This window comes from Genypterus blacodes, unplaced genomic scaffold (genome assembly GCF_046128005.1).
Source record: "Genypterus blacodes isolate CSIRO-AG114 ecotype Tasmania unplaced genomic scaffold, CSIRO-AGI_Gbla_v1 ptg000072l_1, whole genome shotgun sequence".
Classification (NCBI taxonomy): domain Eukaryota; kingdom Metazoa; phylum Chordata; class Actinopteri; order Ophidiiformes; family Ophidiidae; genus Genypterus; species Genypterus blacodes.
In genome coordinates this window covers 273,727-344,568 of record NW_027466882.1, presented here as the reverse complement: position 1 = coordinate 344,568, position 70,842 = coordinate 273,727, and the positions used below count along the sequence as shown (strand labels likewise).

At 42.1% G+C, this 70,842-nt stretch overlaps 3 protein-coding genes across 4 annotated transcripts; 2 read left to right on the top strand and 1 right to left on the bottom strand.

Moving 5' to 3' along the window:
* Positions 1-11,785: 11,785 nt before the first annotated feature.
* hivep3a (HIVEP zinc finger 3a) lies at positions 11,786-22,662 on the top strand. Its single transcript, XM_076157066.1, has 6 exons — positions 11,786-15,697; positions 15,864-16,027; positions 18,483-18,640; positions 18,732-18,806; positions 19,137-19,741; positions 21,315-22,662. The coding sequence occupies exons 1-6, from the start codon at positions 11,822-11,824 to the stop codon at positions 21,912-21,914; spliced, it is 5,478 nt and encodes a 1,825-aa protein (XP_076013181.1). The 5' UTR covers positions 11,786-11,821; the 3' UTR covers positions 21,915-22,662.
* Positions 22,663-26,132: 3,470 nt separating this feature from the next.
* Positions 26,133-47,545, top strand: slc66a2 (solute carrier family 66 member 2). Of its 2 annotated transcripts, XM_076157131.1 has the most exons (5): positions 26,133-26,992; positions 27,536-27,669; positions 29,535-29,585; positions 37,571-37,787; positions 46,603-47,545. In XM_076157131.1, exons 1-5 carry the CDS (start codon positions 26,790-26,792, stop codon positions 46,811-46,813), a joined length of 816 nt encoding a protein of 271 aa, XP_076013246.1. In that variant the 5' UTR covers positions 26,133-26,789; the 3' UTR covers positions 46,814-47,545. The 2 variants fall into 2 exon arrangements, with proteins under 2 accessions (XP_076013246.1, XP_076013247.1); XM_076157132.1 differs by lacking the exon at positions 29,535-29,585.
* A 6,002-nt stretch (positions 47,546-53,547) lies between these two features.
* On the bottom strand, positions 53,548-70,245 carry kcng2 (potassium voltage-gated channel, subfamily G, member 2). Its single transcript, XM_076157205.1, has 2 exons — positions 69,460-70,245; positions 53,548-55,070 (listed from the first exon to the last, which is right to left on the bottom strand). Exons 1-2 carry the CDS (start codon positions 70,243-70,245, stop codon positions 54,237-54,239), a joined length of 1,620 nt encoding a protein of 539 aa, XP_076013320.1. The 3' UTR covers positions 53,548-54,236.
* Between the last annotated feature and the right edge of the window lie 597 nt (positions 70,246-70,842).

Sequence of the window (70,842 nt, the reverse complement as noted above, 5' to 3'; positions counted from 1 at the left end):
CATGGTTGACTCCAAAATGAACTGCGTCTTAATGAAGTGAAAGGTCACCATCATATTGTAAAAACACAGGCTAAGATAGACTGTTTTGTGCTTTGCATCCCGCTTCATCCCACACACAGTCCAGCCAAATGCATCAGGCTGAACTGTGTTAGTATTGATCCATCTGAGTTATCATATCATACAGAGTTACTTCCTGCTGCACATGCTCAGGCTCCTGTGAAGACTTGGCATGTGGTTGTTATCAGCTATTCACTCGCTTCCCATTAGCTTCCTGATTTAGCCTCCCTCCCTCAGTCGTTTCATGCACTGATGGATGCCTCTCTCTCTCTCCTGCTGGTCTGATACCGGTGCTGAATTTGTTAGAAAGATTTTAATGACATCAACCTCAGCCAACAAGGCCACACCGCCGTCATTAGAACTCAGGTATCTAAGCCTGCATCATCTCTGGGTTTCTGACTAGTGTATGGTTCAAGAAAAGGTCTCACAGTTTGTGTGGAAAAAGATGACTAGTGATTCATGATAGCTAGCTAGTGCTAACGTTACGCATAACGTTTACCTCAGCCAGCCTTACGTAACCTTACTCCTTCTCACATATTTTGCAATGAGCTTTTTACTTATCGTCTGTCAGTGCAAAGCGCTGCCACACTGCTTATTTATTCATGTTGTCTATCTGCTTTAGTGTTTAATGTATTTACAACAGTTTTCAATACGTCCAAGTCCATCAATAGTTGGCTGATACATCAATGGCAACAATGGACAGGATGTGTTATGTATACCAAGACTCAATACACTACTAGGTCCATTGTACACAGTACAGTAGTTGATTTATCAGTACTCAAACACTCGACTGTAGGAGCCATCTCCAGTATTTTCTTTAGTTCGGAGAATATCCAAGAAAGTTAATCTAAAGCAATTGGACTTGCTAGTAAAGGCTTGACTGGTGAGGACTCCCTGGATTTATACAGAATAGGTGTTAATAGGTGCCATTTCTGATTTCATCATTTAGTAGCAATGTTACATTGATTGAAAATAGATAGATTGAATTGTTGCTCCAAGAAATAGATGTTTAAGGTCCAGACTATTGATTTCCTCCGATGTCACAGGCGGAACATTTACAAAAAATCGAGACTATTTACTTTCACTGGAGTTGCTCCTTTAGCGGCATTCCTTTGTCATCATGATGGGGATGAGTGTATGCAGTGTGTCACAGTTTCGGTCAGTTGCCTCACTGAGACCAACACACACGCCCTTTAGCACCCAAAAAGCAGAGGTTTAGCTGTGGGGACAAATATAGCAAGTGGCTAGTAATTTTTTTGCTATATTTAGTATTTCCTCTCGACATTTTCAACTGCACAATGTCTCCCATTCTTTTCCTTTCCCCAAATTTGGTTTCCTCCTTCTCTAAATTTACGCATTCCCATTTTTCTGTAAATGAATCTTTTGTCAGTGTACCCTCTACCCATTTCTGTAAACATCAGTATAATATTATCTTTATTTATAGGGTGACAAACCGTGCTCTAATTGTAGAATTTACAGTAGTTTGCATTTGGTGGAGTTCAATGTGCAGAAATGGAATCTCCAGTACAGAAATACTTTAATGCCAACCCCACAGTGATATTTGTAGATTGTCTCAGCAGTAAGAAGGCACAGATATGTTATATGTTTTGATATTGCAGTTCTTTCTCCTGCTGTTTCGATAATGTAAAAGGATACTAAGAGGACCTTTTATCTGCTTCGCTTGATGATGGAATTGTCGTAACATCAACAGTGTGCTGTGCAGCTTACGGTGCACTATTCGCAAGGGTTTTTCTTGGCTCAGACATGGACTTCGGTGGTGGACCACCCATGCGTGTCAGTATGTGAAGCATTATTGACAGAGTTCTGTTACAGGTTAAAGCTTTGGTGGTCTGTGCGCAATCTGTACGACACTACTGCAAATTTTGATGAGGATAAGGAATAAAGAATATTGTGAAATAGGACAGAACTAAGGTAACTAATATTGCTTGGCAGACCTCGTAATGATGTTTGTAGATAATCATTTGGTAGTGCTGAGCTGAATAGAAGTGTAGAAAAGTTGTAGTTTAGAAAGCTGGTGCTAGTGCAGTCTGATTGTCTAAGAGCAGAGATGTCGACATATCTGTAAATATACGCAACACTTGTCAATTTTGAAGATGTTATTGACTTCAAACTCAATTATTAAGCATTTATCTAGAGATTTCATGATACAGATATGCAGTGCCGAAAAAAAGAAGATACCATGAAATTGACAAAGGGCTGATCAATATTTTGAGTGTCCATCATTTGCCGAATGCAATGCAATACATCTCCTTGGCATTGTATTGATCAAACTGTTGATTGTAGCTTGTGGAAAATCCCCCTTTTCCTCTTCAATAGCTGTACGAAAATTTTTGGATATTGGTGGGAACTGGAACACTCTGTCGTATGCACCTGTCCAAACATGCTCAATGGGTGACATGTCTAGTGAGTATGCAGGCCAGGGAAGAACTGGGACATTTTCAGTTTCAAGGAATTGTGTACAGATCCTTGCAACATCCTTCCTATACCATAACCCCACCACGGGCCAATCTGTTCACAAACCGCTCACCCACCCAATGCCGTAAACGCTGCCTGCCATCTGCGCAGTGCAGCTGAATCCGTGATTCATCGGCGAAGTGAACCATTCTCCAGCATTCCAGTGGCCATCGAAGGTGCGCTCTTACCCACTCACATTAAACATGATGCCAAACTGCAGACAAATCAAGACCCCGGTGAGGACAGTGAGCAAGCACAGGCTGAGGCTTCACTGAGGACATTTCTGCAGAAATTCTTTGGTTGTGTAAACCAACTGTTTCATCAGCTGTCCTGAAAGCTGGTGTGGTTACACGCGGTGTGCTGTTGTGAGGTCTGTTCGATTAACTTCCAAAACATCTGAAAGAACGCTGGAGTTGGCTTATGGCAGAGAAATGAACCCCTATTATTCTAGCAACATCTGAACAGGACACTCCAGAAGTCTACATGCCAATTGCACAATCTCTTTTGTGCTTCTTTTGAGGCATCTGTGGCATGAGGTTGAACAACATAAAAGTCAACATTTTTCTGTGGCCTTTTACTGAGCCCATCTTGAGGAACACCTGAGAATGGATCATGGGTTTTAATTAGCATCTTGATATGCCACACCTGTGCAGGGGTTGATTATCTTGACAAAGGACAAATGCTAGCTAACAATGATATAGTACAGTAACTTTAATTTGTGGGTTTGAGAGAAATAAGATCTTTAAACACATACAAACAAATCTTTGAGGTATTATTTTAATGAATTGAAGTGGCTACAGTACAGTCAATATCAAATCATTCCATATCAAAATCCATGCTATTTTTTTATTGGCATTTGTTTTTACAGTCAGCAGTAAGCTGGCATGTTAGAGTTATAGAACCAGAAGGTCCTGCAATAGGTATGATATCATCAGGAAGTGCTTTGTTATGCTTTGTTATAATGAATTGTAATTTATTTTCTTATTTTGCACCTTGAGCACACAGAAGGCCCTCTTTGGCCCTTCTGAACATTTGAACATACATGGAACTCATATGTTATTGGAACATTTGGTAGCAGGGTTTGAAACACCACCACCCACCGCAGCCGAGTCCTGTACAGCATCTGTCAACATAACCCACTGTCGGAAAGTCAGTTTTTAGAGCTCAGGTGGCTATTTTTCCTCCATGGACTCTAAATTGTGGCAACATAGTCTACCATGCGGTTGCCACTTTCTGTGGCCATAAGGGCAGGTTGAGGTTGAGAGGGGTATCTGTTCTGTTTTGGGTAATGGGCATTGAGTGGGGGCGGGGGTGGTGTTGAGGGGGGTATGGCCTGTTTGTGGCGGAAGGCAAAGGGACCTGTGGTTATGGCTATATGTTTGGATTTATTCTCTGGGTTTACATACATACTGTATGCACATACTGCTTGCACATAGGTACACATCAGATCCCCCACATTCCAGATTTAGATAAACCATTATAGTTACTGTTAGGTACGGTACTCCCTGTCGAAATACATGTCTAAACGTCCTCTGTATAGTATAGTATAGTGTCCAGTTCTACAGACGTGTTTTACATCAGTCACGCAACCTGATAGGCCAACAGATAGTGATACTGCATTTCAGAGGTCATTAAGTACTCCAGTCAGACTCACTAAAGACCACCTGAAAGTGTATGAGACAGTGGCACTGACGGATTCTTGTCTTGGGTGGAGTTTAGGAGCCGTATGTGAAGCTGTACACTGCTGGGATGCGGAGGAGGACGCTGCCTGTGTTTTCTGTCCTCTGACAGGTGGCACCATGCCCAGATATTCTCTCTATGGCACTGCAGGAAGGTGCCAATGCTGTCCTAAACTTGGATTATGCCACTGTGACACCCTGAACCAGGCTAGACCAATATGCTGTATGTACATGCCAATATTGGCGTTATAGGAAAAAATCAAACCAACCCCCACAGCAAATCAGTCAGACTTGTCCCGTCTATACAACCTCTGTTGGCATTCCTTCCATAACCAAGTTGGAGGTTCCGGGGCGTGAACTTGGGTCACTGTGGTGGTTGGGCCACGATATAAATCATGTTAAGGGAGTGTATGTACATATTCAGTACATTAATTAGGTTACTTTCTCCACCCAGGGGCCTTAAAGTCAAATGTATTCCAGACCTTACAATTCGGTTCCACACCCTGCCAAGGTTCCATGTTCTTGACCTGTTTTATGAGTAATAGTTTTACATAATGCGACATTCACACAAGCTTTTGTTACAATGTAATCATACGCCAGCTTGTCGTGTAGTGGTAGTGCTGTCAGGGATTGGGGGGGGAAAAACAACAATACAACAAAAACTTCTATTCAATATTCTATTAAACACATGTTTCTCCCAACAAGAAATGTTTACGTGAGCTTTAGACAGGGAAAAAAGCAGTTGACCAAATTGAATTAGGGCAATTTTAACCCATGACTGCATGCTTAAAAATACCCCATAATTTCAATTCAGCCACTGGTAAATGTTAATGTATTGTAAAGCCTGAGGATAAGAAGACAGTATTGTGAGACTTAATCTTTTGTTGCCACCCCTGTCTCATTCGGCAATGCTAACAAAAAGAAACAAAATGAATGCTCAGACTCTGACAAGGCCATCCAGACAAACCCCAGCTGCACACAGGCAAAAAAAAAAAAAAACCTCCCCAGTCGAAAGCTTGGCAGCTCTGTCACCTTCTGAAAGGCTGAAACGCTGACAAATAGAGCCAGACCGATTTTTGTGAGCCAATATTGGTTTTCTGATGTCATATCGGCCAGTCATGGTGGTCCACCCCTAATGTAATTGGGATTTCAGGCTTACCACAGTTAAAGAACATGTTTTAGCTACCTTTTATAACAAATTATCAAGGGATTTCAATGTGTTGTTGGGGGATTTGACTTAACCGCATGTAAAAGCCTACAATGAAACCTACAATGAAATCTACTCAGGACCACTTCACATATTGTCAGCCTGAATCCAGCTGGTCTCTAATTTGCATTTAGTCATCGAACCGCACACAAATATAAAACAGGAAATGACAGAGCCTTTCCCATCGCCATGCTTGCTGATATTTTTCTTGTACAACCCTCTCTCCCTTGTTTACCCTCATGCCAAGTCTTACACTCTCATTGGCTGTAGTCATTGTTGCTATAGTTGCATCATATTCTGAAAACCACACTCCACCAGGGGAACACAGCCAAATCATTGGGACCAAGTGGAGCTAAGAAATTGAAGTGCTATTGCTGGACTGGTACAAAACGCTTGAAGATTTTCAAAAATACGTCTTTTGTTTCAATCAGTGTAGGGAATGTTTCCGGTATTTAATTCCACCTTGCGGATCCGTCCCTCTCTGGACGGATTCTGCCCTCTGTGAGAACGCAAATCCACCGGAACAAACATTGGGAGAATAACCCGCACATTACACCGCTGGGCAGTAACCATTTCCACTGACACCAGGGCCAAAGTCAAGGAACACAAACACATTAATCTGGCACTACCAAACCTGTGGGTATTCTAATTGGGGCTTTGTTAAATCAGAAACTAGGTCAGCCATAAACAAGACATGGGAAGAAAGCCAGACAGAAAAAAAACAAAAATGCAAACGCATCGTTATTCCAAAAAACAGCTGGAGTATCTGAGAAATTTTGAAGTGTTCTTGAGGACCAGCAACACTCTTAAACAGCACTTGGTATAATCTAGAACTTACAGAAACACAGCGTCAGGTTTCTACAGTTTTCTCTTTCTTGCTGTTGGCGTCTGACACCTTATCAGTCTGATCGACATTTCTCAGCTTGCGAATTCAATTTTGGGCATTTGTGTGTCTCTCCAAACACATCATGCAACAGATTCAACCGATTCAGCTATCGCTAACAGGAACAGACACCAAATGTCATCTGATCTGGGGCATTTGTCAGCAATATCAAGGCTCAAATTGTACAGTCGTGAACAAGGCTTTGTTTGTTTGGTGGCAAATACACAACACAAATTACAGCCAACTACTATCACTTGACTTCAGCATTTTATAGCAACATTTTAGTTAATTCAGTCTTCACCCTCACATGAACTTAAAAACTCGATTCTACTACAAAATCAAATTGAAATAGGCAGAAATAGTTTGCAATCATATAAGCTCCCTCTGTGAAATTCCTCTCTTAAGCCAATTAACAAAATAGTCATGCATATTCATTGCATGATGAAATGAAAATGAAATGAAATCCTATTAATTCCATCTATTTATATGACTTACAGCACAATTCCGTTTGCTTTGGTGGTTAAAATAGTTTATAGCTGATAATAGCAATTAGTTACTACCACAATTATCATGTTGCGTTGTACTGTGTTGTAGGGATACGTGTAATATTGTGAATACAATCAAAGCCTCAACTGTCAGTGCAGTAATGTGATTAAGTCTGGGTGCTAAATACTCAACATTCTATTCTTGTAATTACCTCTACCAAGTAGAATACGTTTCCATGTGCATCTGCTGGTTTATGTGTTTAGTAACAGTATGACCTGATTTTGTAAAGCCGTGGTGGAAGATGTCGATTCAGAATGAGAGGATCCAGGAATTTGTTTTAAGATTCACTTTCTGTGTAGAGTTTGCATGTTTTGGTTTCATACAGATCTTCTGATTTCACCCATTATCAAAAACCTGTGTGATTGCCCTCAAGCAAGGCACAAGGTTGAATTCCCGGAGTTGGTTTTGCATACTACAGTATACTACAACTATACAAGTCATACTACTTGCATGACTACACATTATTACTAGTAGCTAGAATGCGTCATATACAGAGGGCAAAAACATCCCAAGACACATTTTCTTCAGGCATGTGCGGCCTTGGAGGAGGTATGAATTCCTACAAGATTGATAGATATTTTGTGTGCAATTTGATTATAAAAAAAGTTAGTATCATCTACTGTCTACCCTGTCCCAGTTTCACAGGGACCAAAGTAACAAGGAGTCTCTGTTATGTGGTGCAGGATGGACACCCTGGACCGTCATCCTCCCCTCTCTTAGCTTCCCCTTTTCACACCCGGCCAGATGAGCAGCTGCCCGTCTGCCTTCATCTCACCAGCTGGTATTCCCTCAGTACTCCACATGTCTGCAAGCTTTCAGCCTACTGAAAAGTCAATTGGCAGAGGGGGGTGGGGGGGGGGGAAACCCAGGGCATAGAAGAGTAGGGAGTGATGTCAGAGTTGCCTGGACTCACTTTCAGCCAGAACCCCTGGCAGGAGTATGAACACTGCGCTGTGGTTCATGGACATTCTCCAGAGCTGCTCTTAAAAACCGGATCCCTGTTGCCTCTTTTTTTTTTTCTCCACGTGGGCCCTTATAGTTTTTTTAGATCTTCCAGGGTTTTCTCAGAACGCTGCAGCAATAGCTCACCCCTTGTCTGCACCTATGTTGGAAAATTAGACCTGAATGGGGAAGCTGTGTTTTAAAAATATAGAGTAACCCCCCCCTCGCCCCCCCTGCACTCCCTTTTCCAGTCAAATTAAAACACCCACAACTCCCCCCCCGGCCCCTCTACCTTTTTCCCCCCAATCTCACCGTTTTGCCAGCTGTGCAGCCCGAGACCGCTGCCAACAAAAACACACGCTTACGTCGGCTTCCAAATAAGGGACTACTACTTCACTTTGACCTGAAAGAGAGACTAAAGGGAGTGTGAAGAGGTGGAGAGACAGACAGAGAGAGAGTGTGTGTGTGTCCCCTCCTCCTCCTCCTCCTCATTCATACGCATAATATACTCAGCTACCTGTTTGTCAGCCCAGTGCACGTAGAGCGGAGACTCGATTGCCCCTCTCTTCTCACCGTCACTCTCATTCATCCTTTCTCTCACTCTCGCTCGCTCTCTCTCTCTTCCCCTCACTCACGTCACCTCTCGGGCTCTCCTCTCCCTGTTTCGGTCATTCACAATCGGAGGACAACACCACCTGCTACAAGGTAAAAAAAAAAAGCCAGTGATATTCTTTTGTCAGCTTTCAGTGGCAGTGTGTGTGATTTTGATGTCTGCGAGGTGATGCGAGTGACGTGATGTGAGTACTGGGGGATTTCTCCATTCAGGTCTTTGTTACTGCGAGGGCTGCTACATCGTGGAGCGTGTGAGTGGTTTGGAAAAAAAATGTAAAATCATATTCTAATTAACATATTCAGAGACATTTTGTAATGAATTGATTTGGCATTTGAAACAGATGCAGACTGTGCAGCTTCAGCAGTGAGGGTGTTTCGTGGCTAATGTGTGTGAATGAGGCAGAGAGAGAGGGAGAGAGAGAGAGAGGGAGGGAGGGAGAGAGTGGACTAGTGCATAGTGGTCCATGGGCTGTGTTAAAGCTCCCAGCTCAGATTGGGAGTGAATGAGCTCCCTGTGTTGTGTTTCCAGCCTTCCTCCGCTTGGTATGTCCTCTTGCGGACTAGGGAGCGTTCCCAATGCGCACACATGCACACACACATGCACTCTTAGTAAGCAGTGTGTACGCGCCAATGCCCGGAGGGTTCTCCTCTGTCCCCGGAGAGATTTATCTGCTGATGAAGCTGCTTGTCTGACTCGACGGCATTGCTAATGCTCAGCTGACAGTGATGGAAACACAACAGATGAGGGCATTGACTTTGTTGCTTTAGTGAGATGAGTCTGCAAAGATGACGTTTTAGGATTGCTGAAATACTATTAAGTTAAAATGAGCTCTTTGTGTTTTATCATGATGTTTGCGATGATGCTTCTCACCCTACCGTTCAATCAAATATACGTAGGTCCATTTTATCATGGAATATTGTAATCATTTTTTTTTTAAATGTCAGTTTTTAGGTAAAGGTTAGTTACGGAAAAACAACAACACTAAAAGGACGAGTGGAAATGGAGTACTTGCTTATCTTTTCTGGAGTTTTGGCAGATAATGAAGACTTCCTCTAAGTGTGTCGATTTCGTGTTGATTTTTTTTCCCGACATGTACTGCTCTCTTTCCAAAAATCCGTTCCTTGAAGGAGGGAGGGACCTTAGCTGCCTGGCGCTCTCCCTCTCTCTGTAGTCGGTGTGGATGCTGGAAGATAAATTTAGCCCTCCAGCTCTCCTTCCATCTGCTACCACATGGTTTAGGGCCGTTACCATAGGAACTACCGCTGGGTGCCCATTAGTGTGAGCAAATTAGTAAAGGGAAATTGACAAGATTTTTTAAGTTAAAGCAAATTGTCAAGATTTTGTATGCCATTTATACAATATTATATTTTTTGTATGAAATATTTTCTCTAACATTCCATTGTGAGGTTATACACACTCCAAAAACAGATTACTGTATACACACACTGCACAGATTCATCAGTAGACATTTTCTGATTAGTTAGTCAGAATTATTATTTTGTTATTGTTTCGTGAAATCATTTTCAATCGATGGAATATACTGTTTGACTCAGGCTTTTGAAGCTTAATACCTTACGAGAACTACCTTACAGATATTTGTTTTTTTCAGTGGTAGACGGGATATTTGTTGTATTTGGATTGGTTCTTGAGGGTGAGAGAAGATGATATCCGGTTTATATATGTGTGCTCACCTAGACAAAATCAAGGAGCCCGATATAGAGGGAAAACAATATCCATTTGCTCACTTTTACATGTTTGATAAAGCTATTGTTAGTGAACTTTAGTCAACGACAACGTTATTTACGTCCAAGTGTAAGTGAACAAACACGTGATTTTAAAGTTGTAATCTCTACAAAATCTGTACATCAGTGTTGCCTCAGAGTATGTGGATGCTCTGAACATCTCACAGTCTGAGCAAAAAGGCGTTATTTTCAGTGAGACGACTGAGTCTGACTCTCACTTGAGATACGCTACCTGTCTGACCCACATTCAGCACTTCCTTTTCCCTCTGCAACTGATTTTAGGGCTGTGATGCCTTAGAGGCGGTTTCCGAACCCCCGGAAAACATAGATACATTATGTGTGTTTAAAAAAAAAAAAAGGGTGTGATTGAATATTAATCAACAGGCATGGATACTATCCAACAAGTTTTGTATATCAAAGATTGTTATGAACTTGTTATGAGTAATTTGGGTATTTGCCAACAGCGTTGCCGCCTTCCACCAGATCGTGGGTGTAGAAACCAGCTGGTCAGTGCGTGGGATGCCTTGTTTACTGCTTCAGTATGTTGGCACAAAAAAACACTGGGATGTTTCTTCAGTATCTCCACTGAGTCACTTTTTTAGGATTTATACTGATCCATATCATATAAAGTTATAAAGCACACAGACCAAGTCACATAGGGTTCAATGTGCTCGGATATTGCAGTATTGTGGCATATTACTGTCTCAGGTGCATATTTATTGGAGCATGTTCATCTATATTGGATAACACAACCTGTCAATTGTGTAGCAGTGATTAGAACATGGGGGAACACTGCCAGGTTCATGTCACAGTTTGTTGTCATGTCGTTTTCTAAGTTAATTTCACTGTAATTTATTATCCAAACAAAACGAGAGGAACTCAAGTGGAATATCACTAAAAGATCACTATAGTTGATGATTCTTTCTCCACTGCTAAATGATGGAACTCTTAACCTGCCTTAATTTGGAGTATTTTGTTTATAGACTGCAATAGTATAGTATATATAGTATGCACACAGTATTCTTTTAATGGAATCATACTGGTGCAGTCACACTCTTGCGCAATCCCTTTTTGCATGGTGTATGCTGATATATTTTTATACAAATGTATTACACAAGCCATTCTAATTTAAAGTATCCAACAGCAAAGGGAAAGTACAAACTGAGTGTTATGACACATGCAGTGATTATGTAACCCATGAGGCATTGGTATCTGTATCTAACAAGCAAATGCTCAGGCCTATACAGTACTTGTGTTGACTTGTAGAGACTATTCAGTTTCATCAGTTTGTTTATCTTCACAGATCTTCATGTTGAGAAGACAGAAGACTCATATATTCAACTGATATTTGGAGTGTATGGGATCAGGACTGGCTGAGTGCATGATGGGACACTTAACGTCAAGATGGCAGAGGACTTCTTTGGCAGCACTTGACATGTTGCATTTGCTTTCTTTGATGTCTCTACTTGGTATCTGATGGCATCATTCTGCTTTAAAACAATACAGTCACAGTGAAACAAGCGATAATTAGGAAGCCGGGTCAACCAAGATGAATATAGTTTGGTAAAAATTCACCCATATTAAACCCGTTACTCATTTCATGATTTGGCTTGAACTCTGTTGCCTGGCGCAGGCAGACGCATCCCACGTCTCTACCTGAGGCTGTTCTTTAATTTTATGGAGGCCTTGCATAGTCGCCTGACGACTGGGGAGCAGTCCGGAGGTGAAGAGCATTGTCAATCAGAGTCTCCTCAACAAGACACTCAGCCTAAGTCTCCCTCCCAGCACCATCATCAACAGCAAACTGGCCCTCAGAAGCCCCATGACACAGTGCAGCAATCCAAACAGTTCAAGAGACAGCATCCTGAACGCAAACGTCTCAGGCACCAACGGCAGAGCATTGACTCAGAAGCAGCAACAGAGGGCAAACATGCTGAAGCAACTAAAGCGTCAAAAGCAACTAGAGCTTCTAGTCTGTCACAGGAAGTCCAAGCTCTCTCAGCAGCCGGTCCCACCCAGTCTAAACCAGAAATCCAGGAGGGAACCCCAAAACAGAAACGGGAGCGCAAGCCTCAGAGACCTGGCAAATATGTCTGCACTTATTGTGGCCGTGCATGTGCAAAGCCTAGTGTCCTTCAAAAACATATCCGCTCCCACACAGGAGAAAGGCCCTATCCATGTGCTCCATGTGGCTTCTCTTTTAAGACCAAGAGTAATCTGTACAAGCATCGCAAATCACATACCCACAGGGTGAAGGCAGGCCTTGCACTTGGGGAGCCAAGATCTTTTGAGGAGCCAGTCACTGAGTCAGAAGATGAAACCAGACAGCTATCATCATCATCTTCCAATATGGAAAGACAAGGCAATGTAGCCACCATCAAGACTCATGACATAGACAGGCCTAAAGATGGCAGTGGAGGAATGAATGACTCCTATGCAGTGAAAAAAAGACTTGCCATGCGTCTAAGTAGAGGAAAACCTCTCGATTCATCTGATGATAAGTCCTCGTCCCTTATTCTAGGGAGCAGAGGCAGCACAGAATCTGGCTATTTCTCTCGCTCTGAAAGTACTGAGCAGTCACAGGACAGTCCCCCAAACACAAGTGCCAAAAGCTATGCAGAGATCATCCTTGGCAAATATGGACGTCTCGGACAGCTACAGAGGATGTCTCATCATCATAATCAGCAGCCCTCTGGTCAAGAGGATAAAAGCATCCCATTCACAGTGCCCAAGAAGCAGGTCATCGACCATATCACCAAACTCATAACCATCAATGAGGCAGTGGTGGACACCAGTAAGATTGATAGTGTGAAACCAAGGAGATTCTCTCTCTCTCGAAAGAATAGTGCAGAGTCTCTAAAGGGTTCATCTATAAAAGAAGCACTTAACAGTCCCAAAGCTGGAGATTTGGGCTATAAAAATAGTGGCTCCATAACTATGGGGGTTCCGTGTGAAAAATTTCACCACCAGTCCCTACATGCAGAGCAGCCAGCAAGCCAAACACCCACTGCCCCACTGTTGAGAAGTCACTCCTTGCCATCCGCAGCTAGCTCATTTAATGCCTCCAGTGGCAGTCCCAGTAAATTTCGCATAAGTCAATCATTTGATGAACGTCAGCCAGGTATGCAGGCATCCCGTCGCTATGGGATGTTAAGACGGCAACCAGCTATTGAAATCCCACTCGGTGCTGAACTTCCCAAAGAAGAACATAAGAGTTCTCATTCATTTTACCCTGACAGCTTAACCACTGTGCCTGACCACAAGCAAAATCAACCACAGCCATATGAGTGTGAGGTCTGTGGCACAGGATGCAAAGATTGGGAAGGTTATAAGACACACAAGCAAAGCTTGTGCTCAGCACATCATCCCATAAATGCAAGTGAGGTGGTAATTAGTCAAATGGAGTGCTCTCAATTAATCAACCACCCTGTCAGAACAGGGACGTCAGCATTGCGCAAGAGAAGGAAAGAAGAGAGTTTTGAATTTGATGACCCATCATTTACTGCATCTTCAACACCCTCTCCTTCCATCTTTTCAGGTCAGTGTAGAAACGAAAGCAATGTAGCTTATGAGAGTCCCAAGCGACCTACATTGCAGACCTGTTCAGTTATTCAGCATACTAGTTCATTTGAAAAACAAGAGTCTTTGTGCATGGAAAACCAAGGCAAGGAGACGGCAAAGAACTCTCCACCACATGAAGAGTATCAACAGGTGCCTCAGAAACAAACACAGACAACAAAACTAACAACTCGAAAGCTAGTTCGGCAACACAGTGTCCAGGTTCCAGAAATACTGGTGACAGATTCAAACATGAGCGCAGAGACCACAATAGAGTCAACACTGGTGGCAAAACATTTAGAGAAACTTGATGAGTTTCAGTGGCCACAGAGAAGTCCCTCTCTTGCCCAGCTCCCTATTGAAAAGCTTCCTCCTAAGAAAAAACGATTACGCCTAGCAGAGGCAGCTCAGTCCTCAGGAGAATCCAGCTTTGACTCTATATCCCTGCCCCGTAGCCCTAGCCAAGACAGTAGTGCATCTTATGCATCTAGTCGATCTACATCCTTTGAAGAATCAAATAGACCAGACATGGAAATAACAACATCAGTAACCCCGCTGAGGAAATCTAGAGCTCCTCACATGTTAACTGTCCCTGGGGTGCATCAGCACAGAGAGATGCGGCGCTCAGCCTCCGAGCAGGCTCCTCATGACCCACAACAGGGAATCCTAATGGCTGAGACTCGCAGCAAGTCCTTTGACTATAGCTCTCTTTCCCCTGAGCGCTCTGCAGTTGGCTGGAGAGAGAGAAGAAAATGTCTCCTCATAAGACATTGTACTGTCAAAGATCCAGAGGAGGAGGAAGAAGCGCAGTCTAACATACCCAGCCATAGTCCTGAGCCTGTCATCCCCTGCCAATCTTCCAAAGCAAGTCCAGGGTCTTTGCACTGCAAAAAATCCCCCAGCTCTCCTGTATCAAGTAACACAGTCTTACAGAATCCATCAAGTTCACAGTGCAAAGAGACCTTTTCTCAGTGGAAACTCAGTCAGAATATTCAGTTAACTGGCAGCACAGAACTATCCCTTACTCATGGCCCATCTGTTGAATCTTCAACGAAAGAGTCCTCACAGACTCATACAGGGCAGCCTCCAGGTGTCTCCGTCCAACTCCCTCAGTCATATCCCACACATGGCCCATCAGGGGCTGCCAGAGCTCACTACCTTCCCATATCCACAGGGCTGAAACTACAAATCCGCTTACAACATGATGATGATCTTTCTAGGGTTCACGTGAGTTCCTCAAATCTCCCTCACTCTCTCCCTAATATTACCTCTAGTCTGGAGTTACTGAGACCAGTTGCATCTCCAGCAGTAGCAGTACGTCTCCAGACAGTCACCCTCACCCCAGCCTGTGCAATATATACCACATTGTCTCAGTCAAGCTCTGTTAGGCCACAGGAGGCTGTTGATGCTGTTGCACTTACAGGTGTCCAGGGAGGCGAATACAAAATACATACGGACGTAGATCCAGATCATCAGGTATGGTCTGAGGATGGGCAGAGGTTGTCAGGCTCAGGTGGAAGCAAGAGAATGCTCTCCCCATCGAACAGTGTTGAACTTCTCAGTCCAGAGTCACAACAGCAGCAGAAAAGAGTAAAGGAAGAAGAGGAGAGGGAGGTGGGGTGTGCCAACAAGGAATTGGACACTCAGGTGCTCAAACGGGAGAATCTCTTACCTCTACCCGGTGCTTGTTCTGCCATCACACAAGTTAGATCGTCATTTCCAAGTCTGCTTTCCAACACCTCTAATAGCTGGTGCTATTTGAATTACATTAAACCAAACCCTTCAACTTTGGATGAGCAGAAGCCTTCTGTGTATTCATCATGGTCTACAAGCGGCCATGATCCCAACCCTCCTGGCCTCTCCAGTAAGATAGCTATGTCACTGCTGCACTGTAAGCAGAGGATCAGTCCCTCCATCTACACTATGTCTACTATGTCAGTCGACACAACTTTATCAGAGGAGCAAGGGGGAAACCAAAGACCATGCTCCACGGAGGTAATTATGAGGATGAAAGAACATAAAAATCTATTTAATTGTGCTGAAGTAATTTCAATTGGTTAAAAAATCAATTCCAGATGTTTAAACATTTTCTGACGGAGCAAAATACAGAGATAAATCTTCCCAAGTTGTTTGTAAATTTGCCCATGTCTCTCGAGTGTAGGGGTACAGCAGTCAGTCCTACAGCAGAGAGGGAACAAGGAAGGAGCAGCAGACACCAGAGGACATCAAGTCATTCAAAGAAGACGAGGGGAGAAACAAGGAGGAGGAAGCACACTCATGGTCCAGAAATAAACAACCTTCTGAACCTTGGATTTCTGAGAGAAGGTAAGTGTAAGATTATGACGTTCATGTCAGGTTACTCAGATACCACAGTGTGTTTGGTTTTATACCCACAACATTAAAAAAAGTTTTCTACAGTCATAAAAGTACAGAAGAAGAAGTTTTCCAGGCACTGAGATTTTTGTTAGAAATTATGGAATATCCCAAAAGTTTTGAAAAGTAATTTAAATGTAATATGTATCTTAGTCTCGACAAGTCAAGGTAGAACCAGGGTACTAAAATCAATGAAGATGTTTTACCTCAAATCCTCAAAAATGTATCATCTTGATAAACCAACAAGTAAGCTAGCTGGCTAGCTTGTAACTTAAATTAAGCCAGGCTAGCAGCAGAAAAACATACATTTTGACTAGAAAACGACAACACAGGATGCTGGGTGTGTGTCGCTCTTACAAGTGTGTAATGTAGCGCATATGTGTCACAATTACATTACATTACATTACATTACGATCATTTGGCAGACGCTTTTATCCAAAGCGACTTACATTACATTACCACCCTTCGCAGAGGGGGGAGCAACTGTGGGTTCGGTGCCTTGCTCAGGGGCACCTCAGCAGGGACTCGAACCGGCAACCCTCCGGTTCCTAAGCGGAAGCTCTACCCACTGAGCTTGTGTAATAAGTTTACAGTGGCATAGTAGTTGTAAAGTTGTTTCAGTGGAAAGGTTATGGAAAAGTCATGGAAAGGTTTTGGGTTTTGATTGGCAAATAAGTGTAGAAACCCAGATTTTTATCTAATGCACCTCTTCACCTGCACTATTCAAAGGCTTACGTCACATTCGGCATTAATGTTTTGGAAACTGTTGACTCTCCAGCATGTTGGAGAGGCCAAGGGTTGGCTGTCTGCACCAACAGAGCCCCGTCTGTTGAGGGGATGAAGCCAGGACGCTACCTCGCTTCCTCCACCCCTGCAGAGATTCATTTATACCAGCCGTCACAGCCATTCACAATGTAGCGGCAGCAAGTTTAATTCTTTTTTTAATACCGAGAACAATTAATTGCTCCGGAAGTCTAGACGTATGCACGTTTGTAACATTTTGCATTAAAAGCATAGGCCATTTCAAATGTTACTAATAGTTTATTGTTTCGACAGGTTGATGCTTTTTATTTGTTACAGACACACGAGTGGGAAATGGCCAGAAGGCACCCCGACGTGTTCCAGGATTAAAATCAGAGGCTGAACAGATTTTGATTGGTGGATTTTCTTGCCCTGAGCTAAGCCTGTCAGGCATCACATACTCATAGTCTCAGCATGAAACCCGGTCAAGCAAATGATTTTATTTAGATATTAGTCTATAGGTTGTCCTTGGTTTGTAGCTGTTGGAAATAGACTTGGTGTTTGATTTAAATTTTAGTAGCATACTACATGTAAGGTGTGAGGCTGTTTGGACACACTCATTAAGACTTTGGAAAAAGTTAAGGTGAAAATGCTCAGTACTTAATTTATTCATCAGAACAATCACTGCGGTGATCTCATGTAGGGGAGTACAGAGAGCTGCCATCTGTGTGTTTCTTTTTTGGTTCAGGAATGTGGTGTGTGTTTGTTTGTGTGACTTTGATGTGACTCATGTTCATGCACATCTAAAGAATTGAGTCATCTTAATGTCTGATTGCGGTTCTGTTTGTGGGATAAAAGCTGAAGCAGCAAGGTAGTCACATGTTTCCATTTCCTTGTTGGTATGGAGGAAAGGGAAAGGCAGATCTCGATTCTGAATGGATCCAGGATGTTAAACTTTGAGTATAACTCCCTTTTGACCAGGAATATACTACACTGGTGTTTCTCTTTCATATACTCCAAAGTTTTGCAAGACTGTAAATGCCACCATTTATGATAGATGCCGAGTTTATCCAGCCGTGAAACCTGTAGTGAAAATAGCCGAAAAAACAGCAGATTATAATCAGAATGATTGTTTGTCGTAGGAATGTTTTCATTTTCTGTGTTTTTTCATGCTTATTTGGAGCAGCAGCTGGTCTGGGCCAGGGTTTCCCTCCCTCTATGCACTGTTTTTATTGGCGGGCCACAGCAAACCATGGACCTTGGGCCACATCGTAGGCTACCCCTTGTTTGGACTCGGTGGTGGTGTGAGCTGTGATGGGGTTAGAAGGCAGTGGGTGGGGGTAGGTCTGGTTTTGGCCTAATGAAAGCTGCTCTGTTGAAGCTGAAGTGGGCGCCTCGCTGAGGGACCCTCAGTGTACATGGAGGGATGGACCCCAAGCCCAGCTGCCACAGCATGAGCTCACTTGTGTAGTAAAGGCGTGTGCCAAACAGATAGTGTACTTACGCTGGATAAATAAAGAGCTGCTTACAGGTGCTATAGGGCCTGTAGCCTGTCTGTCAGCTCCAGTTACTCTCATATTGATTGTGGCTATCGTTCTGAGAGGAGCAGAGTCAATAGGGAGAACGCTCCGAGAACTGAAACCTCTTGCTTTCTTCACACTTACAGATCAAATGAGAAAGGAGGAGGAGGTAGAGGGCAGTGTGAATGTAAGGATTGTGGATTCACCTGTAAGAATCTCACTGTGCTGCAAACATGCACCCAACTGTCCACAGAAGCGCCACATTGTGACTGCACACACTGTAACTTAGTGTGCAAAGCCAAAGGTAAGGATAGGTGATGACATAACTATTGAAAACCAGCGTGTGATTCTTCTGTTCGCTGTAACACTGAGTTTCCTCTTTTCCTATTTTACAGAAGGCCCCCAAAAACATGTGACATCTGAGGCGCACGGAATAGAAACCTGTGGTTCCTCAGACAAGACAGATGAAGGTATGCTGTTATTTATTCAGGCAAGTGTGTACATTTGAGCGTTTTCATGTTTTGTCCTTGAGGTTCTGTTAGGTCGGTTAGAGTTCATTGTGGGTTTTATTCTTGCTCTGATCTCGTATCTCATCTGTCCAGCTAAGATTTAATGCTTAATAAGTGTGTGATTCCAAACAAGGGGGGGGGTAACAACAAGGAAATTCAGCTTAAGAGGTCACTCGTTCAATGGAATTATTATTGATTTGACTTAATCCACTGGAATCTTGAAACAACTCACATTACTTCTTAATCGAAAAGAGCTCCAGTTAACTCAATCTGAATCTTTCCACCTCCCAGGAGTCAGTGAGGAGTGCTCGGTTCCCTCAGATAAACAAGATCATCAGTATTCTGATCTGGGCAAAACTGGAGATGCCGAGGATGAGAACGTTGAGAACAAGGAGGAGAAACTCGATGAAGACAACAGGTCTGAGGTAGCTGATCCATCTTACTCCGCCTCGTCTGCTGATGAGAATCCTGCTCAACCAGGGGGCCAGATGACTGAGTCTCAACCTAGCCAATCTGACGTACTTACCAAGGATTCTGCCCAGAAGAACATAGCAAGCTCCGCCAGTACCAGGAGGGCTCTCTTTGCTCGCCGGCGTCTCAAACCCTCGGCGTCGGCATCTCCGGGAGGCTCTCCGTCGCCGAGCGGTCAATCCACGACCGCGAGGAGTCAACCATCTCCAACTCGCACGCCTTCTCCCTCTCCTTGCCCGCGCTCTCCTCTCTCCTCCCTCACCCCTTCCAGTTGTCATGTCTCCACTTCTCCACTGAGACCAGCCTCCTCCATTAGAGTCCAGTCCCATGTCTCGGGGTCCCCCGGGTCCCCAGGCTCCATATCAGGCACCTTTGCTCAATGTCAAAACTATCACCCAAGGGAGAGACCTGCTACAGCAAGACTGGTGAGTTACTGTCACGCTTTCAAATCAGCACAGTACAGCAATTATCTGTTGTTTGATTCCCCTTTGCTGTAAAATTCCACCAATTCTTTCCGTGTATTTCCGTTTCAATCCGTCACGGCGCTCGGTTTTTGTTGTGAGTATAATTAATACCGGTCAAAAACGTGGCTTTTATTCAAACAACGTTCACTCACCTGAGACTTGAATCGTTCCCTGTTGGTTCAGTCGACAGGTCTAAATAAATCAGCTTTTCAATCACAAAGCTAATCTTGTGTGGTGCAGTTAAATCCCAGGCAGTCAACACGGAGAGAACAAATATAGATAGGCTGGTACATATGAGGTTATTTTAAAGTCACATTTATTGGAAAAGGAAGGAAAGGCAATCTGTTGTTTTATATCACTCAAACCAAGCCTGCAGCTCTAAAAAAGCTTAAAATAATGCAGGAGGGCTCCCAAATAGACACGGCATGTTTTCCCTGGGCAGCCGCTGATAAAATGAGGACCGGGCCCGTCGTTAAATACCAAAGATTGAAACCACATGTCAGTGACAAAAACAACGTTGGTGAATCTCTCACCCCAACCCTAATAAAATAAATAATGTGTCTTCTCACAACTTGTGGTTATGTTTTGGCTTAACCACACACCTCTTCCTCTAGTATATAGATCTCGTAGGACATAGACACGTCTGTTCGTATGTTAACTATAGCCGTAAACTGCATGGGTTGGGGAGGGTAAGTATTTTTCCATTCCTTATATTGTATACGTACAATACCTTACATTTGTATGAAGTATAAACTCAGATGCCTGTCTTTCTTTATGTACTGATCTTGATACTTATTAACTACCATGAAATAATTGTATATGTTTACATTAAAGTAAGAGGGAGCCAGAGGGTGTAATGCCACCAGGTGCAGAAAGGGAGACAAAACCTCTCCTAAGCGGACAATTTGGCACAATCTTTTACATTTACCTGTTTGGGTTACACACAAAGAAATGCCCGAACAACTGATCTAACTACAGAATTTAAGTACTGTAATGTTGTAATTTTAATGAAGTAATGTATGAGCTGTGTTGACCTCTATAGGTGACCCGTATGAAGTGCAACCAAAGCCTACATCTCTGATAATATTCACATTTTCACAACACAGAGGCAGAAGACATTAGTTAACAAACCAAATCGACATTATTTCACTATCTTATGATGATGAGGATGATGATGATGATGATGATGATGATGATGATAATAATAATAATAATAATAATAATAATAATAATAATAATAACAAACAAATAGTATTGTTATTTTTATTTATATTCTTAATATTTTCTTTTTTTTTATTATTTTCTTTTTTATTACTTTATTATTATTATTATTATTATTGTTATTATTATCATTATTAATATTGTTATACGGCACCTTTCTCTGACTAAAGGTCAAGCTTTCTAAACTTATTTGCTTTGTGTTATTAAACAAAAAAAATAGTTTGCTATGTTGTGATATGTGTGCAGGTGCATTGACTTCATTTACCCAGAGGAGCCATTAAAATAAAAGTTTTATATTATTTTACTCTCACAGTTTGTGGATGAGGTCGGTCCGACCTTCATCACCCCCTATCCCAGTCGCACCCGGGGAGCCTATAACATCCTGAGTCACCTTCCCTTGCACTCCCAGCAGCCGAGCAGAGCTCCAAGCCTTCTCATTCCCATTGGAGGGATTCACATGATTCAGCCTACGTCCTACCTTCCTTTGTACAGCCTGGTGAGCAGCCCCGCACCACACACAGCAAACCCATTTCCCACAGGGATGGAGCGGGGAGAGAGCTGGAGAGCCAGACTAAACACTCCTCCAAAGGGTAGGTTGTTGCTACAGCGCCAGGATACTCTTCAAGAGGCTGAGCTGAGCAACCAAACCAGCCTGCAGGGTCCAGTGACTACGGGGGAAGCATCCGGGAGGAGCCGCTCAGCCGGTCTCCTGCACAGGGAGGGTTTACGCGAAGGACGCTTCAGCATCCGAGAGCTGCCGAGTCCCGGGACAGAGACAACAAGATGGTCACCTTCGGACACTAAACCAAGCACTTTGTACACGGAGGCTACAGATGCACATGTAACAGAGAGGTGTGTTTACCCCGACACCTCCCAAGGCCAAAAGACTCCTTCCTCCCAGACACAACTCTGATAGGAGGGAGGAGTCTGAAAGGGAAAGTGCAACAAAAGACTTCAGTCTGAAAACCAAAGGCTGCACCGTACTCTGGTTTGGAGAATGAAGACAAAAGGCAGAGAGCACTACAGCACCGCTTCTGAATGACGCTGTTATGTAATTACATGAATAATATATAGACACTATGTTAGATATGCAGTATGTTTTGTAATTCTTTTTTTACCCTATTGTTTGATGTCATTGGTGTTAATTTATTTATGTGCTATTATGCAATTCTGTACTATAAGCATAAGCAGCTGGAATGAAAATAGACAGTTTTACTCAGTTCATCTTTTACCTATTAACTCCTTTGACAGCTATAATATAATATTGCTGTGTTAATGTACTGTATCACCAAAATTGATATAGAAAGGTACTATAAATATTTATTCATGCCAACCAGTATTTTGAAGTGCAATTTATGTCGAGGTTGTGGTTTTGTCATTCTTAAAGGCTGTGATTATAATTTCTTTTTTGCCAAATCTTGATTTTAATTTTTTTGTTTTTGTTTTGTTGTTGTTTTTTGTGTGTTTGAGGAAGCAGGGTCCCCATCGCCTCCTTTTCTAATATCTTTAGAAAGTGAAGTTTCCAATCCAGATATTTGCAATGCACTGATAAAAAAGATTTGATATGAGGTAAACCTGTTTCACATACATGGTAGCTACAGTGCAATTTTTTTCATAAACAGATACATGTATTTTTGTGTTGTTGCTTTTATAAATGATACAATCACTCTGTCATTTTCATGTTTACCATTAAACTTCTCATTTTTACAGATTTATATTAAAAACTTGGTTACAGTGTTTGATTTTTTTTTACACATCCTATCTTCAGGGTTGGCAGGGTTACTGAACTTTCAGGTCCAGACAGCAAGCTATCCCCCTCTGCTGGGAAGCCTCAGTACTGAGCTTCATCTCATCAGAGTGCATGACAAATTTTACAAAAGTTACCTTGTGTGTGTACAAAGAATTACACAATACACTGTCTCCTCTAAGAAAGTCTTTGGATCAAATCTGACAGGGCCCTTCCAGTGTTCGCCCCATATATGCGTGTATTACCTCTAGGTTCTCTTGTTTCCTACAAACAAATGAGTTGCAATAACTTATTTGGCTATAGGAGTGAATGTGAGTGCACTCTAGGGTCACCCTGCCTCTTGCCCCATGACCCCTGGCAGTGGCTCCAGCATATTTTTTGTCAAATGAGCTTATAGAACATTGGATATTTTTGAACTGGACAATTCCAAAAGGTTTTCAAGAATTTGGAATGAATTTTGTAGCGGGAAAAATGTTTTGTGTATTTGTAAACACAGTTTGTTCTGTGGTACCATTATGATCAGTTAACTATGATGAAAAAAGATCAAATAGTATCTGAAATATGTTCAGGTCTGTATGGGCTTTAGCACCTAAACATATCTGAGTACCTGCTGCATAGATTTTCTCCCCATCAGTTGAAAGTTTAGTTCCTCTAACATATGTATTTTTCAAAATTTGAGTTGAGCTAGGATATGAGTTTGTTTGCGCCTGGGTCATTTGCTGCACTTACTTCTTCCACCACAAGATGTCAGTGTATCCTCACTAGAACTGCACTGACCTCGTTTACAGTATGGGGCCCAGTCCTCCATGAGCCCCGATCCTGCAAGGCTTTCCATCTTCCATCTATAATTGCTTGCCAAGTTGCGTTCAGTAACCTGGTATGACATTAATTCTGTTCATATTCTTAGAACGTCATACTGGAATCTATTAAGCATTTACTCTGATGTGTTCTCATGTCAGCTGCAATATTGAACAAGATAGGATTTACAAAATGAGCATTTTGACAAACACGTTATAGCAAGTAATGATGTAATCCAGTCTGATCACCAAGACCCCAGTTCACAATTGTGCCACTTCATGATAATTCTGCTCACTACTTACAAATGAAACCTGTGTAAGAGCTCAAAGAAATGGGAAAATCTCTTGGAAAATTAGTAATATGTATTCGAAAATTATACTATTCTTGTAGTTCTTAATCACGACAAATGTTTTAAAAAATTAGCTGTATGACAACGTGGATTCAGCTGATTGTGTGTGGTGGGTCTAAGCAGGCTTACAGAAAGAGGATCACTATCAAAGAAACTGCCACTTTATTCCACAGGTATCTTTTATTCAGTAATTTCAATGTACAATTTCAGGAGCAGGGAGTATAAAATGAATAGTTTTCTCTTGTGTGGTGAGAGAACAGTGCCTTAAAAAGCACAAGCTTGGCTAAACTTCACTCTTGGCAGCGCAGCAGAAAGCTCATGTGAGAGATGGGAGCATCACACAGGGCGTCGGCTTACTTTGAAATGGCTTCATCCATACCAGATTGTGTCATGAGCTGAGCAACGTTCGTCTCCAGCCCATCGATGCGCGTTCCCATTTCAGCTAGTGAGAAAGTTAGGGAACATCTGGAAGGAACATCTGAACGTGGTGTCCGTTCAGAACCAGTGAGGTCAAACTAATGCATTTAAACAGAAAGCTTACGTCACATAGGGCAACAGGTGAACGGTGCAGCACCATGCCTGTGTGTGTGTGTGTGTGAGTGAGTGAGTCAGTGAGAGAGAGAGAGAGACAGCTAGTTAACGAGGAGTGCCATACACACTCAGGTGTGCTGAGTCAGCGAAACCGGTATGACGGCTGTGAAAACTAAAGTTGTTGTTAGCAGCAATCTACTGCAAGTCAATTTCTTAGGGCAACAACGTTGCGTCTGTATTTACTGATAATAACAACAACATTCTAGTTGTCCAAAGGATATATTTGGAGTTCAGCTGGTCAGAGATCGCTTGAAATCTTCCTTGCAGTCGCTGCATCGTTTCTTCCATCTAAAGGAATTCACAAACATGACGTACGTTTAATGTAACGTAGCATAAAACGTAACGTAGTTTAGTGTAATGTTAGTATGTATTTCTTGTATTGTAAGAAAATAGTTCCGCTCACCGCTAAGGTCATGTCTTTAGCAGCTCTGCAGTCTGTTTGTGACATCGTTGCTCTAAACACATAAAACCTTAGGAAGTCAGTCTGAATGGACCCAAACAAGCTGGGGACACATGGAGGTCAGCAGCTTTAATGAAGAGGTTCACTGATCGATCTGTCAAACAGGACGTCGGCTGGGACTCCCACAACTTTTGAGGTAGTTGACTTGTCAGGATAAAAACATTATGATTTCCGGCCAACCTATTCAGCAATTCAAAATAAAAGAATCAATGCCAGTTTACAACGGATTACTGTACGAATATTGTATTAATGCTGCAACGAGGAATTACTATTTAAGATTAACATAGGGTTGCAAAACACGTTAAACTCGGTCAAAGTACGATTTGTAATATAAAATTGAAAATATCACGTCAAATGTCATAAACAATTAAAAAAAATACAATCTGTAATTGGAATTCATTAATTTGTATTAATTGTAAACATCCATTACTCTTTTAGTCACATGGTTTGCGTGGTACTGGACATTCTCCCAAAATCGATTGTCACGCTTTTTTGTTTTCTTTTGGAAGGTCTACTTTCTCTTATTTCCTTATTCTGTTTTACTACAGCTGCCTTGACAAGGGCGTGTATCGTAGCATGATACGTTTACGTGTAAACTAGTCTTGCTTGTTGAGCATTTCTTTTTAAATTAAAACAAATTACAAATTTAAATATGGAAACTACCGGCTTTCATTTTCATCTACTTTGTTGCTGTTTTGGATTATAAGTGGTCACAAACAAGATTTTAGATTCATAGAAATATTATATGTGAACTCGTAATTATTACAAGAAGGATAATTCAATTACAGTAATTTGAGTTATAGATATAAATATAAATATAGAGGGATAGAGATATATACCATTATATCAACACCAAAGCAAATTCCTTGTGAGTGAAAACCTACTTCGACATTGTTACTTCAGCATTCAGTCCAGTTTTAGCTTACTCTGACCCACTTCCAGTATCCACGCGCTTTAGTTGGTATACAAGGCTTTACATTGTTAGTATTAATTTTATGAAAGGTGCCACGCAAATGCAGATTTTTATTCCACTGGTTATGCTCTTTTCAGATTCAACAGTGGATGGCAGCATCAGTCAGTCCATGCGTCTAATCTGCCGGATATTTAAGGTAAAGAAGCAGAACAAACGCCGTTCAATGGATACGTGAATGCTCTTGTTAGTTGAACGTCTTTGATGAAGACGTCACGTGACATTTGGGGAAGTATGTCGCTTCTGTTCTCGTGTTTATAGGTAGTTGATAGAAAAGCACCATTAGTGCTTCAGTTAGACACAGAGACGCTGTACCAAAACAATTTGATGCATGTATGCAGATTCCCAGAGCAATTTAGGAGCTCGTTATTTTATATTATTTGAGGGATCTTGCAGGTTTATGCTGCAAAATTATGTACACACAGTCTTTCAAAGAAATATTAGCTAGCTCTCATCAACGGAAGTGTTGAATTAAGAAACCGGGACGTGTGCAGATGAGAGCAGATTAGACATGACGAAGAAAACAATGCGAGTATTACTGCTGCCTCTAACGAGCATCGCCACTGGGTCAGTACAGTAACACGTGTGATATTTGGTTTTCCAGTTGCCGGTTGTTCCAGTAACGTTAGCTGATCGTTTCCGATTCATCACTCGGTTTGTGGTGTCGTGGCAGAAGCTGCTTCTTCGTGTGATTGGTGCAAAGATAGTGAATGGAAGAAAAACACGGATAATGCTCTTTACGATCTCCCAAAGCGGTCACAGGGAGTTTAAATATCTGTTAAAAGTCTCCGAATAGTGACAGCCTTGTTAGCACAGGGGGCTCCACTTCACATCTTCTCGTTTTTAGATCATAATCTGATACGCAATCTAAACATGGAAGATGAGCTTTTTAACCAGATCGTGTCGGTGTTTAACAATCTGGTGTCATGGATCGCTGCCGGGGCCATGGTGTTCGGTGGGCTGGTGCCATACGTGCCCCAGTACAGAGACATACGCCGGACTCAGAACGCAGAGGGATTCTCCACCTATGTGTGCCTGGTCCTCCTGGTGGCGAACATCCTGAGGATACTCTTCAGGTAAAATGACTTATTCCACCATTTAAGAAACATTAGACCATCAGTCATTAGATGCTGCCTTGCTCATCAGCATCAGTTTGGCTCAGGCAACATGGATCAGGTTAATAGTGTATAAGTGTACTGCTGCTAATGTTTGTGCCGCATTTGATTTTAAATGAAAAATTAGCACCTTCATGTCTTTATAAAGGAAAATAGAAGGGTTTAATCCACTGCTGTTTTTGTGTTTTGTTAACATCTGATGTAGCCGTTACTGTACTACTTTGATTACTGTGTCAACAAATAGCAACACAAAGTCCTGGGGATCCTACTGGAATAATCCTCACATAGTTAAACTTAAGTGACTCCAGCAAACATCTTAAATAAAAGTGTTGATAGAAGAAGGTGTCCTGATTTGGTCTTCCTCTCTTTGCTCCTTTCTCTGGGATTAAATGAATTATTGCTGCCATGTGAGTAAAGGGAGGAGAGGAGCAGCAGGGAGAGATTTTAGTTGTTGTTGTCGTTGTGAGTTACTCATAATTCCCCACTTGTGTTTTCCTGTGTCAGGTTTGGACGCTACTTTGAGACGCTGCTGCTCTGGCAGAGCATCATCATGATTGCCACTATGCTGATCATGCTGAACCTGTGCACCAACGTCCGCACGGCCACTGAACTCAACACCAAACGGCGCTCCTTCATAGGTCAGAAACCCTCGGCAGGGCCCCTTTACAGTACATTTTGAGCTCTGTAAAGTGTGTGTGTGTGTGTTTGTGCGTGTGCGCGTGCGTGCAGCTTCTACTTTATGTGCATACTGGTTTGAGAGCGTGTGGGAGTGTTGTGGAGCTATAGAGCATGTGTGACAGTGGTGTGTTTGTCTATTTCAGAGACGGTGTGTGTGTGTGGTTTTGTACAGGTACCACCCCTTACATTTGTACTGTTTGAACAATCCTGCCTAAACCAACACTTGCACAACAGTTGGAGGCTAAAATCACAAGTGCACAGCTTTGACACACTACAGAGAAGAACAGGTTGCATTCATTCAGCAAATTCAGTACTTTTACATCTTTCTTGCTTCATTTCTCACCGCATAGTGACATAATGTTTGAGTACATATTTAAATCTGACAGATCAATCACCGACAAACTTGATTCCAAAGTTGTTGTCAAAATGTAAGTGTTTCTGTTATAGCGTCACCATCAGATGGATTGATGTTTAGTTTTTTATGTCCACTCAGTTGATAAATGATTTAGATGCAGCACTTTTTGAAGAATGAGCCACAAACACAAACTAAACCTTGGACCTTTATTCATCTTGGGCCAGAAACTCCATAACCAAAAGTAAAACCTCACCATCGGCACCACCATTTCTTTACCGCTGTGTAAAGATATTCATTACACTTCTAGCAAACACTTGACCTTATTCTCTATCATCTGTATGCATGTATGAATGTATGTATGTATGTATGTATGTATCTCTATCCTCTACATATCTTTGCAAGTTTTAAGTCAGGTGTTTGACGCTTTACCAGCTAAACTGCCATCCAATGTACAGAGTGTTGATGTTTGATGTCCAGGCCTGTAAAGTCCTGATGACCTAGTTGCGTCTCCTGTCCTTGTGACATTCGGAACATTGCCTAAGGGTGGGGATCTTGATTGATGTTTGCTAAGGCCCCGGATACGGCGTCGGATAACACAATGCGTGACACCTGAACGAGAACCGGAATGCCAGGGAATCTGTCAACCGATTGTGTGTCAAGCGTGTTTCAAACGTGTTTCTTAAAGTGTTGCGCGTTCCGTCGGCTCCACTCGAAGCCCAGAAACCTGTGACCACCTTTCATAGCTAAAATCTTTTTTTCATGGCAAAAAAGGTTAAGGAGTCAGTTCAGGTGCAGCTCAATGAATTAGAATAGCGTGGAAAAGTTAATTTATTCCCCTTATTCAATTCAAAAAAGTGAAACTCTCGTATATTAAAGATTCATTACACACAAAGTGAAATATCTCAAGCCTTTATTTGTTTTTAATTTTGATGATTATGGCTTACAGCTCATGAAAAAGTTCAATATTGTAGACTCACATTGTCACCCTCAATCAGCTAATTAACTCAAATCACCTGCTGAGGTTTCCTGAGCCTTTGAAGTGTCTCTCAGTCTGGTTCACTAGGCAACACCAGATTCTAATTTATTGAGCTGCACCTGTTTGTTCGTCCTCGTTAAAAGTAGGAAAGGAAGTTATCAGAAGATCCTCAACAAAGGACACAAAAGAGGAAGAAGAAAGTAAAAGTAGTGTTAAGTATGACATATACTGAAGCCTTTACACTCCTGAGGTCTTTCTGCATCAAACACTGTGTGTGCAGCGACCAGACTAATCAGAGAACGGTCCGTTTTATTGCAGGGTCACTAATTCTTCACAATGACTTGAACTGTTGGACAATATAATACTGTACATATTCGCAAATTCTGGATTCGTCTTGCCACTTTACAAAATCGCGGATTAGGACGTCAATCAGTTCTGGCTTCAAGACACCAAGCTCTGTTCTTCTCTTTCTCCTTTTCCTGTTTCGTCTGTAGCGACAGACAGTACGGACGAGGAGGTCAGAATCCCTAAGAGGCTCTTTCTGGGTATGTACACAACCTAATGTGTCTGCCATGAAACATCAGTTGTAGTTCAGCCTGCACCTCCCTCTCCATGTGTGTGTGTCCGTGTGGCTCTCCCTCGTCATGACTAACGCTCCTACGACCCGTTTGGATGAAGCATGGCTCCATTTCACTGGCATGTAAATCTCCTATTGCATCCGTGTATGATTCATGGCACAAATCTGTTCATTAACAGCAGCCTGATGCTTTCACGACTGCATGATATCCATCTTTGTAAAAACCCTGTGCTGATGTGATTTTGCTTATCTGATTTTTCCATACGAAATGACATTAACTACAGTGTGTGTACTACAGTGATTTAGTCTAATCTCTAACTAATGCTTCACAAATATGGACGTGATGCCTTATCAGTCAAATTTGAAGCCACTTCTATCCCAATAGCCTTGCTTCTTGATTTGTTTGAAGTTTGAAATGACAATGACAGAGTTTGAAAATACACTCTCACACAGTTCTGTCTCTAAAAGTTAACCTCATGCATGTTCTTAACAATCTAAGTAATCTTCTTACTTTAATCTTCAGCACTGGAATGCCATTGTAATGCGTCTTCCCTGTAATGGCAGAGGTTTTGTGTAAACTCAAATGCTAATGTCTTTAATTTGTGTCTCCTAACTGCTTTTAAAATGTGAGCTTTGAACTACACTTGGTTTCATACCAATACATTACAATGGATACATATATGACATCGGAATTATGTCGGGACTGTTGGGTCACTGGTGTGGGAAGCCGGATGTTTTTCGATCAATTGCTTAAAAGTTATTAGTGGTATCAACCTTTAAGACACTACTTGTAGGCTGATTGTCATAGATGCAGGTCCAGCTAATTTGATCTGACAGTTTGAAGAACCCGAGCCATCTTGAATGAGTATTTCAATATATGAGGACACACTAACAAGAGCTCTTTTGCAATATTTGACAGTATCATGTGACATGGTGGCCTGCAAGTAGAAACCGTCAGTGATAGTTCCCTGGTGTGATCACTAGATGGCAGTGGAAATCAACACGTGCACTGTAGTATGGGTATGTGGTAGACTAGAGTGACTTTATCCTGTATGTACATATAATACAGTTTGATATTGAAGTTGTGTTTTGTATCACTCTTCAGACTGTGGATTTCTGTTCGGTGACTTCATGTGTCTGGCTTCTATCTCCACAGATTGGTAGTTGGGATGTTTGCATCACTTTCCACTGTCCAGGCTTGTTGCTGTTGACCTGTTTTGCCCAAAACTTGTTTCATAGTCCCAGAGGCTTTAGCTTAAGGACAGTTGTCTATCAGGGAGCTCTACCAAGCACCATGCGATGCTACATGAATGGAAAGCTATGGTCCGTAATCCTTCTGTGCCTGCACATTGGTCTGGTATCAGAAATTTCAAGAGTTAAGCATGTTGTAGTCCGTTGTTGTTGTTGGAAAGAATGAAGGCAAATAGTAGGAGGAAAGAAGAAGATGAAAATTGAGTCATAACTGTAGGTTGTTTCGACACACAGCCTCACTCAGAGGCCTTCACCCACTGTGGTTCATGTCAAGGCTGCAGGATGTAAAAAGATTGGCGATACTGCAGAGAAAATATGTTAAAGCAAGTTGGTATGAGCTTCCAGTGAACATCGGCCATCAGACTAGTGTCAGCTGAGATCGTTACACAAGGACATTTTTGCCGGTGACTCACTACAGTTTGCCCTAGATTGTTCAGCTTGTTCTCTCCCTGTTCTCTAAATCATAGTACATATTTGTTCTCACAGCAGCATGGAGGTTTGGGTGTCATTATCACACCAGGCACTCACCTCAAACTTAATTACAGGCTGACATTTGTGCCAAGAAAAAGACCAACAATTCTTCCTACGTTAAATAGCAGTACCTATATTCTCCAAATAAGACTGTAGCCGTCATAACTGCAATTTAAATGGAGACTTTGTTCTTCATAATGTGTATCGGATAGCTGCAATTGCACCATGTAAGTAGAAATATACACAGGTTTAGAGAAGAACCCCTATTCAGAACAAGGCCCATCTGCTTTAAATGCACTTTCACAGCCTCCATTCCTGTGTTGCAGCTCGGGTAGGTGTAGTAGAGAAATCAGTATGGAAGACTGCATGCTGCAATCTTTTAACTAGATTTAAAGATCAAACTTATTCGGCTATGTCAGAGTGGGAAATGATGTCGATCCTTCAGGTGCAGATGAAAGTTTGAAAGACAGGTTGTTTCTAATAATTCAAAGATGAAACTCTGGCTGTTGAGTGGCTTCCTGTCACAGATACATGTTCATGCTGCTTCAAAGTGATGCTCCAGTCCTGTGTGCAAACCGTTAAGCCTCTGTGGTTGGAGGATCCCCAATAGTTTGAGGGTTTATTCCTCACAGGCAGTAACATCACATTCAGATGAGGTTGTTGTAGTAGTTTCAAGATTATAACTTCCTTGAAATGGAAACCCTTTAAAGTGAATCCCATATCACTTGTCAAGGGGGTCGAGGCCTTTGAGGGCAAGTCAGACGTTTCTTGAGTAATAAATGAAAATAAAAGACTCAGACACCCATATGACCAATCTATGTAGAGATCAAAGTCAAATGAAATACTGGATAAGATGAATAAACACATCATGCATAATAAAACATTTAAAAAACCTAATAATGATATAGGAATATAAGTGAAAATATGTAGAAAATTCAATTGAAGTCTGTGTAAAACATTTAATATGACTGAAAACATACTCAAATACAGCAGAATAAATAATGATTAAAACTATATTCTTTAAAAATAATGTGTTCATCTGACAAGAATGTTTGTTTTATGGTATGTTTAACAACTATGAGATGTATAAATATTCCAATAAATGTAGCGGTATTGTGTCCCAGCGCCGGTTGAGGCTTCCACAAAAACGAATCAGGAAGAATTTCATAAACTCCAGTTAGTATGATTGTGTTACAGTGATTGAGTGATGTTCATGATAATGATGTTACACTGCTACATGGCAGTGGAATGGATTTCCATTTCTTATCTATTATCCTTTTTGGCACATTTGTCAGTCTGATCCCACAGCTTCATTAGGTTTGTCAGCATACAATAAATCATGTGGTTGTGTGGATGCAGTTGTCTCTCCTCTCTAAGGGCAGGTAGAGGCCAGACCTCCAGGCTTCTGCTTTGGCCGACCTGTTGGAGGAGAGAAGAGACGGATATTCAAGTCTAGGAGGCGATACAGAGAATATGCTGTGCTTTGGCTCAGCGGCGAAAGCCTATTAGTCACCGCGAAAAAGCTCCCTGTCCAACTTTCAGAAAATTAAGCCTCGTCGAAATCCCGAGATTCAATTTCCCGGGCTGTTATAACTGCCTTTCTCAATAATGTTCCCATTTCTCCCACGGTCGCACTTGAGTGGCAGCGAGCCATTATTTCAACTACCCCTGTAGACTCTCCGATGCCCAACCGAAGCCGGCAGGGAACATTCGATAAACAAGCGGCTAAAATCTCCAACTCTGACCCGTGTCTTCCTCCTCATGTCCACACGACTTTGAGCTGAGCTGCGGCTCCAGTCTGTTCCCACACAGTGCCACTGCGGCTGCCACACAACATGGGGATGAGAGAGGAACAGGAGGATGCTGGAGGGTAAATGAGTGGCTCACAGAGTGCGAGTGTACGACAGAGGGACAGTACTGTGCGATGCTCTTTTTTGTACTTGACATTCTGCTGTTTGAAAGATCATGTGGCTACTCAGCATCATTTCCAATTCACCACCAATTTATGTCAAACTAAAGGTAGACATATGAATCTTCTTTTACTCATTGATACACTAGTCATGAGTAATATGTTTGAGGGTAATTTATCTGTGAGACTTCTCTGTGTGTATTTGATAAAGACAGATTTTACTAATAACATTTATTGGACTAATGCAATCCAATACAGCACCGTCTATGCCATAGAATCTATGGCTTCAAAACAAACCTAGTCAACACCTTGGACATAATGTCAACAAAAGGTCAACACGACAAGCCTCACAAAGTTATGATTTATTGCCGTGTGAGGCTACTGGAAAATATATGCTTAACATAACATATTGCCATGTTGTATTAAGATCCCCACCTGACCCATTTTAAGATTTTAGAAAAATATAGTTTGCGGAGCCATCACTGAGAATACCAAACGCTAGGGATATGTGAATATGACTTCACAGCTCTGACTAGACTCTGTTCTTCACATAAACACAGCTACACAACAGGCATGTTTCAATACAGATGTATCTTTTCTGTGCATTTAGAAACGTGTTTGAGTGGCCTCTGATTTGTGACGTCACAAATCTTGCTTGTAGGTTCTCATCAACTTCCTTCTCCATCTGATGTGCAGTTAAGGGATTGATCACAAGTAAAACGTTTGTTTGAATGGAGGGTGGCTTTAATAATTCAACATTCTAGATGGGCCTATTATTCATAATGAATAATTTGATGTTTGCTACTTTTTTTTTAACAAATGCAGGGTGTTTTCCTTTTAGAAGGCTAAGTGGATTGACCACATTAGATTACTAGCTAGAGGGTTAAAAAGAACCCTTTGACAATCAGTGAGAGTGGAAGCAAATGCAGACTCAGTCAAAAAGCTAATGTAACAGATTTAAAGGTTGTAATCATGCAGGTACAGGCAAAGTCACACAGTCGAGGCATGCACACATCGAAAGACGAAGAACAATCAAAGGGGAAAAACTGTCTGAAACACAAAAATGAAGACATAGGAAGTGTATTAAGGTAACGCTGGAGAGCTACGAGACACACAAACAATCTGGCAAAACGGGAGTAGATGTGCTGTTGAGTTGACGGGTTGATGGGAGGCAGGTGTGTAAGCTGGGCAGGTGAGATGAATGAGTGGTAATCAGGAGGGAGCCGGAGAGTGAGCAGGGACGAAGCCACACCCGGGGGGGGGCAGGGCAGTAGACACAGAGTAAACAGCTGGACACACGACCGTGACACAACCCTGTCAGCTACCACCTTTGTTGTAAACAAATGTAAAAAACAATGTAAACACCCTTATCAGAAATCGCATTGGAAATTGCGAACGATGAAAACGGACCTAGACGATGCAATTGTATTTCATCATGTAAACTATCCAGTAATCTGTGTGATCTCTGTATGCTCTTGCTCACCAGACATGCTCTCATGAACCAGTTAAGTAATACAGTAACTTATATATATTATTCCGTGCATTATTCTATGCATACATAATACACTGCATTTTTGTCTTACTGCGGTACAGACATACTTTAGACTTTATTGTGCCAAGTAGAGCAATTTGGTTTGCTACCACAGTAATCTATGCAGACCATGGTACATCAATTGAGAAAGGCTGTCAGACAGTAAACACATCGCCAGCAACAAACGATTCCTCTCATTGTTTGAAATGATACGTTACATTGAAAATCAAAGTCAAACTGTCAGTTCTGTGAAATCTGGGATGAAGAGTGGTGGGTACGAATTACTTTTGTCAGTTTCAACTTACAGTATTTCAGAGAGAATTGTGTCGTTTTTTAATTCTTTAGGAAAGTTACCAGCACAATCTGAGGCCCCGGCCGCAGCGTCACCTGAAGCCATATGCTGCATATACGATACAGCATGCAGTCAAGTGTTTAGTGTGAATCTGTGCACGTCCTTGGCAGCCTGGTTGGTGTCGACCAGCGCTCTGCTGCCCCCGATTGCTGCCCTCAGTGTTTGGCTGTTATCAGTGAGGAGCCAGGCTGGTGCTAGCTGGCCCCGATCCGCAGTCCCTGGTCCTGCTGCCAGAAGGGCTTCACAGACGTGCAAAGACTTTCCATTCAGAACAGCTCTCAAAGTTCTCTTGGTATCACTCACAGCAGAAATAGATTCTCCTTTAAACCTATTTTCAAACTTCTTTTGATTAGCACACCTCATTGTGTTCAAATATAAGACAACCTTTCCCCTTTTTGGACCTGGTTTGACTTGTTATGCCAAGGAACTTGCTTTTAAATAGCCTGTGTAGTAGATGTTGTGTACATCTTGTCCAATAAGAAGGTTTTGACTGGCTTTGCAATGCACGGCGAGGCTGGTTTTGTTCCATTAATTAGATTTGCTCGACCTGTCGGTCACAAAAGAACAATTGGATTGGCTCAATATCACAAAGCCGGCCTACTCTCCATTCTGCCTTGTGTCTGCCTTGTGTATTCATTTAAAAATGCCAACTAAATGTCATATCGGTCGCCATCAATTCGCTGATAAAACAATGGCTCATTCAACTGAAATGTCATAAAACTTTCTATTGTTTCATTTCAGACATTTCCCAGAATTACGAGCTTCATTGAATTCCGTTAAAATAGTCAGAGGTTAAGCGCTGTATTCGTGCTTTTTGTCCCGTGATAATTTCTCATTAGCATTTCCTGTCATACCTACTTGACTACCCAGGAGCAGGAGGCTTAAGCCGTATACAGAAGGGCTCCCTTGAGTGCCTAGATATGTATTTTAAATAAGGAGAGCCTTGTTTAAACAGGATAAAACCAAATGGCTTTATTGCATTTGAGGCTTGTGTAAATCCCACTGCAGGTACTGTATAGCTGTGCAGCAACATCTTTCACTCTCAGCCATGATTAGATTTTCCCTGATTAAATCTTTTTCGTCCCCTCGCCTCTTGCATTGAACCAGCAGCATGTGTGCATTGTTTTCCCTGCGCTTGTATTGTTGAGATATATTGAATGTGTTTCAGCGTCACAGAGGTTACAGGGATCGAGGGGGGGGTTGTATAATGGAGGGGATTGAGTGTATGTGTTTTATTTTAAGGTAAAGCATTTATTCCCCACTCTAAAATCATAGATTGATTGAAGTTATTGTGCCTAAAAAGTCCCACCTGATGTGACGGACGCCGCTGCTCGTTATAGAAAGCCAGTGCTGCTCTGCCTTGAATCTATATTAAATCATTTGCTTCGAGGAACCTTGATAATAAAAGACGCCACATGAAAGGCATTCAGGTCGAGAACACGGTTTTTAAATCATTCATCACTGTCCAGAGTCACGCTTGGCTCATTACGACTGTGCCCAGTGGGGATAAAGGCTCTGACCTGGGCCAACTGTCACCTCCCTAAGGACTCTGCACCGTGTTCAATCCCTCACAAAGCATCCCCCTCCATGAAGTGGTAGTTTAAGCCGGAGTGTGTTAAGATCTAAATGAGAAATGAGTCTAGAACCTGTACAGTCCTACAACCTATTTGTGATATAGATAAGCAAGTAGATAGATATTGTTGTACGAGTTGAGTTTCGTGTATCAGGTTATTGTTTGTTTTATCAATAATAGAACCTATGTTTTCTTTGTATTTATAATAGTGTTTTGTTAATGTTGTGATGTCATTCACCACACTGCTGTTCAGATTTCAATCCACTGAGGGATTTGTGGAAGGAAGGATGGGCACCAAAGGGATGAATCACAGTTTCTCCTTGTACATAAGAAGTATCACTATCAAAGGAGTGCATGGCCTTGAAGTTTACTCGGTACCTTTATTTCCAAAAGGAACACATCCTTTTCATTTTCAGGATACCTTTTTTTTTTTTTCAGTACAAAATTTCAAGTTTACCTCACTAATGTTATCTAACAGTGGCTGGCCTGGCTTTTCTGTCTTTCCTTCTTTTTGAAGTTTTGCAGACTGGAAACCCGATTCTTGTAAACGAAGGATCCACTGATTATCAGGGTTGACCCCAAGTCTCCTTTAAGTCCCATCATTTACTGTGTTGACATATCTTCAATTGTTTTTCACTAAATAGAATAAAACTCTTGCCCTATAATGTGTGTGAAACAAATCCATTTTGACCGGTGGAACAACATCACTGCACTATGTCTCTTCAGTTTATTTTGATAGGGGCGGTGCACATAGATAACAGTGCTCCGGCTGATGAGTTCCTCTCTCTGCTCGCTCTCTCTCTCTCTCTCTCTCTGTTCAGCTCTGTGGACTCATTTTTCATGTTGCTGTCTTCTGCACTTTTTAGACTTTGACTGGAACCACTTCTGGTCGTGGAGTCGCTTCGTGGACTACGTGCAGTGCGTTCTCGCCTTCACGCTAGTGGCGGCCTACATCACCTACCTCCTCCTGGACTCGGCCCTGTTTGTGGAGAGCCTGGGCTTCCTGGCTGTCTTCACGGAGGCGATGCTGGGCACGCCCCAGCTCTACTGCAATTACCAGAACAAGTCCACAGAGGGAATGAGGTATTGATTAAATCATGAATTTCCTACCTCTTTTCCTGTTGCATGCACAATGAATATTACTCTCTTTGATCGAGTGTTGTTTTGTTGATCGCCCATTCATAAAGCTAAGAAGGTTAGAATATTCCAAATGCCTCTCGGTGTAATACTATGCAGCCCGGTATCACACAATCACAACCGAGACCTCTCTGACACATTGTCAACAAAACTAAAGATTACACTTAGTCGATCACTTAAACCGTATTAACTCCAATACCAAACAAACAGAGTCTATGTAGATGAGTCAGATGGCATTTCAGTCAGGCTGTGTGTGAGTGTGACTGCTTTCTTTTGTTCATTTAAAAACTTTTTTTTTGTTGAATCACATATCGTTCCTTAAAAAAAATGCCTTCAGAATAGACCCTTAAGAAAATAGGACTACATTTTAGTTTACCAAGAGTCACCAAGAGGCACCATGGATTGATGATGATGATGATGATGATGTCCAAATCCTGATGTGCCATTTTGTTCATAAAGGCCACTATGTATTAATGTTACCAGAGGCTCTGAGAATGTTCTGACTGATTTCAGATTGGAACTCTCCCAATCGTTGGACACAATCAGTGTCCGCTTTTAGATGTAAAAGCATTGATGAGCACCTGCCAGCGAGCTTTTTTACGCATAAACAACATGTTTTCACTTAACGACTTTTTGTTGGGTTAGTTTTTAGGGGAGGCGGTTGTAAACTGCCATCCCGACAGGTCGTTACATGTAAGTGAGACGCAGGGGTGTTGCCACATCATTAACACTGGCACATGCTTATTATCTATTTCCGGCACCTGTCTAGCATGAAGTATACGTCGTAAGCACACGGCCCCGTGACAACTATTTATTACGCAACCACGACAGTTCAGCCTCTTACGTTTCTTTGGAAATCAATGTGATAATGAGGTACTCTGTCTCAGTGTATCTGCTGCTAATATATCATTTTGATGTATTATGTTGATTTGTATCAAGTCAGAGGCAGCTGTAATTATTGGCTTGATTGATTTCCTTTTTTTTTTTTTAAAGCATATACAGATTCAAAATCAATCCCAAACACTTTACTGTATGAAAGGCTTGGGGGAAACAAAATTCCATACGCTATATCCACATTTATTTATATGTTGCAGCTTTTATAACCATTTACAAAGTGCTGGATAAGTCGACTGAGGCTGAAAGCGAGATGATAATGAACTGATGATGTGATACGGTTTAAAAGCAACACTTCAATTTCTTTTCCCAGAGATTAAGCTGATAGTGTTTGTATAAGAAGACTCCCAGTAGGTGGTGGTCCACGCGGCAAACACCGCCTGATGAAAATCTCTTTTGCCTTGTGTGTCATGGCTCCCGGCAGTGTTTGCTCCTCTCCGCTGGCTGGCTTTGTGGCAGCAGACAGATATGAGAGCTCCAGCTGGGGTGCCTGTCCACTTAACCGGCCCCCGACAGCTCCCACGCTGGGCCTGCCCTCCCTGTCCCGTGCCCTATATATTTCTTTATTTCCTCCCTCCTACCGACGCAATGCCCGTCTGCCACCTCCAACATACACCAAGTTACCTACTGTATGTATGGAAAGAAGTCATCCATCCACATAGGCTGCATTTGAAGTCTGCGTTTTCATTTCGCCTGCTTTACCCGCTGGCACACGTTGATTCACCAGCCCACTGAGTGCAAATGTGATGTTTTCAGTCAGAGTGGGTACAACAGTGTATAAATATAGGCTAGTTAGCACGCCAACTGGTATGTGAATGTTGGGTCAGGTCTGTGATGTTGCCTGTGATCAAAATGTGACGAGGAGTGTGTTCTGGTCAATTTAGGCGATCTTTGACGCACAAATTAGAACGTCTGCTTCCTACTGACGTGTCTGCTTCCTACTGACGTGAAGTGAAGCACGGTATTACATAGATAATAGCTACATTCATCGTATTTAACTGTTTTTGGTTGGTTGGTTTCTTTACTACTCAAATATTCTTTAATATTCTGTAAATATGAGACATGGGACTCTTTTTTTTTTTTGTTCTTTGTCTTTGCTCAGCAGCTTGTTTTCTTTCTATCGCCATCAGCCAGGGCCCATAAAGCCGCAATGGAAGGCACAGAACGTTGTGTCATATCCAGCTCTGTTTATTGTTTGTGTCCTATCCTCCCTTAATGCACAACCTGTTGAGTTTGGCAGGCAGTTGCTAGGTTACTTTACCTCAGCACTCTCTCTTCAAGGTTTCTGTGTATGTGTGTGAGAGAGAGAGTGGTCGGGGGAGTGCAGGTGGAAAGATGGACCACATCCTTCGAAGTGAGGCCATTTTATCCCTCACTATTGCTTTTTAGTTTTATTTCATGGTCGCATGCATTAAGGTTACATTATTTCTCCGTATGCAGGTGATCAACCAGGGTTAGTGGATATATAATGAGTCAAAGTAGTCACGGCAATACATTTGTGTATTACCGTAGACATTTATTTGCAGCAGAGCGACGACAAAAACAGACAGGAAAAGTTTGTCTTTCTCTCTAAGTGCCCCGGAGCAGGAAAAACAATTAAATCCCAGTGCATCCTTATGGGAAACATCAAGCTGACTTCCCCCCCACAATTAAAGCCCCAGCCAGTGTGCCAGGGCTTTGACTGGAGGAGCATATTAACAATCTGAACTACTTCCTGCTGTTGCATATTCAGGCGCACAATGGTACAACCTTTTCACCCCTCTTTAAGTAGGCAGGGATGGAGTTGGAAGGTTGCCAGTATGGATGTCCTGCGATGTACACACACACTGTAATGAGATGTAGATCATGTAGTCGGGGGGGAGGGTGATGAGCACTGCGCTGAGGGTGTTCCTCCCCTGAGGGTCTTTATTTTTGTCTGATTTTCATCCACAATCAGGTTCCGTATTAACCTTACGGATGCCGCTTAACACCGGCGACTGCTCCGTTGGCGTAATGGCTCTTTAGGGGTTTTCTCTAATCGCCCCCACATTCTCACGGTGATGCAGCTGTTCTCTCCTCTCCGGCTACATTCATTTATCTCCTTACTTTGTTACTCATCCAGGTTCACCTGTTGATCCCCCATCCTTACAGATCCCTTTGTAGGCTTTACTCCCTAAACAAATCCATGGTAAAGCTATTATATTTTACATTTTTTAATCAGTGTTTTACCACACAGAGTATGGGGTGCACAGGCATGAATTACTGGCAGTGTTTATCTCACAGTAGTGGTAATAGCTACTTAAAAGTAATACGTTTACTAAGTAGAGGGTTGCTACATGCCAGACACACACTTACACACTCACACACACACACACACACTTTTTTTTCCATTAACCATTGCCACAAACCCACAAAGCTTCAACTCCATTTGCACTGGAATAACAATGCCCTCTTCCTGTTTATGCCATTAAGGAATCAAGTTTCTCTGAATTGGGTAATATAGGAGACACTCCTCACAAATGTACTAATAACAAGACCATCCAGTCAGCGTCGCATTAGTCTGCAGCCAAAACCAACCAATCTAGGAGGGGTGTAAGTGCTTCAGGTTTCAGAATAAGAGTAACAAACAAGCCAGGTTGGAATACGGCCCTAAAACAGCAGCAGGGCTTTCACGTCAACTCAACTGTGGCTGTGCTCGTTTACCAAAAGGGATTGGGAAGGGAATTGACTTTTTGTCAATCAAAATGAATAATTAATAGTTTCATTAATTAGAAGTCGGTTAATATTTAATGCAGTCATTTGTCTGCAAAATTACTTCTAGCAGCAAAAAGTGTCCGCTTGTTCCTTTGGTGTGTGTGTGTGTGTGTGTGTGTGTGTGTGTGTGTGTGTGTGTGTGTGTGTGTGTGTGTGTGTGTGTGTGTGTGTGTGTGTGTGTGTGTGTGTGTGTGTGTGTGTGTGTGTGTGTGTGTGTGTGTGTGATATTAAGTAGAGAATCGGTGTTGATCATAGTCAGAGTTGCGGCTTTAAAAATGTACGAGCTGCCCTGAAAGCCTCTTAGTAGCTCTTTACTTTTCTAACATGTTTACGTCAACAACCGGGCAGGCTTACTAGGAGGGGGGCATTAAACAGACAGTACCTATAATTAGAATTTTTTCACTCTGTGTGCACAGCAGTTCTGCATCAAGGGAGCGTAGAAATTAATTGTGAGGGTTTCAACATAGACCATTAATTGAAAAAAATGTAATGAGGCCACTTTAAGCTTTATGCATATTAGATGATGTTGCATTGTGTTCAGACTGGCCCTGTAATCAAGTCACATCTGTCACATTTCTTAGATTCCCCCAGTTTTATCTGCATGTGTATGTTTGTCTGTGTGTGTTGGGTTGGAAGGTGTTTATAGGCGTTAATAGTTTTAATGTCCTGTTCTGTCTTGAGCCTTTGCAGCCAGATACTTGCTGACACAGATGAGCCTGCCATAAAAGCAAGTGCAATACACAAACACAAAACGGGGAGATGGGTCATCCAGACACCATCTGCGCCCTTATAAGGCCTGTGGTCCTGAGGTGCATCCCACTATGCTAGATAACAGACACACAGCCTTATTTAGCCCGCATGCTTCTATCCACACTAGGACACTAGACACACACACACACACACACCAACATATACACAGATGTGTGTTGTGCCCACTTAAGATGACCTCTGTGGCAGAATGTGGCTGATAGGGATGCTGCGCTGTGCCTGCTCCCATCAGTGCATCACTACAGCTGGAGAACCTTTAGATTATCTCACCACTTTCCTCTGCTCGCATCACAGCAGGGGTGCTTTTCTACACTGGGTCAGATGGAGATGTATCCGTTTGTCTCTCGGTCCTTCAGGGTAAAACTCTCGTCCTGTCACGTTTACTGATCAGCTGTCTTTGCTGCATATTGTGTTATTTTTTTTTATAAACGACTTTCTGCACAATCTAGCCGCAAAATTACCGCAAGATTATTTCATTTATTCCAAACTGAGTCATTCAGCGTTTCAAAGAAGCGGCAGTCATCCGTTCCCAAAGCCTCCACATTCATACAAAAGAACACGACAAAACCAATTCAATTACTTTCTTTATATGAAAATAATGCAGTTGTAGCTCACTTCCTCTATATTTACTGAATCATGGCTTTCAGCAAAGGTACAGCCGCAGTTTCAAACCTTAGCTTACCGTCAATAATACAACACTGTGTGAAATGATGGAGATGATCATTTCAGAGTGCAGACTGCTGTAATTTGAAGGTAAATAACTGAATCCCTCAGCCTTTCCACGCCTTTTCTCCCAGCTCCTTTTCTCCCAGCTCCTTTTCTTATTGTACTTCACAAAAACTTCTACTTGGTATTTCTCAAAGCTTTCTTGCGTAGTAACTCAGCCTTTACTAAGCCACCAATTCATGAAGTGGAATGGTTACAGATATAATTAAATGTAGAAAAGCTCAGAGATGTAAAGGCACCTTTTGACCTAAAGTTCAGAACTAAATTAGATGTGGTTTAATTAACTTACCCAGCAACTTTACCAATTTACGTCTATTCGTGTTGTAGGTCAGCTGCTCTTTCATGCAACCATTTATTCCCTGCCAATTTCTTGACTTATTTTTAATCAACCAATTGGACTGATCAGCTACATTTTGTCTACTTTGTTTTATGTGACGTGTTGTCTTTCAGGGAGAAGTATCACTGTGATTATAGAAATGGATGTAAGTGAGGTCTGTGTCTATCTGAGCCACTTCACTTATTATTAGTAATCACCAATCACCATGTCGTCTTGACCTCCAGAATGCTGGAAATGTTGGAACTTATCTACTGTTGATATCAATCTGTTGGTTTCGAAGTAATATACTTTTAAGTAATTTACTTGCTGGAGAATAGCCTTGCAGCGCGCTATGGTAAATCTATTTTTCATGTGCAGGTCCACCTCTTCATCTCTGTCAGTTCAGCCAGGCACCCGGTGTGCCTTCACTCGTGTGCTCCATATGTCCTCTGAAAGTGACAAATAAGTAGCCAGGCATGTTCTCCCTCTGTTCCCAGCCCTCCCGTGTTATCAGGCAACCAGCAGAAGAATTGATCAAACACAATTCCTGCCTTTCTCATCATTACCTGCTGGTACACATTGTCATAACTCAGGCAGCAGCCACTGTGGGAATAGGGGGTGGAGGACTCTTCCATACAGAGCTAACAAGCTCCTTACTGAGAGAGACGCAGGCGGGAGGGTGGAGGAGGCAAGCGCCGACGGGTACAGAGAGCCCAGGCAACAATGGAGAAGATGAATGCACGTGGTGACAGAGAGGAGCACATAGTGGGCTTATGAAGGTTGGGGGGAAAGACAGAAAAAGTCTATGAAAAGGAAAAAGACACAAGCTAGTAGAAACATTTGGAGAGACTGCAAGGCAAGAGTTGTTAAAAAGCAAGAGTGTGAAGAAAACAGCAAGGTTTGCACAAACCGGCCGTACAAATGATAATGGCTGAGCTGAAGCCGAACGGATGAATAACGCAGCAGGGGATTTTGCAAGATTTGGCCATGCAGACAGAAAGACAAGAGGGGTTATGGGTGAACTATACCGCAAAATCAGCTCAGCAGGGGGGAAAGGAACACTAGATTACCTTTCATCCCTCCTCTACATCTGTAAAGAGGCTTATACGAGGTAAAGAACCTGCCATCGTAGAGACTCCTGCTTCATCCGGTTTGGTTTTTTTTTCGTCATACTTTCCTTTTTCACTGCATTGTTTCACTCAAAGAACCTACAGATGCTGTAGCTTGTGACATTGCATCTCTGGCCAATACTTGACCCTACTTCAGTATAATGGTTATGGCCTCATTACAACTAGATTAGACCTAGATTGACTGTGTCTGATCTATGGGACATTCGGTTGAAAACATATTGGATATGTGTAAATCGCCATGGTTACATGTGACATGTACACCATCTCCTGTCAGAACATACTACATTAACTGGCATATTGTAACTGAGGGCAAATCTTGACCACTCCTGGACTCTCCAGCCAGATCACCGGCAGCTTATCGCCATGGAATGCAAACCAATTTATACTAAATAATAAGCATGTGAAAAACAAACAAAACAATAATGAGAAACAGAAATTGTCTGATGATCCAGACTTTAGGCCGAACCCCCAGGTGTTCTACATAATTATACACCGCCATAACAACATTATAACCGAGGAAGAGCCTCCAACCATCTCTCGGATAAAAACACAATATAGGGTGATTTATAGACGGCCAGTGCATTCTGTAGCCTAGGTAAAGCAGAGGTCTATGGCCATTCATGGAGGAAGATGATGTCTACATACTGTGTTAGAGACTCTTTGATGAATCTGATTTTGGCAGTAGTCCACCGCTCCTGCGCATCGGTTTCCGGTTGTTTAGAATATTGCGTAGGATGATTCAATCCGAACTGAGATCTGATCCTGCAGCTGGCATTGAAGCGTCGCGGTGTAACTGAGATCACCTATTCATTAGATTTTTAAATACCGATTCTACAAGTCAGATGAAATGGCATAGTGTAACCAAAGCACAAGGCGCCCACAATGTTTAATGTATATAAGGACGCTAAAGTGGAGAGCTGTGTAGCTGCTGTCATAACAATCAGCAGTAACCCACATCAGCACTGCTTTAACACATTTCCTGCATGCAGCTGCAAGCCACGTCCTAGAGCAGTGGTTCCCAAACTTTTTCTTTTGCCGCCCCCTTATATAGATCAGAAGTTTTTCGCGGGAGGGGAACGATTTATAAAACAATACGGGACGGCTGATCGGTGTAATGTGCGCTCCGGACGCTCATCCTCCTGCAACGAGACGAAGAAATATCGCCTCATTCATTTACCTGAGGCGGTACTTTTTCAAATCGCTCCTCTTCCAATCCCACGCTGCGCCCCCCTGCAGTAGCGCCACCCCACTTTGGGAACCGATGTCCTAGAGAATACGACGAGTATGTAAAGTTATATGTTTGGACCCTGCGGCTTATCTCATTTTCCTGTTTTTTTCCCCCCTTTATTCTCATTTAACTTTGTTTTTCATCTCATTAGTTGTTTTCTCTGAGCTCCCCAGTGCCAGTTCAAGGACACAGAAAAGGCTTCAAGGAGTTCTTCAGTCACATGGACGCATTCCCTGCTTTGAAAAACAACATTTCTCTTATTTAACTGTCACTCACCCCCTGCATTGTCACGAGCGCCCTGAGAGCTGCGGGCTCACCGTTTGAGATGTGCGCCGGAAATGTGTTTAATGGTTTGCGATGTGCCACAGGATGTAGAGTTGATGAGAAGATGTGTCGACTCATTATTTCAATTCCACACAGTTCTTATTGTGGCAGATTTTTTCTCTTCCCTGCATGCTTCCACGCTCCGACGGACATATAACTCTGACCCCTTTTTCACCCGTCGTTAACATGCACCCTGGGCGCTCAAATTGCATTTTCATCGTGCAAAAACATATTGACTCCAGGGGTAAATGTGTGTGAGAGAAATTGAAGGCCTGGTCAAATCATCTTTAAATGTAGTCTGGCATGCATGTGATTATGGTTATGATAGCCACAACTTGCAAATAAAATGAAATCGGCCTCCTTGTGTACATGATTCTCTCTCTCTCTCTCTCTCTCTCTCTCTCTCTCTCTCTCTCTCTCTCTCTCTCTCTCTCTCTCTCTCTCTCTCTCTCTCTCTCTCTCTCTCTCTCTCTCTCTCTCTCTCTCTCTCTCTCTCTCTCTCTCTCTCTCTCTCTCTCTCTCTCTCTCTCTCTCTCTCTCTCTCTCTCTCTCTCTCTCTCTCTCTCTCTCTCTCTCTCTCTCTCTCTCTCTCTCTCTCTCTCTCTCTCTCTCTCTCTCTCTCTCTCTCTCTCTCTCTCTCAGTATTAAGATGGTGCTGATGTGGACGAGCGGCGACACCTTCAAGACCGGATACTTCCTGCTCACTCAGGCTCCCGTGCAGTTCTGGACATGCGGCCTGCTGCAGGTGGTCGTGGACTTTGCCATCCTTTTCCAGGTTTACTACTACAGCCGCTACCCACAGAAGCCCGTGTCCCACACCGTCTCTCTCACCACCAGTGCCAAGGCCCTCTGATAGGCGTCTGGAAGAGGACAGCTGCACATTTTTCTTTTTAAACACACGTCGACAGGCCTTACATTGGAGCTGTGGGCATGTATAAACACAAATGCGTACCAAAGCCACCTTGAGACGATGCAGGCTGCTCACCATTTGCTTCCATGTATACACAAAGGCACACACACACACCCATTAATAAGGCATGGGCATACACAGACACGAAGTAGAGTCTGTTGCAACGTCCGGGCACTTGTTACTTGGAAATAAATTGGACCTTGTTCTCTATTTATTACCGTATTGACTTATTCTGAATGCAACATTGTCACCGTGTCTTGGTTTGTAGAATTGATCGTACCTTTACGTGGAGAGAATAATATGACACGGAGTAAATAGATACAGTAGAAGTTTCAGTACGTGGAGTTGAAAATATGTGCGGATGCTCAAGGAAACGTGGACCAGCTTTTGTTGTCCACATACACTGATGATTGCTGCATGGACCCTCTGCCTTCAAACACAGCTTGCAATATATAAATGTATGAATCAATTGAAATTCTTCACGCGCAACAGAACTGAATGTGCAAAATGCTGTTATTGTTCCCGACACAGTTGAGAAATACCGGTCAGTCTATCACGCGCTAGGCGACTGTGACACGCAGGCTCGATCTCGTGGGATAGAAGACAAACTGAGGCAATCAAATAGTGACGTTACCAAAAAAAAAGAACACACAAAGTTTGGGTTGTCCCACTGATTGCCTTTTGGAACAATCTAGTATCGTTGGTGATGAATCATAGGAAAATGGAGAATTGCGGAAATGGTTTTGTAACGCGCATTGAACACAAATATAAACGAAACACTTTTTATTTTTGCTGCCATTTTCAGTTTGTTTAAAATAATAATACCTCAAAGATTTATCTTCTAGATCTTATTTCTTTCAAATTCTGCCCACAGATAAAGTTAGAAGTTTTCCCTCCATCTCCAGCACAGGTGAGGCATATCAAGATAACGATCGGTACACAGGTGTTTCCTTTTGATGGGCTCGTTAAAAGGCCACTCTGAAAGGTTGCGCAATTTGATGAAGTCATTACCAAGCCACACAAGATATTGATCTGTACAATTTTCAGTTCATTGTATTCTGTGTTTTAATGCGGAACCTGTGACTCACAAACGCACACCTCTATCCCCAATCACATGAAATCAATAGATACATCATCTAAGTTGACGTGCGTTGCGTTTATATTTATGTTCGTCATAGATATTATATCGCTGTAGTATTGTTTTTCCGAGCCAAGATGCTGAGGTCATGTTGTGACTGATGATTGTAATGGTCGGGCTTAAACCGGTTCAATCTGGTCCATTTATATTTCACATGTAATTTTTGTTCATTTTCACACCAAACAAGTCAACTGCAATTTCCAACAACAGTGTTTAAGTCAGAATTCTGTTTTTTTCCAAGGCTTTTACTCCTTAAAAGTAAGATTTTTATTTGTTCTGAACCACAAACTGAACTCTGTCATACAGCAGTGGACTGAACTTGTGCCAGTCTCCTCACCAGTGTGTCAGAAGGATTTTATTTTCTTTCTTTTATTTCCTGTTTGGACAGATTGCTTTGTTTTGAAGTGTTATTCCGTCTCTTCTTCCCGGCAAAGGAAAATGTCAAACAATGAAGAGGACTGTCAGCTCTTCAGTGAACCTTATTCCGCCCTCTTCATGTCCCCACGGGTCAGGGAACAAGTTTCCTTCAGATCTTAATGTTACTTATTCACCAGCCCTAGTGAATATTTATTTTATTATCCTTTTCTATAATCACAAAACGCCTTTGTAGACAGATTGTGTTGGGACTTGATACTGTATGTTAAGTGGTAATGTATGGGCTGTTTGAGCAAACTGAGTGGCTGGATCAAAATGGCCTCACAAGTTTGACTGTTAACACTGTTTCATTCCAGATTTGACTTAGTTTCACTCCTTAGGTAATATGTTTCATCAAGTCAAGTGCGACCACCAAATGATATTTACCTGCACAAATTGCCAATGTCTGTGTTTTACAACTTACATTTAGTTCAATGTACCAATTATGTCCTCGTCAGTCTTTTTATGCTATTTTACAACAAATGTGTTTTATTTGATTTTTCTATTAAAGTGGTCGTTCTCCTCATGCATTGAAAGAATAAGTGAGTGAATCCTTTGGAACTTCTTGGTATTCCTGCATTAACTACTTCATCAAAGTGACAATAATAGATAAAGGCAGTTTAAAGGAAACTACCTCTGATTGCTTTATTGCACATAATCTTTAATCGTCAATGGATCGGGCTTGGAATGGTTTGCATGTATGGAATTTTGTTTCTGTTGATGATTTACTTTTGCGATCATTGTCTTCTTCCGTCTTCCACTTTATGTTCATCTTCAGGTGATCGATCACTACAGGGACATTCTCTTTCTCTCAGCTGCTCTCGGGCAAAACATCTTCAAACCACCACGAACAGATGAGATGACATTTTGACATTCATTTCTTTTTTTCCCATCCAGACATCGTGTTCTGTATTTCTGCCACACAAAAAAAATATATTTGTCCTATTTTCCCTGAGAACATTGTGAAAATTCTCGGTGGTCTTTTAGAAACTTGGTGCCAGTAGAAGTACAGCAAGTTCTGAATATTTGACTGTTTCCGTTTTGACTTACATTGCATGTTGTACTCTTGTTGGGATCATTGCTGGGTATCCACTGCAAGGGAGAGTATTAAGAGTGTCAGATTCCCTCCATCTGTAGCCACCTGATGTCTTTAGAGATGCTTGTATAGCCTTTTTCTTTTGGTCAGATACTTAGCACGACACCTCTACAACCCACGCCTCCAAATGCAAATTCATTTGAACACCAGATACCTAAATGTCTTTTTTTGGAGGTCATTACCATTTAGCTTCACATGCACATGTTTCCAGTGTTGCCACAATTGTTTTATTAATGTAAATTTCAAGACCGAACCACGTTTGATGAGTAATTAATGCAGAAATCCAAGAAAATCCAAAGTGTTCCCTAACTTCTTGTTGCCACTGTATAATTAATGACCTCCAGCTACACTTGAAGTTTGTCTTGACGTTTAACATGGCATTGTCACCCAATAAAGAGGACACAAAAAGTGGATTGTGTATATGTTTTTGGCTTGATGCAGTATGTCTAGCAAGGACTTTTGCCTTTGGTCCCGCTCGCAGTGCAGCTCTGGTGGAAATCAGCTGTCAGGATGAAGAATGAGCCCTCCAGCTGTGGTTCTTCTTCCAGCCTTGGGTGAGTGCCATCAAAAGCAACAATAACCACATAAATTGTAACGTGCTGTGCTTTCACATTATGCTCTCTGCTGGTACGGAGAGGAAAATGGGCGAAAAAGGGGAGGTTGTAAGGGCACTTTCCAAATGCAGAGCAAGATTTAACAATGTTCTCACACCATTACACAAGACATTTCTGCTTGGTGCAGATAAGGGTCAAGTCTCTTCAAGGGGAAATCCCATAGAATTTATTTGTTTTTCAGTTTTGACTATCTGCACCAAGCATACAATTTGTGTTATCTGCCGAGCATGTTTATGTACAAATACCAGCACAGTTCATATCCCTTTATCCACATAATATATTTAATCTCTCTGTCTCAGAAGGTTTCTGAGCATAGGATTGATGGAGGAAAACTGTAAACTCTTTTCATTCTGCATCAAAAGTTCTTTGAGGGTTTGCGTGTAAATGAGCGGTGTGAATAAGTGATAAGTTAACTCAAACATGAAATGCTTCATATCAAAGTGCAACGCTACAGATAACAGTGGGGAATGTGTAAAATGTGTTTTGTACATCAAGAGAAAACACCCCCGAGCTGCTGCACTGGTATTTAAACGAAGGACTGATATACTTACAATATGTGTTCGAGGTTCAATACTGAAATTACACCAGAGCCAAAACTGGAAGGACAAACATTAGAGCATAAAGTATAAAAAAAGTGTATCATTTTAAATAATATTTTGGCCTATAGGGACAAAAATATTCATTGTACTTAATTTTTATTGTGCCCCCATATTACTCTAACAAGACTGGACTGTTCAGGCTTGGTGGAGGTATGAGTGCTCTTCTTGTTTTAAATCTTCAATCAGTAAGCTTCTTTGTCATTTCTGCAGCCCCTATATAGAGTTGAATCCATCCTCAATCATCCTGAAGTCACCCGTGGGTGCTTTGTCATGCTCAATAAACTGCCAACCGACAGATATAGCTGAAAGCACAACCTCCATGGCAAAGGTTATGATCGTTCTTGTTTTGTTCGGGAACATTGTGTTCATTTAAAACAAGTCTTTTAAGCGGACAAAACGATCCTGTGCTCTTCCATTCACTGATTCGTTTCAACTCTCTGTTTGTCCTTCAGCTGCTCTCCAGGTGAATGATAACCAACAGCCAACTATGTTCATTCTTCACTTTCTCTGAAGAACACGAGGTGTTTTTCAAAGCTTTTTTAAAATCTATTTTTAAGATGTTGCTGAACAAGCTCAAAAGAATCGAGTCCCTCAAACTATTTCCATCTCTACAAAACAACCCTCTGAGTTTGGTATTAAAAACTGTTATCTCTATATTTCACGCTTCATAAAAGTCTCTTAATTCTTGTTAATGCCTTTGAGAAGGAGTAATAAACCTAATCTGAATCTGTGCAGATTGTAGCAATAATGTGAACCAGTTCAGGTCCATATTTCAGTGCTGGGAATGTGTGTTAGTTTGCAGGGGCTCATGTTAAAAGGAAATGTCTACTCAAAGATAAACACTCCATTAGAGCGCAGTCGGTATTAATCAGATTCACAGAGCATACAGCCAACATCATTGAAAACAGAATCCATTTATTATCAATAACAGATGTCGGGGGGGAAAAATGAATCAAGCCGCAGACAAATGAATTTGTCATGTTCCAAGTGCGGATGTTGAGCAGCGCAGTCTTGCAAATCAGAGAACGTCCTTGTGTGTTTTACAAATAGTTAAATCAAAGTCCTTTCACATGAGGCTGTGTTCAATATAATCTTTATTACATTTTCCAACAGAAGCTCTTCCTCAGGCCATGGATTCATCTGCAACGCACAAATCATTCAAGTCAAATGATACATCATAGCACCACCGGCTCATTATAAAAGATTTTCATAAAGGGATGTCTTCAAGCCTAAATATTGTAGATAGATATACTTTAGAGATGCAGTGTCTTTGTTTTCATGCTTTTGTAATAAGAGAGTTTATCAGTGACTGTGATTCAGACTTGAGCAACTCTATCATGATTTGAAGTTGCACATTATGCTGGATTTGCCACTACACACAGAAATTGTGGGGCAACAAAAGTAAATTGCAGCACTAGGAAACGTATATGAGTGCATTTCACATCTTGTGTTGAACTGTTTCCATAATCTGACCTGTTTATGCCCTTTAGAATATTTGCCATTTGCCAATATGAACCATTCGACCCTGTAGGACAGAATCAATATGTTGTATATTTGTATTTTGTAAGTACAGTGGAGAGATGCCATCCTAGGACAAAGTGTGAAGATGTGTGAACTCTTTGAGACATTGTTTGTTATGTATAGATGAACTTGAGTTGAATTTAAGGTTTTTCTTCATTTCTCCAGCAGATAGTTTGAATAAGTGAACAAGAGAACATTTCAGCTACAGTATGCATAATAATAATAATAATATATCTCCACTATCCAACTAGACTGACTTAAAATGACCAGAAATTGTTGTAGTTATTATAATCACAAACCTAAATTATAACTTCCAAGGAACTCCAGAGAGTCTAACTAATAAGTAAAATGAGTCATTAAAATAACAGCATAAATATGATCTGTAATTTTCTTGCCAATGTACTTATTAAATGATGAAACACAATGGAGCGGAAGTTTAGAGTTTGGGTTCATTCTAAATGCACTCTGGGAATATCCTGGGATTCTGACTATTATATTTATCTTTTGTACACGTGGGAAAGGCTCTGGGTGTCGCTGATCACATGATGCCTCATCTTCATATCCATACACTGGTGTCTCATACTCCTAAACAAGTTGTGTCATCTCTTGACAGCTAAATTAGGTTTGTGATATTAAACTGCTCAGATTGTAAACAAATGTGCTGACATAATCACTTGTATGACTTTTATATATGACTGGCCCAGACTACAACTGCAGAATACACAATGATAAAATTGTGTACAATGTAAAATGTACATTAATGATGTCATTTCAGACGGTCCCCTGAAGTTTGAGACCACTAGTCAAAATACTTACTAAATACTATTATACCTATATTTTGAATTATCTTCTAGTTTAATACAGATTGGAAGGAGGTCCATAACACTCAACACTCCTTGCTCTTCTTTGATCTTCAAGTAGCTCTTGCAAAGCTTTCAGGTTTGTTTTGGGTCGTTATCCTGCTCCATCCAAACCAGAGGGTCTAGCATGTCTCAGAAGAATGGAATGGTACTTCTCCTTTGATTCTTCTCTTTACATAAACTCTTCGTCTCACTGCCATACATCTCAAACTTGGATGATAGGACCTGGTAAATAGGACTTTTATTTTCCAGTAATCTACTGTGAAATGACAAGTGTTTGTCCTTGTTTTCCTTCCCGTGGTTTAGAGACTGATACTCGTCCTTTGAGACCACTACAGTTTAGACTCTTGTTCTCAATTCAGCACATTCTGAATCTGTGACGAGGTTGCTGTTCTCTCTCGGTTGACAAAGCTTTTATTGATTGTTGTTCTGATAATGCGGTCAATTTTGCTCTGCCCTCCTGTATGTATATATATCAGCGTTGCAGGTAAGACAGATTGGTCCACTATCTGATCTGATAACATCCTTCTGTGATTTGTTTTAGTCATATTATTGTACGGGCTTTAAAAATGGATCGTAAACAAACTGCGCCATGACCGTCGTGTGGTTTTTCATTGGTGAAATGAAAGAAGGAAGCCTACAGTAACAAAGTAGCTTTCTAACTTTCCTTAGCTTGTTCCTTGTCCTCTCACCTACTTCCCAGCATGTATCTACTTTGTGTTATGCAACAGTAAACAATGTTGTCATCAATATCAATGTACACAATGGACAATAACAGAGATAACACCAGAGGGCACCAAAAATGTGTGCTACTTTCAATTGTCCTTGCACAGATTTACCTCAAGTCTGAATCGCAGTCAGTGACAGTAATGCCTTGATCATCTTTATAATGATAGTCATGAATATTGAACTGTACCATCTTTTAAAGTCAAATTTGTCAAAAACTCTGTAAAACCCAGTACAGATAAGAGTCTTGTGCACAAGCCCTGCACATCAAAACAGAAACTCGGAGTTTCTGAGAAGAAAATCTCATCACAGTTCATCTTGCTGCATGTCAGCGCTGAAGTCCCAGCAGTGTGTGTGTCACAGCCTCCCCGGCTTGAACAGAGACACACAGGCACAGTCTAAGTTTGTACAGACTTTCTATTCTCAGCAGCCTTCTGTAAAGCAGCAGCCATGGACTTCCTTCGCTGCACAGTGGCGGCCGCAGCCTCGGCGATGCCGTGGTAGCTGTCCGTCTCCTGCGAGTCGTCACTGTTCTGGGACTTGGTGCTGTCCTGTGAGTCCGGCTTCTGCCTCAGCGCCCGAATCTGCTCCTCCTTCAGCTCCACATAGGAGCGAGAGAAGGTGTGAAAGATGGAGGTGACGGGGAAGGCCATGAGCAGGATGCCGCTCAGTATGCTGCTGAGCGCCACCACCTGGCCGGGGATGCTTCTTGGCACCATGTCTCCGTAGCCAACTGTGGTCATGGAGATCACCGCCCACCAGTAGCTCCCCGGGATGCTGGTGAATTCCTGCTTAGCGCCCAGCTCACTCTCAGCAAGGAACACCAGCGGGGAAAAAAGGGCCATGGCCACACACAGGAACAGCAGCAGAAGGCCGAACTCGCGTGTACATCGCCTCACTGTGAGTCCGAGCGTCTGCAGGCCCAGGGAGTGACGGGCCAACCTCATCACGTAGAAGATTCTTAGCGCTCGTAGGACACGAAGTACCAGCCCAACTTTCTCCAAGTAGTTGTTCCCCGAGCCCGTAGGCTTGTCTCCCACCGACAGAGAGTCCACGATGAGGGTGACGTAGTAGGGCAGGATGGCAACCACGTCGATGACATTGAGAGGCGTACGCAGGAACATACACTTGCTTTGCGTCTGAATGAAACGCAGCAGGAACTCCAGGGAGAACCAGGCGACACACACCGTCTCCAGCACAAAGATGTTGTAGCACCTTTGGGAACACTCTCCCTGTAAGAATGAAGAAGCACATAAGACATAAGACAGAGACATTAAGAGAGCGCGTTGCCCCGTATAACAGCCGTAACAGCCTTCAGCATGAGACATTTGGGAAAGGCAAAATGATCATCGCGCTTCAGATAAGGGACGTGTGAAGACAACACACAGTCATTAAAGGCTGTTTGATTCAGGGGCTCAACGTTGAGGGAAAGAGGTTGGAAAGGTTTGATGATATTGTTTTTGTGCGGCTTCTGCCTTTTTGAGTGTGAAGGAATGATGACAGCTGTGAGGTTTACCAAAAGTGTGTGTTCAAGAGAGGTTCATCTAATCTCTATGTATCTCATCTCTATGCTAATGAGAGTTTAGAATGAGGGCAAGCTACGAGGAGAAGAAGGCGACCATAGTGCCTTCTTCCTTTTGTGCGCCTTGTTTATCCAAATTTTCGGTGTTCTTTAAATGGCTCAAAAACCTGCCAAGCAAAGTGAACTGAGACAAAATAACTCAAAACCCCAGGTGCATCGACGGCACAGTGGCTTTGGAGGAAAGTCCTGGATTTCTGTGTGGATTTGGCCTTTTCTGTGTGTCTGCATGGGTGCTCCAGTTTCTTGTACACGCGAATGTGAGTGTGCGTGACGTCTGCTGTGTCGTAGAACTTGTACCCTGTCTGTCACCCAGGGAATGCTGGGGAAAGGCTTGGGTGGATGGAAGGATAATTGGAGGGAAGTGTATATGAGACCTGAATGATGACATCATGTGTCAATTGTGAGTCAGGTTGTACATTGGATCAGGTCAAAAATCCACCTATTGAGTTTGTGGGGATATCAGACAATAATGTGTTCTTAATTCTGATTGGTCTATTTTCAAACATCAGCCACTATATACAATACAATCTGAAACAAACTGTAATGTTAGTGCTTTGATACTGGCCAATCAGAGCGCCTGGCCTTCAGTTCCAACAGCAAATGAAATCCACCGTAACATTCTGATCCTGTCACATTCTACGAAAAACAATCATGGAGATTTAGTGGCACATATGAGGGCGACATAATGGGAAAGCTGCTGTTCTTCCTTTATACAGCACCACAGTCATGGAGACAAACTAAAGGTGCAAATGAATGTGCATAACTATAAGTGTTTAATCAGGGCATTTCCAATAGAGCTGCTCAGGGAACACAGCAGATGCAAAGAAGTCTCTGATTACAGCATGCGAGGCATATATCGTGTTTTTGCCGCTGCGACACAATATTTGCTAAAGCTATTAAGCAGTGCGGTATGTAAATACCCGCTCAGCAAAACCGCTGCTTAGATTAATGTGATTTTGAACATGCGAAAAAATGAAATGACACAAACTATATCAATAATATTGAGTGTGTGTTCTTGGAAAACAGGCTATGATGATGAAAAGTGGTATATTGATCAGTGGAGGCGTGTGTGTGTATGCAAACGCTGCATTCTCACATTTGTATACGAAGGAATCAAAAGTGTGTGTGTGTGTGTTTGTGTGTTTTTGTGAGAATAACATGATTGAGAGTCTCTATTGGAAGACGTTTAGAGTGTTGTTAAAATTTACAATAGTTAATCAGATCTTCAACAGTGAGCTCAGTGAATTTATGGAGTTGTTTGGCTTCATGCATTATTTTGCTGTTTGGCCTAATATTGGTCATATTTATGCATTCCAGGATGTTCATACTCTGCTGAATATTGCTACAGTCAGCATGATAGTTTCTTTCCGATGGAATATATCAGCTAATAAGGTGTAGATATCCAATAACTGTAAACATCTTTCTGTTTGGGTTCTTTCCAGGCTTTCTTGTCTCTCCCATAATTCGGCCTTAGCTGTGTGTGTGTGTGTGACCTGATGACTGTGCAGGATACACTTTATGTCCGGGCGATCCATCCGACTTGAACTCGCGCCGCTCCTGCAGCAGAGCAATTTGCCACCACAAAACTATTTATCTCTCTGCAATTTTCAGTAGAATGGCGTTTCCGCACTGAAACGGGCAATCTGAAAGCTCTGTCATCAAAGCACCGTGATTTAAATTGGAGCTGAAATCCGCCTGTTTACCACATGCTGTCATTTCACATCCAAAGCAATAAAAAGGATGAAGCCAAAACAAATAAATGTGTTCCCGTCCAAACCCTTATGGAGCTCTGTTCACATGCTAACCATTATGTTTCACAGTCGTCCTGCTCTGCTGTTTATCTGACTGTAACACATTTGAAACAGATACTGGCTCTTTCCTCAAATTTGTCCGCCCTGTTTGTTTTTCTTCTCCGTCTGAGGCTTTCTGGCTGAGTGGATTTTCCACTCCCTCTGCCCAGCTCGTACTGAATGGCCTCTGATGCGCGCAGAGCTGCAGAGGATCAAATTAAAAACACACAATTATCCGTTCCGACGATCAGAGGACTCTGACCCTGTCACAGCTGAAGACAAGCATGCAAAGCAAACAATGCGGGAGGTGGCGGCTCACCTCTGATCCTGCAGGCATGTCTGAGTGAGAGTGATTCACAAACAGGCTACAACTCCTGTCTGTTAATGGACCTAATCCTGTTTATTTACCCTTCCCTTTTTTTTTCCACCTAGCCTAGGCTTCATTGTGTGCCTGCTGAGTTTCAGTGCCCTCCCACTGCAGAGGCTCTACCTCCCATTTCATCAAACAGGAATCTTATTACAGCATACAAACATGATTGCATAACTGCTGCATGGATCCTCAGGATCTTGACCCATTTTGACCCTCAAATGTTGGCAGTGGAAGCTTTAATTACACAGGCTATTACTTTCCACAACATATTCACAAAGATATAATGACCTTATAGTAGAGAAGAGGGAATGGAACACCTGTTGGCCCTGATACTGCTACTACAGTTCACAAGGAAGGAATGGTTACTGGTTCTCAATCTGTGCCAATAACAGTTCAGCCATGTTTTTCCAATGTTTTTAAAAGTGAAATGAAACTACACAACATCACAATTTCTTCATTTCTGTTTGACGTTACAATCAACACTTAATACACATCACCACTGCTGCATTACTTAGATTTGAATGCCTGAGGTTTGAGTAGGAGCCGCGAGGTGACTTGATGCTCTGAATGCACTTCAGGAGCAGCCATGACCGCGTCTGCTCCACAAGGAATGTGTTTCTCCACTTCCTCACTCAAGATTTTGACAACCTTTGTGTCTTTGAAAGCAACATTTTGTTGATTTTGCAATTGATTCCGTGACTGCAGATTTGCAAAAACGTGGAAGAACTGTTCCACGTTAACTGTTCGTGCCCATACGGTAAACTTCTCAATTTCAGCGAGGGATATCACAATTAATCAATTATAGTCAACAACTTGATGAAAATGAATCGATTAAAAATGCACGATTTATTGACAATCTCATCCAAACAGTATCTGATCTCTGAGTCCACCTTCGCTTTGTATATCTGATATTCAGCACCATTTCACTTTGCACCACGCTGGTCTAAGTCACTTGTAAAAGCGCCACTTGTCAAAAAGCGGTTTTATTTTGTGGCTGACATAACTGGACATTCTCGAGCATTAAGTGCTCAACCATAAGCGGACAAATGGACTGAAAATGGTGCTATTACCTCCCGCTTTTTACTGACAGCATGAAGTAAAATCGTACATCAACACAAAAGACACTGTGTGCCTGTTCGACACAAAGTTAAGCTTCAACACTTAGACACACACACACAGAGACAAGAGGGCTGCAAGGATGGCTGTATCACTGAAGTTAGTAAGCTTTGTAGTTCATAAATATATGCAAAGGAATGATGTAATCAATCCCTTGTTGCTTGACTCAAGCGTGCTTAACTACACTGGACGAGGCTTCTAGAAACATCTACAGCTTCAGCCATCTGCACAATAATTGTCGTGAAAACTCAAAAAGGGGTTTGTGGTGAAGTGTGTGAAGTTATGAATCTTGAAATAAATGTTAAAATGTGCTTAACAATGAAATACTACATATAAAACATATCAACCTATGTTATTTACAACAACAAGCTGTGATTGTTGCATACAATTACTAACATAAGAAGGGAATGAGGGTCTATGAGGCTCTCCTGTAAAAAAAACAAATGTAATTTCAGTGAGGGGCAGTGTTGGTCAGTGATGGATGGGTACTGATCAACTCAAGTGTAAAGTGCAATCCCCAAGCAACCCTGAACAGGATGAATAGATATAATAGAGAATGGATGGAATCTAATCTAAAAACAATGTTCAATTCAAAACACAATCAGGTTGGTTCAATAAAAAGATCAATAAAAGAACCAAATATACTAAAGACTATTGTTTTTACACCTGCTTACAGCTGGGTGGGCGAATTATAATTAGTGGTTATCTCTATGTCAAAGTGACAGTGTGGACAGCTGGAATCCAATTTTGATCAAATTTGGCAGGAGGATTGGTTTAAGGGTCAGGACCTTCACTGTGAAGGTCAGCCTGATGTCATAATCCCCCCCTAAGGTCCATCCATCTTCTTTCATCTTCTGACATTTTTAATTTGAGAGTTTCCTCTTGAAATTTGAGAATGTCTGGATAATATCTTATCTTTGTTTTTTGCCATCCCCCACTCCCAATTTGCCACCAAAGTTGAGTGGGTGCAAATCATTTATGCACACCTGCTTCACTTCTTGAGCAAAAAAACAACAGGGACATTTTTTCAATGACTTCTGGCTCTTATGAACCATAATACACTTGCAAAACATGTGGCACAGGAGTAGCATCTCTAGTTTATACTCATTTTTCTGGTGACTTTTAAATTGAATTTTTAAAAGGAGCAGAAGTGAAGTGGTAAATCTCAGACGGTGACAGACTAAAGCAGCAATAAAAGAGGCATTTCAGGGTCCACAAGTCAATAAAAGTCAATAAAAGCCCAATAAAGCCCAATAAAAGCCCAATAAAAGCCCAAAAAGCCCAATAAAAGCCCAAACAACAGCCCAATAATATATAATAACAGCCCAAACAAATGAGAAGTTGCTGTTTGATTTCCTAATACTCCGTTGTTGTTTTTGTTCTGTACAGATGGCAGCACCTCTACAGGGGTTATGGCTTTTTTTTTAAGGTGGACCGTAAAATTCTAATTAAAAGAGTACGGCCTCATTAAAAGAAAAGGAACTGTGCACTCTTGTAAAAGTGTACCCGCTTAAATTTACAAGATTATTGAGTGTGGTGGTCAGTAAGTGCTCTAGTGTCGCGTGTCTTTAAACTACACATCTAGATTTCTGGATAAATTTTCTGAAGTTGCTTTTTTGAAAACTCAGCCTGGACAGAAGGAAGCCTGTGACTTCCTAAATTTCGAATCCTTGACAATCACTGCAGAAACCTGCCTACAACCCTTCACTTCTTTTATGCTTGTATGATTACAGGTCCTCTGTCTAAAACTGACAGAGATTATTGCAATTTTGGCACTAAGAAAGACTTATGCATCTCCCCCCCCCCACCCCCCTGAGAACTGATCAATTCTTTTAATCATTTGGGTAATTTATTTCTTTTTCGATAAGCTGAAAACACTGCTATAACTATAACTCACAAACAGGGCTTTGGCTTCATTCCAAGCAATTTAGCTGCTTGTCAATTTATATTTATTATTGTTGGTTCTTTGGAGTGCGGCAGAACTCCATGGGTGCAATGATTTCTGTTCTTTCCTCGACAAAAACACAACCTGGCAACCCACAAATAAGCAGTAGCCAGGTAACATCTGCATTCATGTGTTTTTACAGTATATAACTTTAATATGTTTTATGTGATCTACAGATTTGTATATATTCTTGTAGGGCTCCATTTTGAAACCTTTCTAATGCTTGAATGAGCAACAAACACATTCTGTCTCCAGCGAGTCTCCTTGCTGCACACTGACACTGTGACACTGTGACACTAGCAGAGGACTAATCAAAAGTGCCAGTGGGGATTTTTTTAGGAACTTTCCTGAGCTGCATGTTGGTTCAGATCACACATTTCTGATTGAAAATCCTGTTGCATCTTTTGGAACTTTGAATTTCTCTAAATTGTTGCAAATTAGTTCAAAGGTTTTGATCTTAAAGGGCCCAAAGCTAAACTGACAGGGCAGTCCAGGACCGCACCAATGGTTTTGTCTTACAGGATGCAATTCTATCTATAGACATCATCCTTTGACACCGAATGAGGGAAATAACCAAGAGTTGAATAAATGCTGGCTCCAAATGCTCATCTTCATGCGTATGTGTACGTCTGACCACATTACTGGAGACCAGATCGTGTGTAATAACCAGGCACTCATGCACATCCACCTTATTTATGTCCCGTTCCCATTCCTCATGGGGGTTGTTCAAGTTTCACCTCATCTAAATCAGTCTAAAGCACTATCAATATTAATGGCTGTTGTCCTTATAGACGGACTTGTATACGGGTTCTTTCACTCTCTATCGCCCACATACACACACAGCAGAAATACAAAGTAGTGGTTTAGTCGTCTTCTTCATTTAGCAAGAAGCTCAGTTGTTGTTTTGCTTAAATAAGTAAGTGTAATGTAAGTCAATAGAGCTGAAAATATGTGATTTTATGGTAGAAGGATGATTTTATTGGTGAAACAATGGAGCAAAGCTGTTTGGAGGGGAATGTCTTTTCAGTTATACGTTTTTTTGAAAGGAACATTGCTTGCTTTGTTGCAAAAGTGGGGGGAAATAATTGAAATAATGTGGCATTGTTCCAGTGTGTGGCGCATAGACACGGAACCTGCGACTGTCTGCCTAATGCGAGGAGGAGAAACATTTGTAACACTCAATTCAGCAGGATTTCGCTGAAAGTGTTGATCATGTTGAGAGGCTGTTCAGCGGGGAGTCCGCGCAGCCCCACATGCAGGAGCAATTACAGCAAACACAAACACACAACCTTTTTGTTAGCAGTGAGTAACCCAGATTTACCGCATTGTGCATCAAACAAAATCTAAATACTGCATAATTAAAATGTCAATTAGTTTGGCAGAAGGATATAGGGAGATAATAGTGATTAATGAATAATATAGCACTTTTGTTATTCTAGTCTGGTTGACATTGATCCCCTAATTATCCAGTCAGAACAACAACAACAATGTATTTACTACCTGAAGTCTACATTTTAGGCTTCATAGATTGCCCTTCATACCAATCTGACCCCTGCACCCTCTGTCCCTCTCCCTATATGTGTTTCTGTGGAGGGTTGGCTTTATTATAATCCTCCTGAACAATAAAACCCTCTGACAGCAAATGGACGCCAGTGGAGCCACCATTATTATAATGGTGGCACCACTGGGAAACAGTGTGACACCTGCCACTATCTGTGGAGAGACTGATGGATTCTGCTTGTGGTGGAGGGAGTGAGTGCAGCCTACAGTTAACCTATCAGGCGACTACCTCACCAGCTGCCACTGTGACTTCATGTGGAGCGACACGCCTCAATTTAAGGAACAGGCCTGAGGGTGCAAGACCTGCTCATGGGCACAAGGTAAGGAGTTCAGACATTAGGAGGGATCTCAGAGCTCTGGGGGAATATCGCTATGTACACATATTAATGATTTCAAAGCTTAACGTCAACACCAACAACTAACCTTTGTTATTGTAGAAGTGCTTTTGTATTAGAGAATCAAATTGGCTAAGAAAACATAGATATGAACAAAGATTCTTTCAAATTAGATGAATGAAATAATGAATTAATAGTTAAAAGTGTTATTAAGAGCTAACCTAAACACTGCATGTCATCATTCCTCAGCACCATGATGGATTGCTTGTTTCTCAGAGCATGAACAGCATCACTGGTGTGTGAGAGATGAGTGATGTGCATTTTGTGCCTTTTTAACACAGACAAAGTTCCTGGCAGATTTGCACACATTCATCTTTCACCCATCCGTGACCTCTGTGGTCGGCTCACCAGGCCTCGGTATTGATGTATGATTACAGTGCAGCCTCTTTGAAAGATGCCGGGATTTACATCAGAATAGAGTATTTTCAGCTGGGAGATATGAGCAAGAGAGTGAAAGGTTGCATCCACAGCCAGAGCTGCGCAGGAGAAAAATGGGACCTGAGCGGAAAGATGCTTATGTGAACCCGCGTAAGCACTTTTCAGGAAGAAACTACAGAAATCGACAAAACACTGAAGACGTTTAAACCTCTCCCCCCCTGAGAGAGAATGAGGGCCCATACAATCTCAAATGCAATGCAGCCTTTTTTTGTTTTTGGTTTATCTGAGAGATAGAGGTTTGTCAGCCACTCAATCCCTCTCAGTGGGCCACATTAGATTACACAGACAGGCTGAGTGCTTTCCATTTCAGGAAGCTCCTTAAAAACATTTGGTTTTGTCTAAACTCACTCCTCCTCCGGGCTCTAGTGACCGAGTGCACACACGTAGTGGTTTCTCTGAGCTTAGCTTGCGTTGGCCCCGTGTTTCAGAGTACTTTGGGTGAAGATCCGCACGCCTGACAGCTTGAAACGTGACAATATCCTTTATTCATTTTCCAATTTCAAATGTTTCAGGGATCTTGGGCCAAGACTGATTTTCCTTGGGTAATCCCAGTTGGCAAGATTACTAATGTATAGAAAATTGTACCTTTAATTTAAGCATTAATGGATGTCATTAAATGGAGATCAAATGCTCCACGTACAGCCATTAGTCAGGATGGTTCAAGGGAGTGAAGCTGAGTATATGACAGCTTACAAGGTTGTTAAGAAGTAGAAAATCTGTGTTTCTCTGTCCTTTGTTGTGGGAAAACTACAGAAATACAAATGAGGTGTCTCAAGCTTTACAAATAAATACAATACATACTAAACTGTAGTAATGTGTTGGTGAGGAAATGTTTATTTCATTAGTTCCATTACAATGAGGAGGATGTGTGCAGATGTAAATGACTGCCTATCAAATCCTTCTGCCAATGGATATTATAATAGAGGGGGACGAGTGGGCGTACTCAATTGAAAGAGCTGAGGTAATTAGCCGAAGCAATTCACCAAGTTGAGCTGAATTCCACAGAAGTGTTCAGTGACATAATTGCTACGCTTGACATTAGCCAAATGAGGAAAGCACAGGAAATGAAGCCCACTCACACAGCAGCACCTACGTGACTTTGGAGAGGCCAGACACTCCGATGCTTCTTCTCCTAACATGGCAATGAGCAAAGCACACATTCCACAGCCACTTCCTGACACTGACACCTCGGCACACATCCTGACTGCTGGGAACGCAGCAGCAACACCTACGTGCTGCCTGTCTTCAGACGGATGTGATGTTGTGAATAGGTGGAATAGCTAGCTCAAGAAAAGGTTCAGACTTAGATTTTGATCACATTTCTCTAAAGACACAGACATCAATCAGCTGTGTCGTATGTATCCTGTGATGGACTATCAATGTGATGGACTATGATGAGTTTGATTATATTCATTTCCTCTAACCTGTGCTTGTCATTAAGAATTGTGTAATGTGAACTCAGGTAATCTGTGTAAGGTTTAAGTAAGATACAGAGAAGCCTGCAGATTCAGAGAGAGAGAGATTTGGAACACAGGAAGCTCACTAACAAGATCCAACTAAGGTGATCTATAACTGACAAGTTCAGATTCTTCTTCTTCCACAGCGGGGAGGTACGAAGTTCACATGCTGAGTCAGATAGTATGAGTGGACAATGCAAGACAATACAGAGCACTGTGTTGTTGAGTGGAATGTCTATCAAAAGACAGTGATATCAAGTCCAGAGGTTTTCAGGATCAATGAGTGAGTCAGGGGACTGTATGCATTCTATGTTGTACATCAAGGTTATTGCAGGATGTGATCACTGGACTAGAAGAACTGGAAGAAGTAGAGATTGAATAATCAATATGGGAAGATGCCACTATCATATCATCTGCAATGTACAGGAAGCATGAAGAAGGATGTGCCAAAAGGAGGGGACCACCAACCAGAAACCATCACAAAGGAGGAGATACACCCACATTTTCAACAGTTTATAATGCATGTTGATCCAGAGTTAGGGACTCTAGTGCAGAGGTGCAGATAGCTAACTGGTTGCAGTCTATGGACCACCGAAGCACTTGAGTCCTCAGCTGAGTAATGCCTTGTATCACAACTTTTATCTCATTTACTTAATAAATAGCTTAATTGTGACCTCTCTCAACTGGGAGTCCTTCTTGCCGGCCTGAAGATTCAGAACACAACAACTATCAATAGGTGCAGTGTAGCTCAGATCCCGATATTAATCCAGATGAATACCACTAAATACCATTGGCCGGACCATGAGAGCAAGCGGCCTTACATTAGACCAGCATTGTATTTGTGCTACAACATGTCTCATCAAGTCTGAAACATGTTATCATAGACTGTGTACCAAATCTAATGCCATGGTAATAGCTTAATTGTGGCTGTTGTTATATTTTGTGTTAACTACTTTCCAGATAAGCTACATGACCTGATGAAAATACACATTGGTAAGATAATAAAAACACAATATTTGCCAATATTCTTACGTAATTTTGAATCTTAACTCAGTCTATCATTCACGCCGCCTTTGAAGCATCTTTATTAGTCCGTATTGACTTTTGCTTGGTTTTTGTTCAGGTGGAAAAAAGGATCAGACTTGTTGCATCTTCAATTCAAAGGTGTGTGTGACTGCAAGTAAAGACTCAAATTTGGGGGAATCGTTGCTTCTGTGTTTAGATTACATCATAGAATTACATGCGTCTGATTCGAGCCACATGCTAGCATACCTGGTGTAAATGTAGCACATAAAAAAACAACAATGAAAGCTGCGGAGAAACATTTGTAAGAAAAAATAAGAAATCCAGAATAAAAACATGACTAAAGCAAATGTTGGCAATGCTGAGCACAAAACAGCCACGAATGCCAACGCCTGTTAGGCAGAGATAGAAGTATGATAATGATACCGCTAACCTACACTGTGGTCTCTAATTAGATCTGCGAGTGAGAGCGGATCCACCTGTTGCTGCTGTTCTTGGCTTTTATCTCACAGGGAGAGAAACAGCGCTGCCTTGTTGGCGCTAACTACGCATTTTGACACAGTGTGTGACAAGTGGGGCAAAAGGTATATTAAAGCTGATAATGTGCTCCTCCAAGCCTTTTCATGTCCGCTTCTACCTCAGAGACTTCAGAGGCCCCGGCAGACCCGCTTTGTGTCGCGCTAATTCGCCCCTTGAATGACAACGGCAAAGCTGGTGTATGATTAAAGAAAGTCCCTGCAGCTTCTGCCTCCATCACAGCTCTGTTTGTGTATCAGAAGCGGAGTGTAACTTTGGTAGCGCAAAGGCTTCAAAGGGAAAATCAATGGAGTAAACAAAGCTGAACTAAGACTGGCTGGTACACAAGCTTATATCCAATTATGCTATATGAGGTGTCATCTGTCATTACACACAACGGGATTCTGCAGCTCTGACTGAAGCATCGGGTGAGACGGAGAGTACGCTAGCGGCAAACATGTACGGAGGGTTTATTTCATCTGGGGCCAGCTGGGGATGATGGTGCTATTTCAACTCAAGTGGCACCAATTAACCATGCACAGGAGCTCTCACTCCTCCTCCAAAAGAACTCTGCTACTCTGTTCATTAGGAGTGAGAGCTGAGTCTGAAACAACAGCGGCAAAACAACCCCAAAACACAAAGGCTTGTGGGAATAATGAGGTGGCTGTCATGAGCTGGGAAAGCAAACCGAGAGCTGTGTGAGAGAGAAACTGCAGCCAGGACTGACACACACACACATTGAAATGTACTGATTCATCATTTCTTCTACATTATGACCCCCTCGGGTTGGGACTCAAGTTGGAGGACTTGGACACGACTCGGCCTTGAGTCACAAAGATGCTCAGTGGTAACTTGATTTGAACTTGTTTGGGACTTGAGCGCCATTACCTGAGATTGATTTCCGACTTGAACAACAGCGCAGCAGAAACACATCCACACATGAGGACAACAGGTTTATGTTCAGCACAATGAAGTATAAGGTAGGAAAGGAAAAATGTAAGGTCTCAGGAGGATAAGCATCCGTTGTGGCATATTTGTTTCACAGCCACTTTCAGAAACTAACACCTTGTTAAAGTAGACGTGAGAGTCACTAGTCAGGCAGCAAGACAAGTCTATACCAAATGACAAGGCAAAGTAACTAGAATAGTACATTTAAGCAATTCATGGGCGTTGGAAAACACATGTTCAGTACTTTTTAAAGGAGGAAAACAACCACCAATATGTCATGTCATATTTAGTGCATTTCAGCAGCAAATAGTTGTATCTTTGTTGCAGGTATCAAGTCTTTCTGAGTTCCATAGTTTGTTATTGATAACTAAGGCTTCTCTTGGATTTCAGGTCTGAACTATACGAACACAAGTATCACATATGGCCCGTTTAATAAAGAGGCTGTCAGCAAAATGGATACAAGCAAATCAGAGGTACTCACACACACACACACACACGTGATGCAGAGAACGCTTTGTGAGTGTGTATCACAAAACGCCAGAGGAGAAAGAGAAGTGAATTTTACACACACACACACACACACACACACACACACACACACACACACACACACACACACACACACACACGTGTTTTTCATTTTTCCTATTAAGCGGTCAGCCTGACTTGGATAAGGTTTTGGTAAATAAGCTTTAACTGTGAGGATTAAGACTTCCTGGGTAAAATTTGCATAAACCTCATGTTATATAACATATATCATGTTATATAACAACAACAAGGTTATTTCACATTCATTTGAGGAGGCAGAATAAATTCAAATTAACAGCATCTCTTAGAATATATGCAGAATAACATAGACAGTGAATGATAGAATTTGAATTTAATCCTTAGGTCCATTCATTCACTGACAGATAAATATATGAATATTCTTTGTTGTTGCCTTGCCGCGTTGCCGTGAAGCAAGGCATGCTGCAGTGACAATGAGCAGCAGAGACACTTAAGATTGCGGTATTTAAGAGCAGGCGGAGGAAGCTTTGCTGTCCCTGAGCCTTTGCCTCTGTCTCTGTCACGATGATTTACAAGAAAGCCCGTGAAGACGCTGCATGTGGGCTGCTGCATCAACATAATCTGAGTTTCTACTGGAGCAGATGTGAAGGGCGACGCACGAGAAACAGCATCCCGAGGCTACTGTTAAGTGAAATGACGTGAATCTTAAGCTTGGGTTTTGTTCCTTTTACAGTTTTGCATGTTGTTTAAGTCCTAAACACTGTCTATGTCATCTTTTTTTTGAATGTAATTGCTTTAACAACTCCTCTGCAGTTATGCATCACTGAACCACTGTGAGAGAGCAGAGACGAGCTCCTAACACATAAAAACACATCACTTCTTACTTGTGATTTATTGTAGCGTTATGTTCACCTATGGGAGCAAGCAATTCATAATGTGATGTTACTGTCTGACTTACTACTTTTCAGATTTTGTTACGACAATTGGCATTAACCTCAAAATCAGCGTGCCAGCTAACGTTGCTACCAAAGTGTTTATCATCACGCTGATCGAATCAAACAGCTGTGATGAGATTAATCCTTGTCCTGTGAACATTGCCTCTAAAATGTCACATTATCAGGAATTAGCTTCCTTGACTATAAATCATTTTTGATAATTCAATAGTGTTCTCATTGCTTTGAAGACCCTCAGGCCACATTCGCCCCTCACACACTTCAATCAAAGGCCTCCTCATTGCCAGGGACTCTCCTATTAAATCCATGTTACCTCCTTCCATGGACAATAATCATCCATTTTCCGGCTTAGACTGTTTTATTATAACCTTTTGAGTGGGCTTTTACTGTGTTCCTGGTGCAGGTATGCATTTATGCAGGGTTTTTACACTTATTGACATTTAAAAAGTAGCCTTTACAACTGCTATGGCAGCGTAAACTAAACTTTTTTAGTGCAAAGATCATGAGTAAGAAACTTAACATTAACATTAACATCCACTCAGCATGTCTGACAGACCACTCATTATTTAAAGGCCTCTTTTGAAAGTGCAAAAGAATATTGATCCACAGCATCAATGTACACATGGAATGAAAACTGGCTGTTTTGAGTACTGTCTCTTTAAGAGCTGCTCCCGAAAAGCTAAATACTCACTAACTAACTCTATACTTGCTGCATGTGTTCAACAAAGCGGTGTGTGCAGGTAGATTAATCTACATGTTGATGTTAAACATGTGACAGAAGTGAAGGACAGTTGAGGACCTTTGGCTTTATATCACTGGATGCTTAATTCTAAAAAGCATAAAGCTCAAAGTGTTGGAAGTGTTTCCAGTTTTGACGATGCTGTACACAAACAAGATACTAGAGACGGGTAGGATTTTGAACAAGGTGATTGCTGGTGTTATGAAAGTTCTGACTGAGCTTCTTCCTACCTAAGTTCTTCTCACAGTAAGGTTGCAGTAGTGTGTCGCAGAGTGAACTCACCCTCTCCTCTTCCTCTCTGAGGTCTGGCATGGTGCTGACACAAAGCGTCACCGCTGTGATGGCTACAAATATCACTGACAGACATGCAAAGATCTTCCCCGGCAGGCCTGAGTGGGGGTTTTCCACCATGTCCCTCAGCTTCTTCATGCAGCCTCCTGCACCCTCCTCCTGGCCGGCCGCCCCAGGGGGCTGCTGAGACTCCTCACAAGACTGCGGGGTGGTGAGCTCGGCTTCCTCCTCCTCCAGCCTCTGCTGCTCCTTGTACTCCTCTTGCCTGAGCCGCAACTTCCTGAGGCAGCACCAGTCCAGGTTGTCCTCTTCGACCCCCCAGTACATCAGCTCCTCCTGGAAGGACAGGGCGCACATTTCCCTCAGCAGACGAAGCTTCCCAGCTGCCAGGAAAGTGACGATGGTGCGGAAAGCAGAGGGGCTTCGGTCAAAGAAATACTCTTTGCGGCTGCCATCATAGTCATCGCACACATCCATGATCTCTGCTTCATTGCTGCAGCCGCACAACTTGCCCAGCCTTGTCAGGGGGAACTCCTCCAGCGTGGACCAGGGGATGTGGTACTTGATCCCCCCCACATTAATATTGGCCACTCCATCAGTCAGGACGAGTTCATCTCCCTCCTGCTGGCGAGGCTGAGGATGCAGCAGGTGCCTGGCCCTCTTATAAAACACACCCTTCTTGGCGGAGACCTCTTGGCGGTTCTCGAGGCGGTTGAAGTGAAAGGTGGTGAACTGGTGGTCGGTGTTTCCTGCCAAAAAAGCCACCTCCTGGTACATCCCTGCCACTTACAGGGGAACCCGGTCCTGCACGATGCAACGGGACAGCAGCTTCACAGGGTCGGTAAGGTGATGAGGACCTCGTCACCCATTCAGCAACACAGCACGGCTCTGTAAGAAAGAGAAAGACAAGTGAGGACAGGCAGGTTATTGCTCATCTAATTCAAAGACAGTCACTAAGGCTTCTTAATGTGACTGATGTAGAGTCTCCAGTCCAAACGAGTGCGTGAGAGGACACCAGGACAAACACAGGAAGGACACGTCAGGCTGACACATACAGGAATGATTCACAAAAGGTATTAAGTCTGAACTCCAGAGTCCTGTGTTCAGTTATGTCTTCTACTAAACAGATCAGAACATTTAGATATAAAGCAGTCCCTGTGTGTATTTTTGGCGGAAGCTCAAAGAATAACAAGTTGACTGTGTCTTGGTGCAGGAGAATTTATAACGTTTTGCTATTTAATGCAGCAGGCTGTGGAATGAGACTATTTAAAGCTTTATTAAACAAACTGCTGGACATCAACAAACCTGGAGCAAAACATCATCACGGCATGCTGAGCTGAAAATGGACTTAACTTGTGTATTTACCATTATTTC

Bases quoted from the DNA above. Each gene is read 5' to 3' on its own strand.
- hivep3a (XM_076157066.1), top strand. From the start codon at position 11,822: ATGGAGGCCTTGCATAGTCGCCTGACGACTGGGGAGCAGTCCGGAGGT. The intron at 15,698-15,863 runs GTAATTATGAGG...TCTCGAGTGTAG, and splicing joins AAAGACCATGCTCCACGGAG to GGGTACAGCAGTCAGTCCTA. The intron at 19,742-21,314 runs GTGAGTTACTGT...TTACTCTCACAG, and splicing joins GACCTGCTACAGCAAGACTG to TTTGTGGATGAGGTCGGTCC.
- slc66a2 (XM_076157131.1), top strand. From the start codon at position 26,790: ATGGAAGATGAGCTTTTTAACCAGATCGTGTCGGTGTTTAACAATCTG. The intron at 26,993-27,535 runs GTAAAATGACTT...TTCCTGTGTCAG, and splicing joins ATCCTGAGGATACTCTTCAG to GTTTGGACGCTACTTTGAGA. The intron at 27,670-29,534 runs GTCAGAAACCCT...TTTCGTCTGTAG, and splicing joins CAAACGGCGCTCCTTCATAG to CGACAGACAGTACGGACGAG.
- kcng2 (XM_076157205.1), bottom strand. From the start codon at position 70,245: ATGTACCAGGAGGTGGCTTTTTTGGCAGGAAACACCGACCACCAGTTC. The intron at 55,071-69,459 runs GTGAGTTCACTC...TCATTCTTACAG, and splicing joins TCAGAGAGGAAGAGGAGAGG to GGAGAGTGTTCCCAAAGGTG.